The sequence below is a fragment of the Saimiri boliviensis genome, chromosome 2 (genome assembly GCF_048565385.1).
Source record: "Saimiri boliviensis isolate mSaiBol1 chromosome 2, mSaiBol1.pri, whole genome shotgun sequence".
Lineage (NCBI taxonomy): Eukaryota > Metazoa > Chordata > Mammalia > Primates > Cebidae > Saimiri > Saimiri boliviensis.
Window position 1 is genome coordinate 124,843,953 of NC_133450.1, and position 72,089 is coordinate 124,916,041.

Below are 72,089 nucleotides of genomic sequence, written 5' to 3' on the forward strand. Positions count from 1 at the left end.
CTGATAGCAAAGGAGCACTGAGGAAGTGACTCCAGATAAGATATTTTATCAGTGTCCTCAGTTAGACTGGAAATGACCACTTAATCACTGATGCTGTGTAGAAAATGATAGCTTGTGGTGTACTAGAGCAGTGTGATCATTAACATTTTCACTGGTGGTAGACTGGGATGGAATATGAGTAGAAGGGAATGAATTAGTGCATACATACTGTATCTCAGGTATTCAAAGGGTTCAGGGGAAGTAGTGATTCACACAATGCAATATAGTAACTGTTGCTAGGGCCTTTTAATGCAGTATAAAAAGACAATAAAACATTAAGAGTGATTGATTACTAATATAAAGCCAAGTAGAAAGACAGGAGACCTCCAATGTCACCATATAAATAAATTCTTCCTTCTTGCTACAAATGCAGAAAAAGCTGAGCACCAGGCCCAGGAATTAATCCTAAGAGTGATAAATCTCCAGAGAAGACTGAATTCTCAATTTAGGTAGGTTGGCTTTGCAAAGGCCTGGGCCTTAATTGGGAAAAATAGGACTGTGAGTCATGGGATGGGACATCTGGGTTAATTCACCTGAAGTTCTTGGATCCCTAGATTCTCCTGAATCAAAAGTAGCCTTCTCCTTCCTGTTGGGGCTAGCACTTCATCCTTGCTTGAAGACAATATGGAGGCTTTTTACTTGTAAGAAAATCTTTGCACCCACCAGGAAGATCTACCACAAACTACCTCCTGGACCTCAAGTCTAGACAAACAACCAGAGCAAAGCCATAGCATTCTCCAGCTGAGGAATGGCAGGGTGTGCTAAGGAAAGCAAGAGACTATATACTGAAGAAGCTATGAGACCTCACCAGTATGTATGCACAAGTAGGAACCGTGAGAGTAACCATGGACTGGACTGTGCCAGTGCTAGCTCAATGAAGAGGTATACAAAGTTAAATAGAGGAGAATGTATTATTATGGGATACGTTCATTCTCCAGTGATATTAAATTTAACACCTGGCAAGGACCCATAGGAGGCATGTTAACACAAAACTAGAGTAATCCTTGAAAGCTTGAAAATGTATGGTCTGCACTAAGAAATAGTATATAAAACAGTAGAGAAAGAGATAATAAGTCTCAGAGAAGCAGATGTGCAGAGTGAATATACTACATAATGCCAGAAAACCTATCAGCCAAGAATATTCCGTGGGAGTACACACCATTCACCAGTGAGATAAGGTGATTGTGAGATTCTCAACGGCATCATTGAGTATCTCAGTGGTATCCATCAACTGTTTGTCAGGAACATTATAGGACTAGGCTCTGATAACAATGGCAATAATAAGATCCCAAAACAATTGAGGTTAGGTAGTAGCATTTAACTATTAGAAATAATGAGGGTGCAATTACCAAAATAAGTTGCAATATTGGAGAGGTAGAATGGAGGCCTAATTTAGAGCTATGGAAATGGCTAATAGAACGCAGTTCCCAGAGGCAAGCAGATGCACACTGCTCCGCAGATATTGTATAATTTATACAAGTGAAAGAAATCATGCGTGATTAGAAGGTTCATAACAACTTTCCCAATAAGATTCACTAAGTGTGATCTAGGTGCTGCTGCTGCCCAATTTCTAGTCTGCCAGCAGCTCAGATCAAGGCTGGGCACCTGATACAACAGCTTTCAAGAAGATGGACCAGCCACCTGGTAAAGATTCATTACGTTGGACTTTTTTCTGCTCTGGAAGAAACAATGCTTTATTTAAATTGGAATCAATACAATTTCTGACATGTTTGCCTTTCCCACTCGCATAATTTCATTTTAGACCAAGTGGTCTACTTTATCTTAGAGGCAGTACAGCATTGGACCCACTAGGAGTAGGCACCATTTACAATTTAACCTTGTAGGTCCCTCTATTACTCCTATCACAACAAAGTCCAGAAGATTCCAATCTGCTAAAAAAAAAAAAAAATACCCTTCTAAGATATATTTAAAGCATCAGTTTATAAATGATACCCTAATAAGAAGTCTCATAATTCAGAATGCAGTATATACCCAAAATTCATGACTATCACATGGAACTACACCCCCATTTGATAAAATAACGAGTCTGGGAACCAAGGAATGGAAGCAGGCATGGTCCTACTTATTACCATTCTCAGTGTTCCACTGGACTATTTGTACCTTTTATCCCTATAACTTTGTTCTCTGTCATTATATAGGATCTGGTTACCAGAGGGGGCTCCTTCTATCAGGAGACACAGTGGAAAAATCCTCCAGTGTTTAACATATGGTTGCCATCTGGTCACTTTAGATGTGGCAAGAGGAATTGACTCTGACCCTTAGAAGAATGCAGGATTGAAATTACATGATAGGGACAAGAAGAAATACATTGGCACCCAGGTAAGCCACGGAGGAAATGCTTCACAACCCCTGCCCAATTGGAATGCAAATGAACAAAATGGCAAGATAGCCGAAAGCCCAGACACTTTAGGGACAAGAATTTGGGTTACCCCGTGAGGTAAGCCAACTAACTCAGCAGAGGTGCTAGGTATAAGCACAGGAGCATCTAAAATGGGAGGTGCAGGAGGGAGATGGTGAGCTGTGGCCTTGAGACAAGTTGCAGTTAAAGGAACTCGAGTTCAGTTTCATAACCTTCATGTAAGCTTCCCCAGGAAAAGAGACCAGCTGAACTCTTAGAGAAGCCATCCTCAGATTTGTTAACTTGCCACATGAAGCAAGTAGATTCAAGTGGCACACAGGGTGGACGAATGTGTACCAGAGTCCAAAGGTCTCATTCCCCTGAATCAGCCTCTAGGAATCATCCTAAACTGAAGGGAATCTTGGTTCCTGGATTGACACAGACACCAGTTCGCCCCCTTTTTTTTTTTTCTGTATCTTAATATGCCCTAGTTTTGACTTCAGGTCATATGACTTCAGATCTATCAAATATGTTTATTTTCACAGCATATCATAGGTATCAAAACAGATAATGGGAAACAAAGGATAATAACAGTAGTTGCTGTTTAATATTCGCTTGTTCTTTTCCAAGCACTATGCTCAACACTTCAAAAATAATCTTGATTATGACAACAATCCTCTACTAAATGTAGTATGCTTATTCCTGTTTTTGAGAATAGAAAACCATGGTCTTCACAATTAAACACATTTCCCAACACAACCAGTTCTAAAACTGGTAGTATCTACATCTGAATACAGGCCATGAAGCTCCAAAGCCCTACCCTGATATCATTATATTGTACAGTCAATCTAAAAAATATAAAAAGTAGATAATCATTTCAGAGAAAACATAATTTGAATTTCAACTGTCTGCTTATCCTATACTTATTTTAGTATTGAATATACACAATACAAATATTCTATATATTCTCCTGAAAAGCTGTGCTGACATATTATACAGAACTTAAATCATTTCTGATGGATCCTCATTATAAACTGTGTCTTCCCGACAGATTCTCCATCTCCCAGCTGTTCCGACTATGGAACACCATCCTAAATGAGAGCTTTACTAGCATTTAATAGAGCTCTCACTCATTTGGTGTGAGCCTTGGAGCTAAGCAGCACAGAAACGCCTAGCCTGGAGACACAAGGTTTGTGAAACAAGCTTTGTTCCCAAAAGTCTGGTCTCCTTTGTTCACCTTTTCTGTGCTACTTAACGCTTCTTTTCTCCACCTTAAGAGCCCAATAGACTTAGGTCTTACCTGACCTACCACAACTTTTGAGAAATTATCTGATGACAAGGGACGTTATAATAATAACTGATTTACTTAGTTTTCTGGTATAGTTGGAAGAATTTGAAAGTAACCAAGTATTGGCATACGGAGGGGGAGAAAGATAAAAATGTTTTAATTTATTTTCCAAGTCTTACCAAATAAGCTAAGAATTATTTTGCTGCTTTTAATACACTGACTTCCTTTTATGCTATTTTCTATTCTCTAAAGTAGAGGTACCCAACTCCGGGGGCCACGGACCAATAAGGATCTAGAGTCTGTTAGGAACCAGGCCACACAACAGGATGTGAGCAACAGGTGAGTGAGCAATGTGGCATCTGTATTTACATTACTCATATTGCTGCCTGAGCTCTGCCTCCAGACAGACCAGCTGCAGCAGCGTTGGAGTCTCCTAGGAGAGCAAACCCTATTGTGAACTGCACATGGGAGGGATCCAGGTTGCACACGCCTTATGAAAATCTAATGCCTGCTGATCTATCACAGTCTCCCCTCAGCCCCAGATGAAACTGTCACAAGCTCAGGGCTCCCTCTGTTTCTACATTATGGTGAGTTGTATAATTAGTTCATTATATATTACACTGTAATAATCATACAAATAAAGTGCACAATAAATATAATGCACTTGGATCATCCTGAAATGATCCCCCACTTCCTGGTCTGTGTAAAAAAATGTCTTCCATGAAACCAGTCCCTGGTGCCAAAAAGATTGGGGATCACTGCTCTAGAGGTTCAACCTTTACTAGTAGGGAAACTTGAATCCACTTAAACTATAAAAGTGAAAGTACAAAGAAAATCTTTAGTTTTTGGAAGAGGGTATGAGGTAGAAAAAATGTGTGCATCTATCACTACAGAAAAATAAAAGTAAAAACAAAAGATTTTAAAATTGTGTTATATAACACTTCAGTATAACTCCAATATGTCCTTTATATACAGATATGAATAGACCAATTGAAGCCAGAGTTGTATTTAATCTTCCTAATCTTTTGCTGGGTTCTTTTGAAAGCGCTATCATTTTTTATTTATTTTTCACTCATGATGTCTTTTTCAAAGATGACCCCATTGATACATGGAATAATTATCTGCATGCTTGGCATAATTCAAAGGGTCCTGAATAAGTAAAAGAATGAGATGAAAAACAGGTATATATTTTTTAAAGTCCTTCTCCCTATTAAAATGTACTCTCTTTAAGAAAGTCTTTAAGAGAATGTGTTTTAATAGGGTCAACATACCCATTTCTCTTTAAGAGAGAAGGCAATTCTACCTAAGACTCGGCAGAGAAACTCCTACTTATCATGGCCCATGTACATTTTGGACAAGCTGATCTGCTCTCCCTTTATGAGTTTTTTCCTCAATTAAGTAATCCGTATCTTATTAACCTGCTTAGAAAAAATGGATGGGGTCACAGAAAGAAAAACAAATATCAAGTCATGTTAGACCCTTCACCCATTTTTTCTTCTGGTTTCCTTATCTTGACAGGGTCAGAGATCTCCAAACTCTGAGAGGCAAAACTATTGCAGGACTTCTGTCAGCACTGAGGATTAGTCCCTTCTCAAAGCAGCTGTCAGAGTAGCCATGCTGTCCGCTGCCTTCAAGAAAAGTGCAATTATACATTAGTATAAATATTTTCATACCTTCAACAACAGGTAAATCAATGATGAGTACTGCTTTACAAAGGCATTTAGCACAATTTTCCTGAAAACAGAAAGCTCATTCCTTAGAGAATTTAACATTACGATTAACTTGCAGATATTTTGGAAGTCCACATGGTGTGTAAATTTTAAAACATCTGAACGCAAAATAAAAAAAAAAATCCTCTCTCTGTTGTCTATCTGGCTATCTGTATATTGACCAGTTAAAAAAAGAACGCATGTTTTACTTGGCACAACAAAACAAAGATATCTTACATTTGCCAAAGAAGAAATAGATTCAATGGCAAAACAGATAAAACATGAGGAGTTATAGTTTTAATTTAAGGCCACTGCCCTGCTGTGGTGTCTTTAGGAACTGTTTGGACTAATTTTTTTTATTATTATTTTTAATCCATGAATGTCCTACCAGGCTTTTATTTCAGGCAGAATCCAAGAAACATTGCCTACATTTTTTTTTAAACAATTAAGCAGTGCTTGTTAATCAGATTTTGTTGACAGTTTTCCAGGACTGTAATTGAGGTTACATAACCTTGCCTTCATTGATAAATTCAATTGAGACACAATGTCTAGATGAGAAATATCTGATCACAATTTGGGGGAGATGTATCTATTTAACAGTTTTCAAAATATTGAACAATATGCTGACATTAGTGAGACAGCTCAATTAACTCTGTACCGTTTTACTCACACCAAGCATGGCATCCATTTAAAAGAATCTTTTATGACTCTACCACCTGCATGATAGTTAGCACACAGTAGGTTACTGATGACGATGAAGAAGTGAAAGATATATTCAAGGAGAATCTAGCTAGCTAGGAACCTGAATTTGAAATCAAATGCTTTAAAAATACTGACAATATGGAGATACCACTTTATTCATTCACACAACAAATATTTACTGGGCACCAGCTATATATTGTGAGCTCTGCTAGGTTTGAGGAACATGACAGTGAGCCAAATAGCAACAGGCACTGCCCTCTAAGAATGAAATGAGCAAAGAGAGTTAGGAAATTGAGCAATTTCAACAAACAGATATTTTCTATACCAAGAAGTGACTCTCTGATGTCTATTTCATGAAATTCAGACCCAGCAACAGCCCTGCTCCTCACTATACTTTTCTCTATTCCAATCCAAGGTATCATCTTACCTCTTTGTTTGGAAAGAATGTATTTTCAAATTCTCCCTTCCAGAGCATTCCTGTTGCAATACTAAATTTTGCAATACTAAATTCTGTGTTAGTATTTCCTTTCCCCCAAAGGTACAAGAGCTTGTGATGGCAGGTCCTTTTTGATTCAACTTCACATTTCCTCTGTACAACCTAGCAAAGTGCTGAAAGTCTTCCTAAATAACAAAAACAGCCTCCTGCACTCTACTCACAACAATTTTGTTAATTTTTTGGTGTCCCATAAACATTTTGTCTAGAATATTCTCTCAGGCCAACAACACATATCATCTCCTCTTCTTGAAAATATCAAGAAAAATTCTTGTAAGAACTATTTTTTTGTATTAATAATGTCAAACATCCAAAACTGCTGTATTGTATTCCATCAGAACCATTTTAGTTCACCAGGGCTTCTTCCTTCCCTCCTCCTCCCATACCTAATACATGTAAGCATTCTACTAGTTTTGCAGTGAAAAGAACAGCAGCAGAAGACTTGTCATCTAGGAACTCACAGTCTAGTGAAAATAGAAGAGAAGGCAGATAGAGACACTAGAAATTCAGACCAGACTGGATGGTGAGGAAGAGAAGTATTGGGAAAGCCAAGCCTTTAGGTTTCTGCACAGGTAACCACACATTAAACTCTCACAAGCACATCTGATCTGAAACGCAACTTCATTTTTCCTGCAAAAGCTGCTCATACTTCTGTAATTAACCCAGAAGAAAACCCCTAGATACCAAATGTTTTATAGTTTAATTAGGGCAAAAGCAGTAACTTGAGACAGGAAATCTCTCTCTCAATCAGTAAAGAACAGAGAGATCTTTCAGATAGCCTAAGGCACATAGCAAGAACAGAAAATGTAAACACAGTCACATCAGTGCACTTGGATTGCTGCACTGAATTCTGTGGGCATGTTTGAAACCCAAGCTTGGCGATCAGCTGTTGTCCGGGCCAGTCGTGTCCCACCTTGTTCCAGAGCCAATTGCTGCGTCCTCAGGACACACAAACGAATTGCAGGAGTACTGTAAGCAAAAGGTAACTAAGATAAGCCTGCTAGTACTCAATAATATTTAAAAAAGAAAAACAAACAAACAAAAAAACATAAAAAAGAAAAACAAAAACAAAAACTTTCTTTCCTTTCTGTAGGACGCTGGCTCTGAATTGCTATTCTGGAAGAAGTGATGAATTTTGGGTAACTACAATATCTTTTCTCTTCCTCTTTAAAACCAATTGTTTTATTCTGGCAAGATTATGTGTTAGGATCCAGGTCTGTCATCTTGGGACAGACTATTTCCCTCAAGGTAAATCATCCATATTGGAGGTTAACTTACTTTCCGAATGATTTCTATTACCTCCCAAACCAAATAAAATAAAATTTGAATTACCCGGACACAAATCCTAACAGCCATCAATAACAATGTGTTATTTAACCAATTGAGAAATGCCTATTTATCTAAAATATCTGTTCATTAGTTTCAAATAATGAGGAAGTGAAATGAAGACCAATTATGCTAAATATAATTTAACATTTTATACTATAGAAAGAACTAAAGTCTTAAGAATCTTTCACGTCATCATAATGTATATCAATGTGCAATACTGCAGAAAAAAGATAAGCCAATCTATAAGTAGTATTCTCACGTGTGTGTGTGTGTGTGTGTGTGTGTATATATATATATATATATATATATATATATATATATAAAATATCCTTCTTCTAAAGTGACTACCATAAATTAGTTAATTATTCATTAATGTTTGAATTCCTGATAAATAGGAGTTCACAGTATCTCTCCACTAGATTTCAGATTGGTTGGTTTTATCACTCACTTTCACAGACATATAGTAACCAATTTATTCGCATTCACATGTGAACAGGCTTTGCTTTTTGGTCCATTTTTATGTGATGCTAAGTAGTACAGTAAATTATCTGTCCTCTAAGAGTTTTAGATAACTGAACTAAGAGATTAAGTTCACAATCAAAAGTGAGATGACATGTGAACAAACTGAGAAGGAATTGAAAAACAGACATCCAGAAACTTTAACTACTTTAATAAGTACTTTCCTGGTGCTCTACAATTTTTAAAAACCCTATTTAGTGTTTTATAATCTTAATTAAATTCAGAAATTTTTGTGTATCTTTTGTACTTATCAAATTTTCAGCATTCGAGGAATGTTTTATTTATTCTCATAGAAGGATGCTGTATATTCCTAAAACAACAATCAGCAAATAATATCTTGCTGGTAGAGCCTGAGTTACAGAGAAGTGGAACCAACTATAATAGAAATTCATCAAGGTTTATAGTGTCAAGTGTCTTAAGAGAAAGATAATAGGAAATCTATAAACAAAAGGAAAACTTACAAAGCTAGGCTCAAGTGTCTCTCAATAGATTCCAGAGTTGGCCTCACATTTTGTCTCTCCCTCACCTTTCAAGTTCAAACAGAGACTTCAAGACGTATTTTGCTCAGACTTCTCATTCTTTGAGAAATTTTCTTCCAATATAAAATATCACAGGTGAATGTGCTTGTCTATAATGAGGTACAGTGCCTCCTATCTTGAAATAGATAGATCCTCTAAGAATTTTTTCAAGAAAACTTAAAAAAGATCATTAAGGATTCCTCCCTGAATTTCTTTCCCTGATAGTGGCTACTGAAAAATCCACTGGGAGCTAGATGCCATCAAGCAGGAGCCACAGTGGTAGAGAAAACAAGGTAAGCACCTTCCATGTGCTTAGGAGGGAGACAAACGACAGTTTAGATTATCAGCTGGAGTCAAAATGGGAAGATTCAGATCAAAGGAAGAGAGGAAGGCTATGGGACATAGACCCAATGAGGAAAGTACTGTTACTACAGAAGTCAAACTGACAAAACTAGTAGTCTCATACCCCCGATCAATAAGAGGAAGACAAATGCCATAGTGAGTTGACATTGACCTGTAATGTGACATGGTTATGACATCAGGTAGGCAGCTCCCCCACTAATACAAGTCCATCTTCACAGCTCTTGTAGCCTCTCAGTGGTTGTGTTTATGAGCTATATGGACATGAGATTCTGACCTTCATGTTCACCACAGTTACTAAATTCAGGGGCCTAAAGAGTATGAGTAAATCAGGGTTGCTGGTCAGACTCTAACCTCTCCTCTTGGGCCGAAGAACATTTACAGTGGTAGACTTTTCATGAAACCCACATCAGCTGTACTATAGAAACTCAATAAAAAGACAAACAACCCCATCAAAAAGTGGGTAGAGGATATGAACAGATACTTCTCAAAATAAAACATTTACATGGCCAAAAAACATACTTCAAAAAGCTCACCATCACTGATCATCAGAGAAATGCAAATCAAAACCACAATGAGATACCTCATGCCAGCCAGAATGGCAATTACTGAAAAGTCAGGAAATTATAGATGCTGGCAAGGCTGTGGAGAATTAGGAATGCTTTTACACTGTTGGTAGGAATGTAAATTAGTTTAACCATTGTGGTAGACAGTGTGGCGATTCCTCAAGGATCTGGAACTAGACATACCATTTGACCCAGCAATCTCATTGCTGGATATATACTAAAGGAATATAAATCATTCTACTAGGGGCACTATTTACAATAGCGAAGACATGTACCCACCCCAAATGTCAATCAATGATAGACTAGATATGTAAGATGTAGTACATATAATCATGGAGTGCTATGCAGCTGTAAAAGGAATGAGATCATGTTCTTTGCGGGGACATAAATGAAGCTGGAAGCCATTATCCTTAGCAAACTAACGAAGGAACAGAAAACCAAACACAGCATGTTCTCACTCAGAAGTGGAAATTGAACATTAAGAACACATGGACACAGAGAGGGGAATAACACATGCCAGAGCCTGTTGGGGCTTGGGGGCAAGGGGAGGGAACTTAGAGGACAGGTCAGTAGGTGCAGCAAACCACCACGGCACACATACGCCTTTGTAACAAACCTGTGCATTCTGTACATATATTCCTGTGGGTTTTTTTTAGAAGAAATAAATAATATAAAAAAAAGAAAATCACTAATATTTGCTGCCCTAATACTATGGAGAACATATATAAGCTCGTAAGTTTATATTAGAATCTCAGAGCAACTGATTTAATCAGATATAGGCTGTCGAAAGCTATCCCAACGTGTCGCAAATGTGCTGCTAAAGTCATTACCAACTTAGGACACAGCAGAGGTTTCAGTTTCCTTCTGACTTTAATTATTTTTCTTGTTATGTCCAACTTTGCATACCACACTCCTCTTCCCTTACCAGGCTTTTCCTCTAATAACAGACCCATTTCAGATGCAAAAGCAAATATTTACTGAGCATCTATCTTCTATACACAGATAATGAGACATTTACAGCCAGTGTTCACTGAGAACTTCCTCTATACTATTTCACTCAATCTTCCTGTAAACTCTGTGAAGCAATGATCTTTACAGTGTCATTAATTTCTGCATCTGGAAAATTAAGATGCAGAAATTTTAAGTAACTTGTCAAAGTTTACACACTGTAGTTAAGAGATTTATTCTCTAGCTAAGGCTTTTAAAAATTAACATGCAAAAAAAAAGTTTTAACTGTAATCCAAGACCAAAGAAGAAATCTCAGAGTGTATGATGAGTCCGATTATAATCAGACAAATCATTTAGTACTGTGGAATTGTATAAAATGTCAGTATCTGGAAACTGTGAGCAATCTGTTTAATTGGGGCATTAAGAGACAGGACAAGGAAATAGAAAAAAAGGTAGAGCTGGAAAGGTAGTCAGATCTGGTTGTAAAAGAAATATTTTGCCATACTAAGCATTTATGGCTTCATTTGATCAACAATATAGTGTCCCTGAATATTTTTGATCAGAGAGTGACATGTGTCATGTTCAAAGCATTTTTTAGGACAGTGAATCCAGCAGTAGTATGCAGAACAGATGCTTAGAGGAGAGAATCACACAGATAAAACAATTGGAAGATTCAAGCAATATTCTAGGCATAAAGTGATAAGAACTTGAACTAGGGTGGCATTAACTGGAAGATAACAGAAGACATGGCTGGAGACCATGTGTCAAAGAGAAAACAAGAGTAACTGAATATGAGCCATGAGAAAGGATAAGGCAGTGAGGATGATTTGAGATTTAGATCTGAGAAACTGAGGAAATCAGGAAGAGGAGCTGCTTGAGAGACCCAGAGCTGAATTTCTTGAGTTTTTGAGACATGGTAGTATAAATCCTTTCAAGGAAGCAATAGAGACCACTGAACAGATTCAGGTTACCAAGACAAAAAGTAGAAAGAGAGGATCGGGAATGTTCCCACTCAAGCCTAAAAAAAGAATGAAAGCAATTACAGTAAACAATTTTCGTAATTTGCTGTATATATTTATCAAGCATTACATTTATTATTTATTATTTTTAAAAATATGCTCTTCAACCACTCTTCAGTAATATTGTGGCAACTTCTTGTGTAATTAAGCAAAATCTTCTAATCTTAGAGATTATTTTCTAAGAAGAATCAAATATTAATTTTTACATATGTGAAGTTATCTATATATATTTGCCTCTTACCAATCAAACATCTTTGAAACTGAAAAGGAAATAAAAATTTCTTTAGGTTTGAGAAACTTTGTGGTTAAATTTGCCCCTTCAGCCATGAGTGCACCCTGCAGTCCTCTTTTTTCTAACATTTTCAGTGAGTGTGCCAATCCAGAGAGGAAGGTATTGGAGAGAGAGTCAATCTATTCCAGCAACTAAGTAGAGCAGGGACATACACTTTACTTTTAAAAGCACTGTTCTATAAATTAGTCTTAAAAAGTTAGCAGCTACATATCCTAATGCGATTTGTTTCTTGACGAAGTACCAGTATTTCAACATCTATCAAAGCTACAGCAAATATTTTATGAGTCACAGTACAGAGCCTTATACAAAACATGCAGTTCCATGGATTATATTAAGCCAATACTTCTGCCTAGTTTTCTGAAGGAAAACAAATTGACAAATTTCTCAACTTTAAAAGCATGATAAACTGTTTCTTCAGTTTATCAGATAGGCAAATGCTATTTACCAAACCTCTAGTCTCCCAGAAGAATCAAGCCAGAGAAGTAATTCTATAGCTACATTTCAGATGGAGTCAGGGCTACAGAGTCTGCACGATTTAGTCTTTTATGGAATCTCTGAGTCGGGGAAGACCTTCATGAACATTTAACCAGTCTTACAGACAACCAAAGCTTATAAAAAAAAAATGATGGCTCAAGTTTCTCAGCCAGCTGGTAACTGAGCTAGGATTTGATTTCAATATTTTCTGTGAGATAGAAAAAAAGTAGTGGACTCTTGTTAGAATATGTCATTCATTCTCTAGCTTTATCTCACTGGTAATTTTTATTTCTCATTAATAAAGCAACTAGTTTGATTTTTTCAGTTGTGTGCCATTCAACAATGACATGAATAAAACACAACCCTTCTTCCTCCAGTTAGTATGGGACCATATCAGCAGTATGCTCTCTCAGAAACATGCCTCAGGGAATGTGCCTAAGCCATTGGTTGTTTCCACCTATAAAATAGAAATAGTCACCCACTCGGTCCAATCACTGCTCTTTTTCTTTTACATTTTACATGCTTGCAGAACTATTTCTAGAGCAAATTATTTCAACGTCTAAAACACATGAAGCAAAATATTTTCAAGCAAATGCTTTTTCCCCATCAAAAAGACATATTGCACCCAGATTCTCAAGAACCAGAATGCTCAGAAACAAAGTATGTTTTATCCTGAACAGAGGACTTGGGCCAAAAAAAATTGACTGTTGGGAAGAAAGTCAGGCTGAAGATGGGATTGTGAAAATGTAGGGAGATAGGACAATATTTGAAAGAGAAGCCCATCTTTTATGATTACTTTTTAAAAGTACCTTGAAATCTCTGAGTATACTTTATAATGCTGAGTTCGTATCTTTCTATCTAGCATTTATTTCTACAAAATATTTTCTTAACTTTTTATATAGAAAAAGTAATATAAAACTCTCTTCCATATCCAGATAATTAATTTTTATATGCCAAAGCTAAAATATACCATATACCTAGGATATGAAATAGATGGAAAACATTTATGCTTACTTCATCACAACCATTTTGACAAGAGATGGAGAAATGATTCAGTGTGCCTTCTTGTCTATTTCTCCTTTGGAGGACTTTTGACCTAGAGGTTAGAATACTTATTCCTGTCTCCCTTCCAATGCCTTAAAAGACTACAAGGAAAACAAACACCGCCTGTGGCATCCATTATCTCTGTAAAGATTATAGAACTGGTCATCAGTCTTTTGCATGCTCAAAAGCTACAGACTGAGGGGGCTATTAATAAATCCTTTTTTAAAAACTAGAAGAAAATTGGGGCCTAGTGATTCAACCACAGACAACTTAAGATCCAGAAAGGATTTGTAATAACAACAGAGATACAAATTTTATACCTTGAATTTGCAATTATCACTGCAGTTATTCTAAATGCATATTACCAAATAAATTGATATTAGATACAAACTATTATCTATTTAGAAAGTGGCTTCTATCTATAAAAGTGTATTTCAGAAACAAACTTGGAATGCATTTAAAACTCCTTCTAGCTGAAAAGCAGAATTATTTTTCTTGGGTGACAAAGTGATTCTAATGTCTTCAAAAATTCTAGAGAATGTTCTTCTGTAGTAAAGACTATGGGATGGAAAGAATGAATAACAGAAAATTATATGTTGAAACTGGAAGACAATGTACAGGTTTCATAATACTTCAGAGAAGCTGAGAAGATTAACAGAAATGGAAGTGCCTAGAGTATTGTGAAAAAGATATTATCATACCAAAAGAGTCTGACATGCCCTAAATCAGCAAAGACAACACAGTACATTCTCTTCTGCACACTGACCTTTCCACCAACCACACCTCGGCCCCAACATACATTTGGTGTGTTTTGTCTTTAAAAGAGGAATGCACTGCAATTATCATCTGTTTATAATGACCCACGGTCTCTTAAGCATCTAGTTCTGTGCACCACATACTGTATTACTTCCTATTTAAAGACTATCAACCATAGTAAGTTATTATATGGCCTGGAAAGGAAAACAGTTTATTAACAATCAGCACATGAAAAGTGATTTCTCTAGGCTTAGCTAACATGTTTAGCTCGTATTTCACCTGTGCATGAATTTACCTAGCATAGAGTGATGATAATCTCTAGAAGGAGTTTCCAAATTTCTTTAATGTAAGTCTAACAACAAATTATTGAATGCTAGGAAATAAACCCTACTAACAATAAATGCTACCTACTAACCCACCTTCAAATTCTACTGAAAAATATGTTGGTAATTCTACTGAAATTACTTTCTCAACAAAATTCCATTATAGTTTGAAAGTACAACTTTGTAAATTCAAGTTTCAAATATTCTTTTAGATAATCTTTTATCAGCTTAAAAAATATTAGTTAATGGATTCAGTAAAATTACTGCTATAGTGTATCATCTACAGATATCATAAGCCTCTTCATACGAGATGTCAACACAGAAGAAACACACAATGTTTTTCACTCCCTACTAACAGACAGAAACTTAATACTTTGCTCATCTTCTAAATCAATCCTCTGGTCTCAAGAATTGCCTATGCTTACTTTTCATATCTTGATATTGTTGTTGTTACAGTAATGTGTGGAATTTTAAAACAAATGATTTCCTCATTTTGTTTACAGCCTAAGTGCTCCAAATCGCTACCATTTGGCAAAAATGAGGTTTATAGTTTTCAAAGAGCAGGGTGGTGATTTACTTTACAGCATGCACAAATGACAATTTAAAGCCTACTTACGTCTATTACATTTGGACTTTTTAATCAGAATTAAATGGGAACAACAATAATTAAAAATCAGGGTCCTAGAGCTTTGACACTAACTCTGTTAACACTAAAAATCTATTAAATATTTTATATATACAAAAATTTAGTACTTTCTCATTTCTCCTTTTCAGAAAAGCTCATTTAATATAAATACATGTACATTTAATTTACTGACAATTTAACCCACTTTTATGAAAAGTATTGAAGAGTAAAAGGTGGCAAGATGATTTTCTAAAAAGCACTAAGTTTCTTAATTTCAAAATCATATAAACTTACATTCTCATCATCTTAAAGAAATGCAGAGTATTCTAAAACTAATCTTTATGTGTGCAACCCATCCCCAAACCTCTTTCATTTTTTTCCTTAAAAGCCTAACAAGGAAAATTAATTTTTAAGTTTTGTAATCCCCATTTAGGTACTAAAGACAGCCAAAATTACTACTGTTGTCTGTCTTTCTCTTGATGCTACAAGTATATCAATGATGTAATTGCAGAAGTTAGGGTTTACTCATGCTGCTGGACCAAACGGAATTTTTTAGACTCCCTCCTTCAGCACCATAGAACAGTTGTAAAACAGCACCAAGCAAGCAATGTAAGCAATTCATCTCTTGAAAGTAAATCTGCGGGATCTTCTTGAAGGACTGATGAAGAGCTAGGAATAAAAAATCACTGGTAAAGCTTCATCTGCTTCAGACTAGATGCTGAGCTGGAAAAACACCTGGGTGACACACTAGTCTATGACATCTTGGCTTTTAACCCTTTCCTAGAAGCCCTCAACTTTTGTTCTCTGTTGAGCTCTATTCTCTTCTTCCAAAATTCCAACGGATTATGGAATATCCCAACCTTGCGTCTCAACCCTGTTTGTCCTTATGCAGATATTCTCCTCAAAGTTGGCTGGAAACTAAGCAATCATTTATCATTCTAAAATTTTTTGAAAGCAATGACTGAGAAGTCATGATCCTCCATAGAATCATGTACATTATAAAAACAAGAGAGCCAAGATTTTACAAACGCATCAGCTACACTAAGAGAACCCCACGGTTGTGATTCCCAAGTGCAAACAAAAAGAAGGAACAAGAAAATACAGATACAAAATCGCATGCAGATGAAGCAGTGCACACAGCTGAGGAAAGAACATACCTGAGGGATTCTCCTTTAAAAAAAAAAAAAAAAAAAAAAAAAAAAAAAAAAAAAAAAAAAACGTACACGCCAGCTGGGTTGTTCCTCCCCTCCTTTCGGGGTGTATGTGTTTTCCTTTTAGGCACACCACTTGCAATTGTGTTTCTGGTCTCGTTTCCTTTATTCAGTCACAAACAGGGCAGGAGTGGAAGCTGCGTCCCGGGGATCCGACTCGTGCAATCAGGCGTGCCTTGCTCTGCAACGGTGTCTGTTCTGTTCTTGTCAATCCTCTCGCGCTCCCCGGGAAGCCTCCGAAGCAATTCTACAACTTAGCTGCTAGCGAGCAACTGCCTTTCACTCTTCTCGTGGCCAAACACCTTCCGCAGCTCAGCTCATCTTTCTCCAGGAAAGCAAAATGGGATCTCTCCCGCGTGTTGACGAGCGCACAGGCTCATCAGCAATCGGGGGTGAGGAGCCGCCGTGCTGGGTGCGTGCTGCGAACTTCACACATCGCCGGCTGCGGCTGAGGCTTTTGTGAATGCAGCACCGACCCTGCGATCCCCAGCCTCCGCCACCAAGAGCGCCCGGGCTCCCTCTCCTGCCCGCCGTGGCTGCGCGGAGCAGCTCCGAGAGGGTGAGCCACAGCCCCTGCTCACGGCAGACGCACTGTAGCCACTGCCAGGTGTGGCTGTCACCACCGCACTGACAACTAACTGTGTGGGACACGGCTTCATCGCTGGGAGACGCCTGGATGCCACAGCTTCCTCAGCCCATTTCCCTCTTCCCTTTATCTCTGGATGATGACCTAGGAGACAGTCATGGCCAATTCTGCGAGCGGAACAGCGTGGATAATACTAAATCACCCGTGTTATTCAACAGTGACTGTTTTAGATGGACTTGGTTGTACTCAGAATTATCAAAGTATACAGCACACAGCATCATTCCCGATGAGCCACCAAATGCAGCTAACACGACCCCGCTTTTATACAGAGGAGATACACTGACATCCCATCCCAGTCCGTTTTTCCTCTTAGGTTTGTGGAAACCCATTTGAAGGTGATTCCTGAACTATCTGAATTAATGACACATGCATAAATCAAAGTGGGAAATGATGGGTAACTTATGGTGATACAAAGGTTTTTCTTGTCACTTAGGAATAATGCCTTTTCATTTGATGTTAACATTTTAAAGATCTGGCTGGGGAGTGAATGGACTTGCTTTCTCTTAGGGTTTTGCTGAGTAGAGGAGGTGGGGGGTGTAACAGTTCCCACTTTACATCAATAAAGCATTTTCAATCCTGTAATCCTCCTGTTGAAACAAATAAAAAAGTACTGAATCTTAAAATAGAGCCTTAAAGCAGCTCGAGGCCTGGAATAATTTAGAGGTTTTAAGCTACATCTGCTCTACTGCTTACTTAAAATTTTACTTTTCTTTGCTTTTTAGAAAATGGACAGATATTTCCAGGACTGAAGAACATCAACTAGCAGCTGTGGGTAAACGGTATCAGAAGCAAATATACAAATTCATATGACATTTTTCAGTACAGGGAGGGATGAATATGTCTAGACTGACATTAGCATTGATTCTACCTAAATATTCAATAGTAATAGTTGCCAGGATAATAAACAGTTAAATCTGATATAACATTTTTTTTGGCAAAAGTTGTGGCAAAACATATTTCACCTACCATATGTGACAACTGATAAATAACCTCTCCATGATTTTATAGAAAGTGTCCCCCAAATTTGACACAGTAAATATACCAGACACCAGCAGCTGAGCCCTCCCTGTTCCCAGCTCTTAGCCCCTCCTTTAGTTCAGAGCAGCTCAGCTTCCCTTACCTGCTGCTTAAGTGCCTGTTAATGGACCTGAGCAGCTGCTCAAGGTCTAATGATCTGCATCAGCGGCAAGTACTGAGACAGTCTTATTCCTGCCTTCACTCCTCACTGGATTGGCAGGCAGGACAAAGCTCTGCTGCCCCCGGCTGTAAGTACTAGAGAGTAGCACAAAAAAACCAGTTAGACCTAAAAGTACCTGATAGGGTGAAACTTGACTTTTTTTTTTCCTTTTTTTTTTAAATTGCATTTTAGGTTTTGGGGTACATGTGAAGAACATGCAAGATTGTTACATAGGTACACACATGGCAATGTGATTTGCTGCCTTCCTCCCCAGCACCTCTCCCCATGCTATCTCTCCCCAACACCCCACCCACCACTGTATCTCCCCTATTTCCCCCCCTACAGACCCCAGTGTGTGATGCTCTTCTCCCTATGTCCATGTATTCTCATTGTTCAACACCCGCCTATGAGTGAGAACACATGGTGTTTGATTTTCTGTTCTTGTGTCAGTTTGCTGAGAATGATGGTTTCTGGGTTCATCCATGTCCCTACAAAGGACATGAACTCATCATTTTTGATGGCTGCATAATATTCCATGTTGTATATGTGCCACATTTTCCCTGTCCAGTCTATCATCATTGGGCATTTGGGTTGGATCCATGGCTTTGCTATTGTAAACAGTGCTGCAATGAACATTTGTGTGCACGTGTCCTTACAGTAGAATGATTTATAATCCTTTGGATATATACTTTTTATACAGAAAAACTCAGGCCAGCCAACACACTGTTTTGAAGAATATGTTTTAACACATAGAGAAAAGAACACCTATTCACTGTATCTTTTTTTCATTTTTTGGTGTGAAATAATCAGTCCAAAGGGCTAAAGCTGTGGTCAGCTGAGAGACCCTAGCACCCAGCATAAGGAAAATATGCATACGTCTTCAGTAATTTGGGATTTAATGTCAGTAATTTAAATGTTTAAACCTACAGAAGGAAATATACGAAAGATGATTCTAACCATGAGTGGTCTATAAAACATGTATGTAGTTCCATGAAAAGAGTTGTGAAAATATTGCTGTAATTCAAATACTCTCATAAAGGAAATGAGTAACACCAGGGGTATAATCATTAGTTTTTATTGGAAAGAAGAAATAATGTTTCATGAATGCTTCAATGCCAATATGTGTGTCTTAATGAATGCAGTGCTAAGCTCTAATATTCAGGATTTTGGTAATGTATTTCAAAATGGAAGTTGTTTACATCTTTGAAAATGGCAGGAATCATATATCTGAGGGACACTGGCTGCCAATAAAATATGTTGCTGTTAGAGTGACAGAGCTTTATGACTTTATTGACCTGCAGGGACATCAAAATCCCTAGCAGAAATTTGATGAGTAGTTTGCACTACTGAGAACCTGATTTGAATAACATATAATTACAATGACAAGACTATGACAGCAAGAGTCACATTCTTATCGGTAGGGTGCATTCTGTTTCTGCAGACCTTTTTGTTTTTTTATTATTGCATTTTAGATTTTGGGGTACATGTGAAGAACATGCAAGATTGTTGCATAGGTACACACATGGCAGTGTGATTTGCTGCCTTCCTCCCCATCACCTCTATCTGGCATTTCTCCCCATGCTATCTCTCCCCAACTCCCCACCCCCTGCTCTCACTCCCCTATTTCCCCCCAACAGACCCCAGTGTGTGACGCTCCCCTCCCTGTGTCCATGTGTTCTCACGGTTCAACACCCGCCTATGAGTGAGAACATGCGGTGTTTGATTTTCTGCTCTTGTGTCAGTTTCTGCAGACCTTTTTAAACTCTTTAATTAATAACATTAAACAACACAGGATAGGAAGTGATTTCTACTTGCACACTCACCCCATCCACACCTACATGCCTCAAAACTTACAGATAGATGGATTAAATAAGATCATTTCTCCTCCAAATTCTTCACCAGTCATTTCAGAAAGACTAAAACCCCTAGGGTACCATTCACATCTCATACCCCAAGACATAAGCAAGGCCGGATCATTTTTCTCATTTATGGTTCAGGTGGAAGAAAAGCAAGTAACCTCGGTCACTGGTTATCTTATGGTACAGTGGTAGTGAAGCTTGGCTAAACCAAAAGAATCAAGTAAAGGGGTCATTCTTGTAGAATTCTGTTATGGCCTGTATATCTGGCTTTAAGCAATAGATAAATCCTTGAAAACGCATAAACCACTTTTGTGTACATGGAATTGTATTTTCAGTTTTTTAGAAAATCTAAATCTTTAGAGAACTGGTAAGCAATCATTGAACCTCATTATTATATTTTTTAAAAAACAAAACTCTGACCAATCATTGGCTCTCTGTTTCCACGCAAAAGGATTGACAAAATGGATCAGTTGCCAAGAGAATTGCAGAGAAAAACATGATTATGTTTAAAAGAGCAAGTTGGCATTCCTAGCTCTATATAATAATGTATTGGAGAACAAATATTTGGAAAAAAACATCTTACGTAATTTGAAAAGATGAGCCTAGCATAGAGTACATGGTAGCAAAACACATGAGAAGTTCTGTTCTTAAATTAAAGCTTTCCATTAAATTATGGGTCATTTAAAATGGCACCTTTGAGCTGAATTGACAGTGTGTAACTTTGGAGACTAGGTCACACTTTGCACACTCTGTTGGTTTGCTCACTCTATGGGAAGTTAGTTGCCACAACATGAGGACAGTCAACCAGCCTAGGGGGAAGTCCACATGGCAAAAAACTAAGGACTGCCGCCAACAGCCAGACGCGAACTGTGACCTCCTGCCCACAGTCATGCAAATAAGCCATTTTAGAAGCAGACCCTCTAACCACGTTCAAGCTTTCAAATGACTGCAGCCACTGCTGGCATGCTAAATGCAACCACACGAGAATCCCTACAGCAGAAAAAACCCAGGTAAGCTGTTTTTGAATTTCTGTCCCATAGGAACTGTTAGATAATCAATGTTCATTGTTTAAATTGAAAAAAAAAAAGTACTTTGACATTTCCAAATGAGGAATGAGATTAACTATTTTTCAACAGTGGGAATTAAATGCATCTAAGTAATTTAAGAAGTAAAATTTCAGGCTCAAGAAATTCTGTCACAAGATGTGAATGCCATACTTCTCAAGTCAGTACTGGCAGCGCCTTCTAAGCACTTTCATGAATCTCTGTTGTGGTACTGATTTATTGCAGAGTACGTTAACTACTGCTTCACTCATGTGCCTGCTTCTCCTTGCTGGACTGTGAGCTTCTTGAGGGCAGAGACCATGGTTTATTCATTTTTATATCACCAATGTCCACCTGAAGGCTAGACTCATCAAAGGTAGACCGATGAGTAAGTGAGTAAGAGTGTGCCTGCTTAGTAAAGCACAGAGTTAATGAGGCTAAGGACACGGGTTCAGTCCCTGTGTAGCCAATTAGCTTTGTTCTATTTCTTGGTCCAAATGGCACCCTCAGTTCTCACCAGCTGTCTCACAGATTTGTGCCAGAACAAACCTTCTAACTATATATTCCAACAATAGTGAGTCAGTAACACAATAATAGTGTCTAAAGCTTAACACCCTTAAAAGTGTTATTACATGTATTTTCTTATTTGATACTTATCTATAAAAACATGTAAAACATTATAGTAGTAGTTTATGGTTCCCATATTATAATGATGAAACAGGCTCAGTCTTGCAAGACTTACCTAGTTGTACAGAACTAGTCATTGGTTAAGACTAGATTAAAAATCAGGCATTGAACTATTTAAAAACTGGTTCCCCTGTAAAGCAGACAAGTATTTACTTATACAAGCATAATAAATGGTACAATTTGTAATTTTTTGAAAAAAATTAATAATTAAATGGGTGAATTATATAAGCTGACACTTTTAGAATATTTCTGGTTGAGTAACAATTGTTAGACTTTGGATATATATCATTAGATGCTGAAGGCGTTTGGTGTGACAGCATCTATACTTTCATTCTGTTGTTCATTTTCTAATTTCTTCAGTAAACTTAAAAACGTGTCAGTACTGTATTCCAGCAAATCATCAGATGAAGGTATTTCTAAAGAGGTTCTAAATTTTTTAAAAGACACAGCATTTGGATGATCTCAAGTGAAAAAATTGTTTCCACATTTTTTAAAAATTTTTTTTTAGTTTTGCTGATTCAAGAACCTGATTCAGTAATATGGCACAGCCTTGAAGAGCTGAGACTCTGAAATAGAGACACCTAGTTTCCAATTTGGTCTCTAGCAAGTATTATTTTTCTGACTTTTCATAACCTTTCTAAGCTTAGTTTCTTTGTCTGCAAAATGGGTATAATTCCTATTTATACTCTTGCTGATGAACGAAATGAAATAATCCATATAAAACAATTTAGATAGTATATACTTATTATGCAGTAGGTATTCAATAAATATCAGCTAGCAGTAATATATTAGACTTCCTACCAAATATTGTCATTTTCTACACTAATCTGCCCTCCATTCCATATAATGCCTCCATATAATGCCCAGCATTATGTGGCGAAGTTTTCAGAAGAGTAAATGTTTTAAAATTTTTAATAAGTTTTAGAGTACCTCTTTGGTATTCTATTTGTGGATTCTAATCCATTTGTGGATTCCGAGTTCCACTACTTTCTACCTGTATGACCATATGCTTTTATGTAATCTCCCTGAGCCTGTTTCCTGTTTGTATGTACTATGTGTTCAATATGTCTATTTTTTTTTCCTTTTCTATTCTTTATAGATTTCCAAATGCAAATTTCAATTTGGCTTGACAAAAATGTAAACTATAATCTTGATAATTCATATTCTCACTAAATGCCTTATGTACACTAGACATTTTTCCATGCTTGACAATAAAGTGTATGTATATATTGAGCTATCTTGTTCAATACCAGAAAGGATAAATGTCTTACATACTTATGTACACAGGGATAAATAATCATTTGGATTTTCTTCTCAAAAAACTGACTTTCTTCCTTTTTTTTGAAGGCTAGAGTACAAATGTGAATAACATCACAAGCCAATCATTCGGGAGTTATTCAATATACACTGATGACCCTACCAGCAGTGAAAATAACCTTCATAGCAGCTTTCTGATGACTGTGTGAGAATCATTTGTGACCGCAAACTACATGGATTCAAATTCTGTGGAGATGTCCTTTGCCTAACAGGTGTTTAGAAATCATATTTGGTACAAAAGATATTTTGATTACCCAATTGCTTGTTATTGGGTTGTTAGTTGTTATCTCCAGAGAGCACATCCACATATTCTGCAGAGCCCAAAGAGCAAAAGCAAAAACAAAACCCTCTGTCCTGGTTAGGGACAGGGAGAAAGAAGCTCTTATAACTATCAGAAGGGTTGACTCTAGGTCAGCTATGAGCTAAGTGATGCTTTCTTCAGAACCCTTCACTGTGCAGGTATTTACCATTTTTTATTTCTCCTGCAGCAATCTCTTTGGTTACTTTGGCAATCTCTATTGAGAGAAGGCTCTATAAGTAACAAAAGCTAAATCACAAATTAAGAAAATATATCAGATGGGAGGAAGAGGAAGTCAAGGCAATGAACCCATAATTTTAAAAAAATAATTCTAACTGGAATTTTGCAGTTGGTAATTTTGATTTATGGGTCATTTATAAAATGAGGGAAAATAAAGAGGGTCACCCATTCATGTTTTTGTTGTAAAAACCTAATGACTTAAAAATTTGAAGTACTTGACAGTATCAGCTGTTTCTTTTATCATCGCTGTCATTGTCATTTTATAAATGGGTGCTAGACAAAGAGATGCTCTACCTCTGGAAATGACAGAAGGGAGCAGGATCTGATGGCATCATAGTAAGAATTAAAAGGGAGATAACAAAGTCTTTCTCATATAGATGAATTTTCCTGTTTCCAGATATATTTCTTAAAAGAAAGTAAATAACTTTTTAAAACTTCAAAAAGATCTCGTGCTCTCTCTCTCTCTCTTTTTTTTTTTTTTTCCTTTTTTTGAGATGGAGTTTCGCTCTTGTTACCCAGGCTGGAGTGCAATGGCGCAATCTCGACTCACCGCAACCTCCGCCTCCTGGGTTCAGGCAATTCTCCTGCCTCAGCCTCCTGAGTAGCTGGGATTACAGGCACGCGCCACCATGCCCAGCTAATTTTATGTATTTTTGGTAGAGACGGGGTTTCACCACGTTGACCAGGATGGTCTCGATCTCTTGACCTCGTGATCCATTCACCTTGGCCTCCCAAAGTGCTAGGATTAGAGGCTTGAGCCACCGCACCCGGCCAATATTGCCCTCTTATAGCACTGAAATTCCAACAGCTAGTAGAGACTTTAATGAATCATCCCATACTAAAATAAAAATACTGCTGCCTGCAAATATTTTCTGCCATTCTGATAGTTACCTATTCATTTTGTTGTTTCCTTCTTCATACTAAAGTGTCTACACTGGATGTCTGATTTGTCTACTTTTGCTTTCGTTACCTGTGCTTTCACTGTCATATTTAACAAGTCACTATCACTAACAAAGTCTTGAAGCTCTTCCCTGAGGTTTTCTTCTAGGGGTTTTACCGTTTTATATTTTGCATTGTCAACTATAATCCATTTTTGAATTAATTTTTGTACATGGTATAAGGTGAGGGTCCAATGTCACTCATTTTCAGAAGCATATCCAGTCTTATCAACACCATTTGTTGAACAGCCTGTCTTTGCTCTACTGTCTGGTTTCCCAACTCGAATAGACATTTCTCAAAAGAAGATATACAAATGCCCAACGAGAATCAGAAATCATGCTCAACATCACTATCATTAGAAAAATGTAGACCAAAGCCACGATATCACTTCATACCGATTAGAGTAGCCACTAGAAAACACACACACAGAGAAAACAAGTATTGGCAAGATGTGGAAAAATTGGAGCTTTTGTTCATTGTTGGTGGAAGTGAAAAACGGTGCAGCAACTACAAAAAACAGCAGAAAAGTTCCTCAAAAATCAAAAAATAGAATTACCATATGATCCAGCAATTCCATTTCTGGGCATGTTCCCAAAAGAACTACTATTTTTAAATCAACTTTTATTAAGTTCTAGTGTACATGTGCAGGGTATGCAGGTTTGTTACACAGGTAAAGGTATACCATGGTGGTTGCTGTACAGATCAACCCATCATGTAGGTATTAAGCCCGGCATCTCTTAGATATTTTTCCTGATGTTCTCCCTCCCTCTGCACCCCCCAAAAAGGCCCCAGTGTGTGTCTTTTCCCCACTTGTGTTCATATGTTCTCATCATTCAGCTCTCACTTATAAGTGAGAACATGTGGTATTTGGTTTTGTTTCTGTATTAGTTTGCTGAGGATAACTGCTTGCAGTTTCATTTAAAGTAGGATCTCAAAGATGTATTTGCACAACTATATTCAATGCAACATTATTCACAATACCCAAGAGTTACAAGGACCCAGATGCCCATCAATGGATGAGTAGATAAAAAATATATAGTATTTACATATAATGTAATATTTTTTCAGACTTAAAATTGAAAAAAAAAAGAATGACAGGGTGTGGTGGCTGACACCTGTAATTCTAGCACTTTGGGAAGCCAAGGCAGGTGAATCACCTGAGGTCAGGAGTTCGACACTAGTGACCAATGTGGTGAAGCCCTGCTTCTACTATATAAAAAAAAAATTAGCTGGGCATGGTGGTACAATACCTATGATCCCAACTACTTGGGAGGCTAAGGAGAATCACTTAAACCTGGGAGGCAAAGGCTGCCATGAGCCAAGATTGTGCCATTGAATTTCAGTCTGGGCAAAAAGAGTGAAACTCTCTCTCAAAAAAAAAAAAAAGAAGGAGGAGGAAAACTTGTCACAAGCTACAGTATGAATGAACTATGAGGACGTTATACTAACGGAAATGTGCCAGTCATAAAACAAGCAAACAAAAACATACTATATGATTTTAGTTATTTTAGAGATCTAAACTAGTAAACTCAGAAACAGAAGTGAGAATAGTGGTTTTCAGGAGCAGGGGAAAGGTGAAAACAGAAAATCATGTAACGAGTAAAGTTCCAGTTTTAATAAATGAAAAAGTTCTAGAGATCTGGTGCACAACAATGTAAATATACTTAACACTGTGCACTTAAAAATATTTAGGATGGTAAATTTCACATTATGTGTATGGGATTTTGTTTGTTTGTTGAGACGGCATCTTACTTGTTGCCCATGCTGGAGCATAATAGCACAATCATGGCTCACTGCAGCCTCCAACTCCTATGCTCAAGCAATCCTTCTGCCTCAGCCTCCTGAGTAGCTGGGACTTCAGATGTGTGCCACCATGCCTGTCTATTTTTCATTTGTTAGAGAGACAGGGTCTTACTATATTGCCCAGACTGGTCTTAAACCCCTGGCCTCAAGAAATCTTCCTGCCTCAGCCTTCCAAAATGTGTTATGTGTGTTTACAATTTTCAAATTGCTGCCTGAAGGAGGAATCAGGCTACATATTTACATTCAAAAATAATTTATCAAATTTCTGCTTGAGTTGGAGGAAAGAATGCTGCATCTGGCTCCATCCTGAGCATCTTAGAGCGTGACCAGGGCTGCCCTGTTTCATCTTTCTCAGATACTCTCCCTTCCTACTCTTATCTCTTTTAGGCATATTTTCAATAGTCAGTTATCTTGCCCTGATTCTCTTCTTTATCAATGTGCAATACCTTTCCCCTGCTGAGCCTTCTACTATCTGTGGGTAGATATCTGAACTTCAGAGTTTCTGGAATGGAAACTTGACCCAGGCATTTGGAATGTAATTATTCTCTTTATCCTATAAAACAAAGGTTGCAAACACAAATACTTGAATGGTAAGGAAGGTTATGTCAGTGGATTAAGTCAGTGGAGTGTGATAAAATTCAAAGAGATGGGGCGTGTGGGGACTGTAGAAACTGCAGAGTACGTGCCTTCTCTAGACAAACAGCAACCTAATGGGAAGAGTACAAGACAATTAAATCTGCTGGTTTTCAACACAGACCAGAAATACGGAAAGCTGTGTAAATCTTCGCAATGTTTAAAACAATCTGAATGAAGAAAAAAACTGGGCTGTTTCAAGTTTGCTGGCCATCAGTTCTTGATTCTTGCTATAGAGATCAAAGAGATAAGAAATTCAGACCCTCTCCCAAACTCAAATTACAAACAAAAGGAAGGCTGACTCCTATTTGTCATGGAGAGATCCAAACATAGGACCTTATGAAACCCTGGGACTTAGGATCTTTCCTCAGCCATTTGGTTAAGGAAATACCAGAACAGCTTTTCTGGGGCTTCTCCTTCTAAGTGCCTTCTATGGAATTTCAGTGAATATACTAAGAACCCCCTTTCCTTTTGCACTCAGTATCCTGAGTGTATCTGCTTAACCCCTCTGTCTTGTTGGATATATTTTATATTTCTGCCGTTCTTATTAGTATCTTACTCTTGGACTGACAGAAGCCATCCAATAGCTGGGTTCCCTGCCTAATTCACTAAGAACAACTGTGAACTGAATTTTAAAATTCCTTTAAGAACTAGTTTTCACAGGAGCAATCTGAATCCACTGGGGTTGCCCAAGGAAATGAGCTTCAGTAATACTGCATAATGCAGTCTCTTATTTCCTCTTTAAATTATGCTTTGAAAAGCAGTAAGTTGGACCACCTTCCCCTTCACCCTAAAGGTACAAGGACACTTTTCCTCTCAGTATCCAGACTCAAGTCCTGAAGTCAGCAAAGTCATGAGAACAATAACACTTTACCATCAGAGATATTCACCACTGTGCACAAAGTACTTATCAATTCCACATATGTAATTGGTAATAAGTAGTTTCTACAAGCTAAATATACAAAATATTTTGAGATCTAGAGACAATAGAAAAAATGAAGCCACCTAATCAGAACAAAGACTACAGAATCTACAGATAGATTTTTAAAAAACAATGCATCATGATTGATATTGTTTCATATTTTACTATCTATATAAAACCACCAAACAAATTTCAACGAATTGGCTTGTGCCAACTATAGTTATTTATTTCCATTTGGCAAATACTTTGTTAAAGCAAAAGAACTCAATGTAATTTACACTTCTCCTTCCTTCCTGCCACCACCTTAATTGTATGGTGAGCTGTTCTTTAAGAATAGTTCAACGAAACGTCTCTTAAAACTAGGCAGAATAACTAGGGTAGCAAAGCAAAAATTCAGACAGTGAATCGAAGTAGTTGACAGGATATCCTTATCAACACAAAATATAAGCAAACAAAGAAATAAAATTTTCCTGGTGTCTGCTTTTGTATGAGAGGAAATAGCAGAAAGCAATAAGGAATGTAAAAGACTTGGGAACAGGAAAATCCCCAAATAAACAAAGGTACTCACTTGAAAGCACAATGAGCCATTTGAGAATAGCAGGCACATACTTCAACTCATGACGATTTGGAAAAAAAAAAAAAAGTGTCTTCTTAAAAACTAACTTTATAAAAAGGTAAGTAGAAAAAAACACATTCAAATTCCACAGAGAGTTGCTACACCGGGAAAGATGACTATATGAAGCATAATGATATCCCCTCAGAAAATGAAAATATGATATAAAGACAGGTTCACAAAAAGTAACCTAATATTTAATATAAGTTTAAAATGGTAATGAAAATGATACAAGATATGAAAAGCTAACAAGTTAGAATTAGGAAAACTAGAGATATGGTTACATAACTCAGGAAAGAATTAGAAATACAAGCAACATTATTTTAGAAGTGAAATAATGCAGAGTGTATAAACACAACTGATATTATTACCTTAGGAAAAATAAGTAAAATGAATAATGTTTTAAATAAAAGTACATAAAAGGAATTCAAGATGAAATGATGACTATAGAAGCCTGGAAAAGAAAATCTAACATACATGTACTTGAGCCCATAAACCCCTTCCCCAAAGAAGAAAAGGTAGTAAAAACTTAAATTCAAAGGAAGCTTACTAAAATGTAAAACAAAAAATTGAGATATGTTGTTTTGAGAGGGAATACTACATGCCTGAGAAAAATCAGTCTATAAAGAACAATGCCAGGGTATATTCTAGTAAATTATTTGGCTATCCAGACAAAAAAAAGACCAAGTCGTTTATAAGGAAAAGAAAAATAGACTGTCTTCAGAATTTTAGCAAATTTTATGCCAACAGGCAATAAAGTTTAAAAAAGTAAAGAAAATATGAACCATAAATGTGATACTAAACACATTCATCCAACTCAAACAAACCTTCAAGTATAAAGAGTATAATTTGCTATAAACATTTAAAAATTCAGTATTATTCTTGTGATTTCTCCTTAAGGAATACACTATAAAAAGAGCATCAAGTTATCAAAACACATGGAAACATGTTGGCATAACTTAGTGCTAACACTGAGCATTGATAGCTGTTTACATCACAAAAAGAGAGGCAGCTGGCTACCAGGTATCTACACGAGCAGAAAACCAAACACCGCATTTTCTCACTCATAAGTCGGTGTTTAACAATGAAAATACACAGACACAGAGAGGGGAACATCACACACCAGGGCCTAGGGGGTGAAGGGGTAGGGGAGGAATAGCACTGGGGAGATTGGGGAGGGATAACATCAGGAGAAATACCTAATGTAGATGATGGGGTGATGGGTGCAGCAAACCACCACCATGGCAGGAATATACCTCTGTAACGAACCTGCACAATCTGCACATGTACCCCAGAACTTTACGTATAATTTTAAAAAATAAAAATAAATACAACATGGAGGTAGATAAAACAATTAAGTTCTAATGTTTCACAGCAGAGTTTATGACTATAATTAACAGCAGTGTATTGTGTATTTAAAAATAGCTAGAAGCAAGGATTTGGTATGCTCCCAACACATGGAAATGATAAATTCTTGAGTTGATGAATACCTTAAATACACTGACTTTATTATTATACATTCTATGCATGTAACAAAATAATCACATCTATCCCACAAATACAAATATTATGTACCAATGAAAGAAAAAGATACAACCATCAATAAAACAGTCTTGCCCAAGAAAATGGAACATGAATCTAATCAAGGCCAGTAGGTTCAACTACTGGCTTACAGAAAATGTAAATAGAAGAATATGTTAATGATGCCACATTAATATGATCAGCAAAATTTAGAATATGAGACTTTTATAAATGACCCACTTGATTTCTGTAACAAATTCATTTTAGAAGAATTTTAAAAAGGGTAGTGAGAAACACAGGAGAAAACCTGTAGATAAAAGGGCACTGACAAGACATAAATAAATTCATCATTTCAACATTTGAATTCTGATGAAAAGGAGAGAGAATCTTTGTGAGATAATTGGAAATTTAAACATCCAAATGGATATTCAATATTAGAGAATCACTGTGAATGTATGAAGTAATTGTACTGAAGTCCGTGTTTAAAAAGAGTTCAAACGTTTAAGGATAAAATGATATGATGTATGAGATTTGGAATTAAAACAAACTGGGGAGAGGAAGAGAGGGTTATAAATTATTAAAGGGTCATGGGTTGATAATCACTGAAATCAGTTGATAGGCACGTAGGTGTTCATTATAGTAATTTTCCTACTTTTTACATTTAAAATTTTACATAATAAAACATAGTTCAAATCACTGTATGCCTAATACTTCATAAAGGAACCAGTTATTTTGTGCTGTGTTGCCTATGTGAGTGTCATGCACCAAATGTTTCTAAATCATTATAAATAAAAACTGTTGTGGACTTATTAGTAGAATCAGAGAAGAAAACTTACAGAATCATTAACATTGTTTTGCTGCACAATGGTATTTTCTTACCTAAAAGATGTGTTTCTTGGGGCAGGCTACATCTTGTTAGTATACACGTAATATATGCATGTGATTATGGTGAACACGGCTTCGAGATGAGCTACCACTTCCCTCCAGTGACACTAGCTGCCGTCAGAGTCTCCAAAGTACCAAAGGATTCTAAATTGTCTTGTTGCTTTTCAAATCTTCATCTGGATTTAGATGACATGCTATTTCTAAAACATTACTTGGACTTTTTATAAAATATGGCATTTCATGTGTCATCTTTATTAGTCTTTGTTTCATTGATAGATATCTGGCTGAGGTAAGTACTTAGGTCTGTTTTATTTAGATGTGTATTTAAATACCTCAGAAGAATACCTGAACATCTCTTTAGAATATATTAGGCTGGTGCAAAAGTAATTCTGGTTTTTGCCATTACAACTTAATTTCACTTTATTGAGATGCATTACATGTCCTTAGAATATAGAAAAAATATTGACTACTCAGTAATTATTTGAAGAAAGACTATTTTATCAACTTTTGTTGATACCTATAGGGATATCTCTGCACAAGTAGCTGTAAAAATACAGTGTTTGTACTAAGTGCAATTCTTAGATTTAACAGTCTACTTCCACAAAGTATTCAAGATTTAGGGAGACAGATCAGTCATATGGACTCTTTTTGGCAAGTAGATGAACATCTCTGCAAAACTGTTAATTCTCTTTCAAACCCACTTAGTTAAGTTGTTTGCTTTAGTAGCCCCTATAGACACAGTATATACAAAAAGGTAGATACAGTTCTTCCCATGAGATTTCTCAATACTCTGCAAACATGTTCTTCCTTTCTGACTTTATTTCCTGAAACTGTAACCTATTTTTGCTCCCAAGTTCACATCTTTCATCTTTCAAGCTGAAAGAAAATAGGTAAAGACCATTTCTTTCCAGACAGATGAGCCTATCTGTGATTTGCCAAACTCTCAAATATGCGTTCTTCCCAAATTCTGCCAGCAAGAACTTGGGGATAAAACAGCCATAGAAAATCCCTCTATCCTGACACAATCGCTTTCCTGAATTACGCTGCTGGATATAAAACCATCCAGCCTGTTTTATTTCCATTCCCATGTGCCGCACTCAATTCCCCCGATAATTTCTTAGTCATTTTAAATTTGTGAACCATGAATGTCAGTCATTGGTTCTTTACTCTTGTAGATTTCACCTCTTCTTAATGAAATATGCATGTCTTCCTTGAGCATCTCAGCCTTCAGTTCTGCAGATTCATCTTGTAACAAGCATTCCCAAATCCAACTTAGCAGGGCTCCTCTTACAGGGAGTACTATTATTTTTGAGTGTCTACTGTATTTATACTGAGAATTAACAGTAGGTAATACTTAAGAGAATTTCACCCTGTGGCTTATACTAGGCTAACTCCTTTACACATGTATCGTCCCATATGGCTATCTCAACAACACAATGAGGCAGGTACACTTTTCATCTCTATTTTACTAGAATAAAATAATAACTGAATATAACATAATGAGGAAACTGAAGCTCAGAGAAGTCAGGAAATTGGCTTCAGGTCACACAGCTTCCAAGGGTTCAAACCCAGGCAGGCCTGATTTAATTCAAAGCATAGTGAATTTCATTATGACAGGCTGTCTTCCCCAAACCTGGAATATTTTTTATAACAACAATCTAAATATAACTTTGGTAGGCTGTGAAGACAGAAGCTGAAGGTCTTCATATAACAGAAACCTTTTAAAATAAGCCCCCCAAAATAATTGTGTGAGCGCAGCTGGGGGAGTGTCTGCCTCTGCAAAGCATAAACTAAACCTCTGCCTTTCTCATGGCTAATGCTCGCCCCCTGCTGGCATGTCTAATTTGTGCCCAACTGTAGGGTCTTTAAAACATATCCTACCTTCTCTGTAGTTTAACTTTAGGACAGCAGAATCAGCGTTCTGACCTCTGTAAGGTAATGTGAAAAAAATCATGCAATACAGAAAACTACATAAATATTCTCTATTATGATTTCTTTGCAGGTGTGCATAACTTGGCACCTTTGATTTCTAAGCAGTCTGAATTTTATCATGTACAAAGGACAGTAGATGAACTCTTATTAGTTATTCCCTTCAGGTGGTTCTGATGAGGGCAACGGAAAAGAGAAGACTCACATTCTAACGAAGGAAAGAATTAATCAGAGCAGAGGCTCACCTCTGTGATTCTATTTTATGTCTGAAGAAATAGAAAGTCACTAAAAACCATGGCATTTGCTCCAATCTATTCCTCTCTTCTTTTTAATAATGCAGTATTCATTTTTGCAGCCAGTTATCTGATGAACATGGCAATGCTTAAATGGAACAGTCAGCATCTTATAAGTCTGTCTGCTTCTTGAGACAGATGGACTGTCACTGTTTGGTAGAGCATCCATTAGAGCTAAGGGAATCATATTTTTTTCTATTGACATGATTATGCAATCAGCCATGTGCTCTGCAAGAAACAGAAGTGGAAATGGAATATAACAAACACTCACACATACTCACGCATGAAAATAAAATAATTTCTAATAATTTACTGAAAGAAATCATAACCATATAATGACAGTGAATGTCAAAATATTTACTCAAATATTACCAGTATTTTAAAATGATAATATCCAAAAATAGTTGGCAAATTAGTATATTTAAGACTGTGCTTCCTCTTCTATTTCACATATAATGGTTTATATATTTGTCTACTATCCTCATTAAAGTTATTAATATGAAAAATAATAGTCTCTAAGACAGCAAAATGCTTAGCAGTGTCAGATACTACAGACAGTAAACAAAACACAAGCAGGGATCAGGTATATAAGATTATATTATAGCTATCATCAATGTCACAGGTTAAAAATAATGTGAACAATTTGATAGTACATAAGCCTCAAATTTCATGCTATTTGATGAAGATAGGGAGGAGCTATCTCTTGAAAAAAAAAAAAGACTCATTAACTCAGTAACTCCTAAAGTTTGATAATACAAACAGAAGTGAAGAAATTAAGAAGGACATTAAAGGTAAAAAAGAAGAATAAATGAAGAGCATAAAAGGAATTCGTTATTTCTCTGCATTCTTTTTTCCCTCAGATTTTTGACACTAAGAGGTAGATTTGTAGATTTCTCATGCTGATGTACCGTTTAAAATACAGTTTATTCTGTTACTGTACATATTTGTATTTGGTGAATTATCTCATATGTGTGTGGTAAATAGGAAACTAATTACAAGGCTTTTCAGCAATGTCTGTTTTGTTACAGCAGTAATAGTATTTAATGATAAAACTACTGTTTTCCTGACATGTTGCATATTTTAACCAATTTAACACACTCTTCGGCGACCTCATTTGTTTCTGTTTTACTGTTAGGGAAATGAATGCTTAGAGAGGTCACACAGTAAAAAAATCAGGATTCAAACCGTTTCTAAACTCTTACACACTATGTGCTGCCTTTTGTGATTCTAACCTGCTCATAACCACTGTGCACCATGTATCAAAGTCCCCAGTGATAAAAGAATCATAATGACAATTTGTACACTCATCTTTCCTCATGAAGACAAGTTAAGGGCAGTATCTTTCAGATAAAAGATCAAGAACACCAGCTTCTATAGCCCTCTTTGCAAACACAGTTATTTCCTGAGAGGTGAAGCAATTTAGAGAGGAGGGCTGCCCAAGCAGAGTCCCCCAGGGGAGGAATGACAGCTCCAAGGCCGAGGAGCTTCGTGGTCTGGTGCTGTGACAGTGGGCAAGCCTTGGGAGAAACAGATATCCCTCTACTGAGCCGTGCTGTATTGGCTGAAGAGCCCCAAGAGAGCTCAGAAAATTGTACACTGACTACTGGCTGTGGCAGAACCTCAAGGATGAAGGAAAGAGCAAGGATGGAAAATCTAGGAACCATCAAAAAATAGGCAGCTGCTCAGAAGTTGAATTTTGCCCATCTATCCATTTTTAGGTAAAGGAGTACACACACACACACGCACACACACGCGCACACACACGCACACACACACGTACACACACACACACACACACACACTTTTTGAGACTTTGTTAAAGAAGTTTATAACTTACCCATTACCTAAGAATAATTTACAATATTTTGTTACATTTTGGCTGTTATATAACAAGTTAGGAGAACTATGTTGGAGGATAGTAATTTAGTATGTGCACAGTTGGGATGAGGTTAAGAAGCTGGCTGCAAAGAAGGTGGAAGTATCTATCACATGTAACTTGATTAGATGCTAGGATTCATTGAAATGGATTTGACTGGATTGACTATAAAAAATGATAAAACTGACCAAATTATGCTCCACCCTCCAAAAGCACTCTACTTTGGGATCTAGTTTGTCAGAGTGGTTAGTTACTAAGGAGTCATGTGGGTCATTTCCAGATCAGATGCCTACTTCACGTTGTGTTCATCATAATTAACAACATTAAGTTTTATTTTAGTCATAGTTCATATGTATATCCTATATTATGGCTCTTGAACTTAATTCAAAAGTTCTTCATTAAATGATACATTAGTGGCCTGAAAAGGGTAATCAAACTTTGAACAAGACAAAGAACACAAAAGAGTGTCTCAAAGAATAGGGACATTCTGGTTCCATTCCTATGATCCTATAAAACCCAAGCTCCCATTTAGAAGAAAAGCATAATATAGATTATAGACGTAAGGCTCCATACTTGGTTAGCCTACTCTAGGATCACATTCAGTCTCACAACTCCCTAAGAGAGGAACCACCTTGTCATACATGTAAAGAAACTAAGACTTGGGTTACTTATTGCCTATGGTGACAATAGCAGAGTGGGGATTCAAACCCAGATGTAGTTCTACTCAGATTCAAGGGACTTTAGTAATTGCATAAAATGGAGGAAAACAGCCAACTACTTGGAGGTAGCATGTCTCCTTAGTGTCTCAGCTAGGGTGAGAGGGCATCTAATTGTTATTTTTAAATGTAAACTGTACAAATTTTAATGGGAAAAATAATGCTTATCTCAGGAGTTCTAAATGGTGCCTTGGCGGGGCACAGTGGCTCATGCCTGTAATCCCAGCACTTCAGGAGGCTGAGGCCGGTGGATCACGAGGTCAAGATATCGAGACCATCCTGGTCAACATGGTGAAACCCCGTCTCTACTAAAAATACAAACATTAGGTAGGCATGGTGGCATGCGCCTGTAATCACAGCTACTCGGTAGGCTGAGGCAGGAGAATTGCTTGAACCCAGGAGGCAGAAGCTGTGGTGAGCCGAGATCATGCCATTGTACTCCAGCCTGGGTAACAAGAGCAAAACTCCATCTCAAAAAAATAAAAATAATAATAAAATGGTGCCTTCTACCTACTTCACTCCATTTACTAAAATATCACAATATTTCTTTTTCTAAAATGTGATTTGTAAAAATCTGTTTCTTCAATTTAATTTTATTACAGTGATACTCAGCTCAGATATTGTAATGAAGCCCATGAAGAAATATAAACAGAAATCCACTTTATGAAGAAATCAGCTGTAAGATTTATTCTGATCAACATGGATCATCTACTTTATATTGAGTTTCCCACTTTAATATTGTAGCTTGGATCTGTTTTCTCTTGTGAGACTTAATAAGCAAAATACAGCCATGAAATCTCTATCAAGTAGCACTTCAAGCAATAAGTTATCAAACTGAGTTAGAAGTCTTTGAGCCCTGAAAACCAAAGAACACCCCAAGTCTTAAAACAGTGGGCAAGCTGCTTGGTATGGGTGAAAAATCAACAGAGTTAAACTAAGATGACCACCAACATGAGCATTAACAAGGATAAAAAATAAGACAGCACAGTTAGAATGGCTATTATCAAAAAGAAACCATAAGTAATGCTACTGAGGATGTGTAAAAAAGGGAAGTCTTACACTGTTAATGGAAATGTAAAGTAGTACAGCCATTATGGAAAACAGTATGAGGTTCCTCAAAATCTATAAATACAGACACCATTTGACCCAGAAACCCCACCACTGGGGATATATACAAGAGGAAAAAAAATTATATATATCTGCATTCCCATGTTTATTGCAGCACGATTTATGACAGCCAAAATACGGAGTCAACCTAAGTGTCCATCAAAGGATGAATCAATAAAAACAATGTGGCATATAGACATAGTAAATTACTCAGTCATAAAGAAGAATGAAATCCAGTCACATCAACGTGGATGGAGCTGGAGGTGGTTATGTTAGCGACACAAGCGATACACAGAAAGACAAATATTTCACATTCTCTCCCATAAGCGGGAGCTTAAAAAGTTGCTCTCAGGGAGAGAGAAGGAAGAATGGTGGTTACCAAAGGCTGTGAAGGTGTGCGGGGTGGGAGTACGAAGAGAGGTTGCTTAATGGATACATAAACGCAGCTACATGAAAGGAATAAGTTCTAGTATTCGACAGCAGAGAAATTATAGCTAACAATAATTTATTGTGTATTTGAAAATAGCTACAAGATTTGGAATGTTCCCAATACAAAGAAAAGATAAATGTCTGAAGCAATAGATGTCCCACTTACTCTGATTAGAGCATTATAGATAGCATGTGGGTATCAAACTACCATGTGTATCCCCGAAATGTGTACAACTACTATACATCAATATAAAAAAAAAAAATTTTAAGACAAGACAGGAAGCAGAGGCAATGGGAGTAGCCCATGATGGGAATCAGAGAGCCTGGGCCTTATCATAATTCCACTATCGAAAGATGGGATAACTGTGGGCAAGTCAAGTCCTCCATTTCCTCATCGGTAACCTGAGGCATCTGTATCAATCCTTTTAATTTCCCTTGGGGCACGGACTTCATTTCATTGAAAGTAAGGTGACACAAAGGCTTCAAGACCCGGTTAAAAAAAAAAAAAGTAAAACAACAGTGAGTCCAGGTGTTCGTTTCACTCTGATTTTGGTAGTGGAAAAAACAAAGAGACAAGAATGATCTATATTAAGCAGTCATGGGAAACTTGGAGGCTAAGTCCATTTAAAATTTGAGAATAGTTTTTGGGAGAAATAATTGTTGCAATTGCCTCTAGAGTAGTCCAAATTTCAGGTTGTTCTGATTTTAGAAATTTGTCCCCATTTCTTTAAATATTGTCATAGGTAAGGAGAAAAAAGGGGATTGGGTGACAAACTTTGTCTAAAATTATCTACAGCTCTCTTTAGGTAGTGGCTGTAGTATTTCTCATGCTCCTACTAATTTAGATGTGAAACAAATTACTACTGTTTAACTACCTCTTTTGAAGTGCTCTAGAAATAAAGAACGAGATTATCTCTATTTCCACCTTCTCCCAATTAAAAAAAAAATCTGAGCCCACATAGAAATTATTAAATATATCTTTTGCTTTTAAAAGATTCTTTATTGATGGCTCTGTTAACCTCTAGACTATGAGTTCCTGGGACAGGGACTATTTGGTGTTGGTTGCTGACACCCAAGCAAGGCTGAGCACTATTCCTGCATCTCCTGAAAGTTCAATAAATGTGTGCTGACTTAAACTACTTTTAAAATAAGGCCAAACTCCTCTCTTTCCCTTACTCATTCAATATGCTGTAATTGAATACTGAAAAACACAACAGAAAGAAATTGGTATTTATATCAATCTACTCAGAATTCCTGGGCTATAAAAACAAAATGATTTCTTAAGGTAGGTAAGGGAGGATTTTTTTGTTGTACTACTATATATATATATATATATATATATATATATATATATATAGTAGTACAACAAAAATATATATATATACATATATATGCATATATATGTATGTGTATATATGTATATATTTGTGTGTGTGTGTGTGTATATATATATGTATATATAATGTAAAATTCACCATTAGCAACATTTACTACATTCACAGTGTTGTGAGATTTTTTAAAATTATAATTTAAATTTAATTATATAAATTATATAATTATATAATTTAATTATATATTTTTAAAAGAATTATATTATCTTTCATAGACTTGCAATATAATTTTTAAAAATTATAAACAGGAACCACTACCTTTAAAAACACTTTTGAGAACATTCCCATTTCTGGCCAGGCATGGTAGCTCACACCTATAATCCCAACACTTTGGGTAGCCAAAGTGGGCAGAACCAGGAGTTCAAGACCAGCCTGATGAAATCCAACCTCTACTAAAAATATAAAAATTAGCCAGGCCCCGCGTTCGGTTCTGGCTAATTTTTATATTTTTAGTTGAACAATGAGAACACATGGACACAGGGAGGGGAGCACTACACACTGGGGTCCGTTGGGGGGAAATGGGGGAGGGGCGGGGGTGGGGAGGTGGGAAGAGATAGCATGGGGATAAAAGACAGATACAAGTGAGGGGACAGAAGGCAGCAAACCACACTGCCAAGTGTGCACCTATGCAACAATCTTGCATGTTTATCACATGTACCCCAAAACCTAAAATGCAATTAAAAAAAAAAAATTAGCCAGGCCTGGTGGTGCACACCTGTAATCCAAGCTACTCAACAGACTGAGGTCTAAGAATCACTTGAATACAGGAGTTGGAGGCTGCAGTGAGAGCTACCACTGTGTCACTGCACTCCAGCCTCAGTGACAGAGTGAGACTATGTCTCAAGAAAAAACAAACAATAAAACAAAAGAGAACATTCCCATTTCTCAAAATTCTCACTTTGCATGTTAGAATATCAGAATATTGTCATAATGAACACATCTGTAGTAGTGATTATATTCCTTGGCATTTATTTTAGTGAAAAATATGCCTATGAAGATAATATCAGTATTTTGAACTTTATGATACATGCAGCTCCTATTTTATAAGCTTGGACATGCAGAACTGCCATGTTTTATACACACGCATGTGTACACACACATACTCCACTCTTGAGCTTATCTTTACCAGTCCCTTGGACAACACAGCCGACAATGCTCCCTCTCTGTTCCATGACATCCTCAACTCTGATAATCTTTCTTTCCATTCTGTTTCCACCATCCATTCCTGGACCATGTCATGACATTGGCATCACTCAGAATTCCTTCAACTACACAATCATTCTCTGCTCAGAGTTTCCTTTGTTTTTTCCTGTTCAATTCCTCTGTGTCATTAATTTACAAACTCAATGAGCCATCCAGCCCTTCAAGCTCCTGACTTTATTCCAATCCACAAGTTTCTCCCTTTTTCACTTGCCAACTTACTAAGCTTCAGTTCTAAGTAACACTCTTGCTAATACCCTAAGCCTCTTTACCTCTCTGTATTGTTTTGTAGATAAACCACATCTAAGACCTGATTACGTAATAGTTACGAACAGGAATTTGGGGCACAATGGCGTATGTCTGGTTTTGATCACTGAGGCTGCTGGGCAGCTAGCACAGGTGGAGATATTGTAGGCAGCAGTTACATATTTGCTATGTGAATTTCCTACCCCTTAATATTCTTCTGTCTTAAATTTTAACTTTTATTTTAGATTTAGGTGGTCCAAGTGTAAGTTTGTTACCTGGGTATATTGTGTGACGCTGAGGTTTGGGATGCAACGGATCCCATCACCGAAGAACTGAGTATAGTACCCAATAGTAGTTTTTCAGCCCTTGCCCTCTCCTCCTCCCTTTTGGAATCCCCAGTGTCTGCTGTTGCTAGCTTTTTTTGTCCATGAGTACTCACTATTTAGTTTCCTCTATATAAGTGAGAACATGTGGTGTTTGGTTTTTTGTTTCTATATTAACTCAGTTAGGATAATGGCTTCTAGCTACGTTCACGTTGCTCCAAAGGACATGATTTCATTCTTTTTTATGACTGCATGGTATTTGTGTATATATATACCACCTTTATCCACTCCACCGCTGATGGGAACCTGGGTTGATTCCATGTCTTTGCTATTGAGAATCGTGCTGCAGTGAACATAGGAATGCATGTGTCTTTTTGGTAGGACAATTTATTTTCTTTCCTTAGTCTTCTTAAATGGGTTAAATCAGATAAAAATGTCCAGCACAAGGAGGCATCAGAATGGGAAAGGTAAGTGACTATGGTATTGCTAGATCAGCTAACAGAGCATGCTTAAAGCCTGAGGATTTTTAAAACCAATCCTCTGTCGGTACACTCTATTTTCCATGTATTTTTAAGCTACTGCCACTTCTTGTTTATAACCTTATTTATAACCTTACACATTATGACTGCCCCATATATATGTAGAAAATGCTCAAATGTATTTAAATGTTTTAGAGATGGAATTTCAACAACCCTGTCACTTTGATTGTGTTTCAGCCAAGTATAGATTACTCTAATTACCCAAATCATTTTGGCTGGAGCAGTTTTAATTTTTCTCAATTCCTACTTCTAATAAAATAACAAGAATACAGCACCTGAAAAGTCATGTCTTTTATTAACCATGTTTTTTTTATTTCTTAATTCAGTATATCTGGTATCAAAAATTATTTCTAAATTGTTATTTTCCCATTGTGACTTATCTCCTAGTTTTACACACACACACACACATAGTGTGTGTGTGTGTGTGTGTGTGTGTAAGAAAAAGTCATAGCTTTGATATCATAGTACAAAAAGAAACAGAAATCTTCAGAGCAGTTTGGCTTTGGTCTACACAGGAGAAATATTACAGGTAACTGAGGATATTATCGAGGCAGTTTGCAATCAAAATGTATGTTGATCTGAAATCGCTTTGCACTTAATGGCACTATTCTGGTACTTCTGCTACTGAACATCTATGTTCCAGCTCTCTTCTTATATTCATCAAAATATTCTAAGTAGAACCACAAGTTGAGTTTCAGATGTCCTAGCCAGCTCACCTTTTTAGCATTTTAGCTGGACTGTGAAAATATGCTGGTTTCTTGGTCATTTTGACTTCGATATGAAAGCTTTATGGTACAACCTAATAGAACACGGATACTCTGTGTAAGGCTAGAAGGATATAATTTATTTACTCTATTTTTTGAAACACAAACTTAACCATAGCATTTTATAATTCATATAAAGCTTTCCTTTAAGTTTGAGAGAATGAGAAAGCCCTCTCTCTTAAACATGAACCAAACATTGAGGACAAATCTTACTATTTTTTTATAATCTTGCCTCGAGAACCATTTAAATTCCTAACTCTACAACAGGCCAATATAACTAACTCATAACCCATTTGAAGCCTATAGTTAGAAGACAAAACCTGGGCAGCTCACTCAATACCAAGCTGTGAAAACATATGGTGACACCTCATGTTGGATTTCATCTTCATCAAAGGAGACTGCATGATAGCAGGATGATAGCTTTGGGGTTAGAATAAATGTATAACTATGTATAACTTTGTGCAAACCACTTTTCCACTTCTTGAACTCCAGTTTTTTTACTCGATTAATGTTTGCTTCCTTGGTAAATACCAGTCACTAAATTTTTAAACATACTTATAATTACGCCCAGCACCTATCATCATATGAAACTGTTGGGCTTAACAGTAACAGTTCAAAAAGAAACATCATCTCTACTCTCAAGAGGCACACATTCTAGTGGGACAAATAGACAAAATGTTGTATCACTATAGATACGCACATGGAACACACTATAAGAATGCAGCAGGAAAACAATATGTTCATGGTAACCATTTCCAACAGATTGTTAAATGAGATTACGTATGTAAAACTGGGCACCTGGTAGGTTTTCCTTTTACAATCCATGACTTAAAAAAAATAAGGCTTTTTAAAGGATGGATAGGAATGATGAATGAGAAAGAAAGGAGACAAAGACAGAGGATAAGGAAAGCTGTGCTGCCTTGCTGCTCCTTCCCTACGAAGCTCAGAGACCTGCATCGCCTACCTGGCTGCTCTGTGCAAATCTTGACACCAACTGCACATAGCATCTATCCATCAGCTAGCAAGCAGGTCTGGATTCTGCTATGGCACTGCTTCCAGCAGATTTAAGAGCAAGGAAAAATTTGTGATGTGGAAATGTATAAATCCTAAACAGCTTAGAGGCAGTTTAGCAGGGAAACAGAAAGCCCTGGGATCTCTTCATATTATCCCTTCTGAACCTGTGACCTCACAGATTAAATTAACATCGAATGTGCTGGCATGTGTAATAACAAATGTTGTTGGACATGCAGGTTATATCTGAATATTCATTCTGCCTCTGAGCCATTACCTCCAGTCTCTGCCAAAAGGCAACTGCCCTCAATGTGTAATGCATTCATGTTTAGAGCAAACTGATTCAAGCTTTATCCAAGTCTACAAAGGAGAATCTCTATTTTGCTCCTCTTGTAATACTGTTGGGTGATGCCTTAATACTGTTGTTCCAGAAACATCCCTGGGTCTAGAGATGCTTTAGGGTTGAATTGGACGGAAGCTGGAGACTCACTGCTAATGTGCCTTGACTTGGGGGCCCTGCTGAGGAGAAACACCTGGAGCGCCATGAGGCAGGCATCCGTGGGTACAGCCTAACTGCCTGGTTAGCCAGCAAGCTCTTATAAGGAAAGCCATTTCGCATTTCCCTTGGGACTCAAGAGTGCCTACTTCGCATCAGATTAACGGAGGTTTTTCCACACAGAAATAAAATGTGATCTCTGATCATTTAACCATGTGACTCTGAGGACAAGAAGAATTCTGAAAGTACATTCTGAAATCCTCTCATCACATCAAAGTCTAAGCATGACATAAAAAGAAAATTACCCCCTGAAAGCAGCTGTTCTGAGGTGCTAATTCAGTTACAATTTATTCACATGTTTCACTTCCGGTTTTGAACAAAGAAGTGGAATAGATTTCACTTTGTGAACTTCACATAAGTACAAGATGCTGAAGAGTCTTATTTTGCTATGTTCCTCCCCAAAGCTCTCAGGTAAAAAGAAATTAGATGCTCTAAGAGACTGTAACATTTAGCAACTTTCATTATGTATGCCCTGAATATTATAAACACCATAGTTCCTTGTGCTTAAATGTTTTCTCTGTATACTTTTAGTAAGAAGGATGAGCTTTGAATCCCCTATTTTCTTGCAATTTTTAAAGAACGTCAGTTTGCCTGGATCATCTTATTCCTAGCCTCAACCAAGTGCCAGCACAGTGGATTCCTAATTTGGTTATACATTAGAGTCATCTGGGGAACTTTTTTATTAAAACAATTCTGATGCCCAAATCACAGCCCACACAACTAAATTACAACATCCATGTTGGCAGCCAGAAAGAAATCAGTACTTTTTAAAGATCCCAAGGTGTTTCAAAATAGGCATCAAAATTTTGTAACTATTTGGGTACAAAAATTGGTACTCAAATGTTTGATAACAACTAGTAATATAAATTAATTCACAGGGTAGAAGGTGCGTTGATGGAGGAAGAGAGAATGAATGGGAGAATTATTTAGTTAGAAACCCTGAGTTCAAGATCTAGCCTTTTTATTTGTGTATAACATTGAGCAAGCAAGTCAAAAGTTGTACTAATCTATTTCCTTTTCTATCCAGTAGGGATGATATTGTCCTACCAAGTAGCATCATAATTTTAGCCACTACTGTCACATTTACTTCTTTACCACCCCTCTTTTCTCCATATTGGCTCACCTTTAGGGCAATGCATTCAACATCTTCAGAGTCCCTACTCTTTTTTAGAAAGATTCCCCACTTTTCTTCTTAGGACAACCAAGGAATGATTTACTGTGTCCTTGGCCTTAAGAATATCACCTCAGCTCATGACTACAAGCCTCGGCATTGCCCAAACCCTCAGCCTTCACACCATCCTATTGTTGACACATAAAACAAAGAGGCACAGCATCCTACACAACCACTGTGCTTTGTTTCAGGCAGTCAAAGTTTTCCATTTACAGAGGCTTGAGGGATAAATACACTTGAACAAAGATAAAATCCTCGTGACCAGCTGGTCTCCAGATCTGCTGGGACAGAGCCCAAGCAATCACCTGAATTTTCAATAAGATGAATTTAAGTTTAACATAAAGACAAATGTCCTAGGAGAACAGGTTATTTGCACTTAAAAAACAAAGGATGTGATACCTATTTCAGTGCTGCATTATAATTTTTTCCTAGCATGTGGAATAAAAAGGATCCTTGAAGGGTAGTGATTAAAAACTAGGGTAGGGATTTGGGGGCCAAACAGAACTGAGTTTTTATCCTGGCTCCACCACTGGCTAGATTAAGCAAGTTGCTTAGCCTCTCAAAACCAACTACCATTTCCTTATCTGTGGGGTTAGGAGATCAATACCTACCTCAAAAAGGTTATGAAGCATAGGGTGACCATATGATTTACTGTTTAAACCAGGACACTTTTGAGAGTGAAAGCGGTCACTACAATAATTAGCAGGTTTTAATTAATCTGTAATGGAGTTAAACCAGATCTCTCCCTGCAAACTTGAGTCAGCCCACAAAGTGGGCATCCCCAAAATGGCTTGGTTACTCACATGACTGTGTTGAATGCCATAGAAAAAAAGACTGCATACATCAGATAGTTTGTGAAATCAGGGTAAAATGTTGAAATGAGTCAAGACGGAATTCAGTATCCCCAATTCAGCTTGTATGTTGACTCCTTGACAGAGCATATCTGATGCCAAGTCACCCAGCCATGTAGGTTTATTGAGTTAAATCAGAATTAAGAGAAATGTTAAATATTTTCACACTTGTTACACACATGTATCAATCATCATTTTTAAAAGTTTGGCAACAAGACCTTAGAAATGAGGCCCTAAAATATGAATTTACTGCTCATATTTTACAGTTTAGGAAACATCTTCAGAGAAAAGGCATCCTCTCCCCCATATTCTTCTCATACTGAGAATCAGAGAGTAGAGTATAACCACAGGACTGTTTTCACTGGATTGCTATATTACATTTCTTTTTGTAATATCTATTAACTGTTGTTACAAAAAGATCTGAAACTGTTAGGATTACCTTAGGAGTACATTATGTGTACTTGCCTTAGCTAGCTTCCTGAATGCCTCTTTGAACACAGATGTGTCTTCTATAAGCAAAGCAAAATGTAGTAGTCTAATCCCAGCCCTGAGCTTGCTCTCTCATCTGAGAAACATGCATAACCCCTGGCTGCTATTTCTATGTCTTCAGCCCTGAATTCAGAATCAAATGTGACTTTCTCCAGTTGCTTTATTGTCTTATAGAACCATTCCATGTCTTACCGTGTGAATGGATGCTAGAGACCGATCTACTGCATGTAATCTAAAATTAAATATAAAACGCTTGGAGTGTCAGTTGACACCTTTGATTCCCAGATGTTGTCTTCTGTTGCGAGAGATGAGAAATTATTACAGAATGAGAGTACTGAAGAATTATACCTAAAAAGGCAATCATCACATTAGCTACTAAATATATAGTCCTACAGAGGCAAAAAAAAAAAAATATTTGTTATCTTATTTTAGTTTTTGTTGACACTTTTCTAAACAAAGAGAAAAAGGAAATGGGAAAAAATTTCTTTAAGAAAAAAGAAAAATAAAGACCTTATCTGGGCAAATTGCTTAGCCTCTTCAAGTCTCAACTTCCTGCCTGTAAGATGGGAATATTAATGTCTACTTCACATGGCTACTGTGAAAATTAAACAAATTAATATAAGGTTGGTGCCACATGATGGGCTTTGAATATCTCATCACCATTATCGAGCCCCTTCTTTATAAGTTTTAGAAGTTGCTATAGAGATGCCTCTTTCAGTTGCCTGCCTGGCTGGAGTTAATGTGGGTTTTTTCTTCCAGGATGTTATTTTATAATGTACTGAGGTAAGAGTGTCACAGATGTTTTTCTAGACACGTTTCTGTGTATTGACATGTATATCTTCTTCCTGCGTTTCTAACATTGAGAATAGTGGTTTCAAAAATATATTTTAAAAAACAAAAGTAGTGAAGATTTTTAAGGTCAAATATAATGTTAGTTAAACCCGAATTTATTATAAGACACCTTCTCTACTCAAAAAGAGTAAGTTCTTGAATATCAGTTTAACAGCAAATATTATATTCAGTTTTTATAAAAATGCTTCTTAGATTTTAGTGCACATAGGAATCTCAAGGACTGTAAAATGCAAATTCCCAACCTTCTGTATAAAATCTGATTCATTATATCTGGAGCAGAGTTCCAGGAATCTGCATTTTTGCAAGCCCCTCAGGTAGTCCTGGAATCATACTTTGAGAAAATTTTCTCTGTGATATGCCAGGTCCTTGTTTAGGATTCATCTCTGAGTCCTTGTATGCTCATAGTTCTCCAACCCTGGGATATATTATCAGATGATTACCACACTGCAGTTAATACTAATGAAGTTGTATACTGAGTGCTATGGAGAAATAGAGGCAAAAATGACTAAGCACTCCAGATCATAGACAAACATTTGAGAAATTATTCTACAAAAATTATTTAGGTGACTTGTAATTTTCTTATTTCTCTCTCAAAACAACAGACATCACAAAACCAAAAGAAATGTCTATGGATTTCCTGGGTTACATCAATAAATCATTCCTAGCCATATGCTAATTTTTTTTAAACACTGTGAGTGTCCCTTCAAGTAGAAAGCAGTCCAGGATTTAGCACACTGGCTGGATATCTGCTACGTGGCAGGCACTTTATGTAAATAAGGTCAGTGTCTCACCTTCTGTCAACCTGCAGCCATACTCCAAACTGCATGAAGAGTGAGCAACCGAAAATGCTGCTAAGTTCTTAATAAGGTGCCAAGATTCTCCACTGCAAAGGTAAAGCATGTATTAGCATTGCTCATCTATTTTCTGTACTCTTCTCTACATTATAAGTCCCTTGAGGGAAGATAGTGTGTCTTGCCTACTGCTATATCTTTAATACCTAGAACAGTGCCTAGCAAAATAAATAGTCATGAATGTATTAATGGAAAATACCGTTCATGGTCATCCTTTGTGAGGAATAAATTCCAAGCTCTTTAAGTACAATATATGCAAGGCTCTGGATTCCCCTCTCTTTCTAACTTTATTTCTTATTTTCCTGCCTTTTGACTCAGCCTCAGTCTCTCCATGCTTCCTACTCTATGTCAGCTCTGTGCCTTCATTATACCCTTTTCCTCTGCTTGAAAGGTCATTTTCTCACCTGGCTAATTCCTACACATCTTTCTTGCATCATTTCTGCCCTCTACAACCTTTTTGTAATTTAAGAGTTCAGAAAATAAAAAGGCCCTCGGCCTCTGTTGAAAGAGTATAATAAAATTCTGTTGGTAGCTCTTTCTTATGACAGAAGTTTCTCAACAGAGTACATTCTTCTGGAAGCAGTATCATTTTTCCATATTTAATCTCCACAAGAACCACTTTCAAAAAATAACAGTAACCTGGCACTTTAAGAACTAAAAAGAGTAAACAAACAAGATTTATTATTTTAGAAAATCTAGGTAGTTTTTACATGAGTAGATTTTGAGATGGAAAATACCTTTAAATCAAGATTTTGTTTTATTTTGTTTTGTTTTTTAATTGCATTTTAGGTTTTGGAGTACATGTGAAGAACATGCAAGATTGTTGCATAGGTACACACATGGCAGTGTGATTTGCTGCCTTCCTCCCCATCACCTGTATCTGGCATTTCTCCCCATGCTATCTCTCCCCACCTCTCCATCCCCTGCTGTCCCTCCCCTATTTCCCCACTACAGACCCCAGTGTGTGATGTTCCCCTGCCTGTGTCCATGTGTTCTCATTGTTCAACACCCGCCTATGAGTGAGAACATGCGGTGTTTGATTTTCTGTTCTTGTGTCAGTTTGCTGAGAATGATGTTTTGGCTTATACTCCCAGCCTACTCTTTTGGCAATTTTCATTTCTTGCTCATTTACCTTAAGAATATGTTCACCTAATTACACTACTGAATCAGATAGCAAATCAATCCTCTGATCAAGTTAAAACAGGTTAAAGTTTAATTCAGAAGGTATTGGCTGCCAGTTTCAAAAATATATATCATGATACATTGTTGAAGACAAAGTCATTGTGATACCACATACAAGTTTTGATTCTAGATATTTTTCTGTCCATCTGTTCCTCTGCAGTGAAGCCAAGCCTAAAGAGTCATCCTCCAACCTTAACAACCCTTTACCGTTATCATGGAACAAGTCCGAGATGAGAGCAACAGCCATCTCAGGCAGTCACAATTTTCCACACTAGAAATTCAACCAGAGCCTCTGATGAGTATAAAACCTGTGTTAGGAGCTGCAATGACAAGATTAAAGAGACATATATGCCCCTTTCAAAAATTAAAAAGAGCTGAAGAGTTATCACAAAAGATGTGAACAAATATCACCAATGAGAGGTAGAAGGTGATCAGAGGTATGATGAAGGTCTAAGTTTTCAGTAAAGAAAGCAGCTACTTCCAGTTGGGAGAGAATTAAGAAAATGCTACAAAAGGAACTGAACTTCCAACTGTACCTTGGAGATGAGGATTGAGTATGGACAAAAGAAGTGGAATGAGGACTGTTCTCGGTCTCTGGGCTAATAAATCATCTATTTCATTTGTTCATTCATCCATTTGACAAATATTAATCAAATATCTTCTATGTACCACATTATGCTTGGCTTTAAGTATGATGTGAAAAAAAAAAAGACACAGCTTCTGCCTTAATGGAGCTTTAAAGTGTAATAATATGTATCCACCTGCTTTTCTTTTTAGGTCTTAATATTTTACTTTGAAAATCCAGGAAGTACACAATTTTGGAACTCATCAGCACATAGTCTGAATAGTCCAGAGCAGACCATATGGTTTGCTGATTGGTTACATGTAAGTTATCACCATATGTTTGAGATCAAGTTTCATATTTATATATGGAAATATTAGAAACAAAAGATAAAAGACTGAAGGTTTAATTTGTTTCCTTACATTCCAAGCATAACGAGCTATTAATAGAACTTTCATTAGAACCCACTAGATTCTGTGTTAGCGACTTTTTAAAAAGTGAGCCAATAATACCCTTTATGAACATTAATGAAAAAATCCTCAACAACACACTTGCCAACCAAATCCAGCAGGATATCAAAAAGTGAATCCACCACGATCAAGTAGGCTTTATTCCTGAAATACAAGGTTGATTCAACATATGCAAATCAGTTAATATGATTCATTATACAGACAGAACTAAAATAAAAAACCACGTGATAATCTCAAAAGATGTACAAGAACTGTTTTTTTGTTTGCTTGTTTTTTAAAGACAGAGTCTCGCTCTGCTGCCCAGGCTGGAGTGGAATGGTATGATCTTGGCTCACTGCAACCTCTGCTTCCTGGGCTCAAGTGATTTTTCTGCCTCATCCTCCTGAGTAGCTGGGACTACAGGTGTATGCCACTATGCCCAGCTAATTTTTGTATTTTCAGTAGAGATGAGGTTTCACCATATTGGTCAGGCTGGTCTCAAACTCCTGACTTCGTGATCCACCTACCTCTGCCTCCCGGAGTGCTGGGATTAGAGGCTGACGGCCACCATGCCTGGCCCAGAAAGACCTTTTGATGAATTTTAGAAAGACCTTTTGATGAACACCCAGTCATGTTGAAAACAAAACAACAACAGAAACACAAAAACAAAAAAAAACAACTCACTGCAATCTCCACCTCCCAGGTTCAAGCCATTCTTCAGCCTCAGCTTCCCAAGTAGCTGGGACTACAGGCACATGCCACTACATCTTATTAATTTTTGTATTTTTACTAGAGACAGAGTTTCACCCTGTTGGCCAGGCTGGTCTTGAACTCCTGACCTCAGGTGAGCCAGCCTGGGCAACAGAGCAAGACTCTGTCTCAAGAAAAAAAGAAAAGAAAAGAAAGAAACCTTAGTAAACTAGATATTGAAAGAATATGCCTCAAAATCATAAAAGCCATCTATGATGAACCCACAGCCAACATCATACTGTATGGGCAAAAGCTGGAAGCATTCCTCTTGAAAACCAGCACAAGACAAAGATTTTCTCACTCACTACTCCTATTCGACACAGTATTGGAAGTCCTGGCCAAAGCAATCAGGCAAGATAAACAAAAGGGCATCCAAATATAAACAGAAGAAGTTAAATTGTCTGTGTTTGCAGACAACATAATTCTGTATCTAGAAAACCCCATAGCCTTGACCCAAAAGTTCCTTCAGCATGTAAGCAGTGTTAGCAAAGTTTCAGGACAAAAAAATCAATGAACAAAACTCACTAGCATTCCAACACACCGAAAACAGCCAAATCAGAAAGACAATGCCATTCACAATTGCCACAAAAAGAATAAAATACATAATAATATAATAAAATACCTAGAAATATAGCTAATCAGGTAGGTGAAAGATCTCTACAATGAGAAGTACAAAACACTGCTCAAAGAAATCAGAGATGACACAAACAAATGGAAAAACATTCCATGATCATGGATATGAAGAATCATTATCATTAAAATGATCATATTGCCCAAAGCAACTTACAGATTCAATGCTATTCCTATGAAACTACCAAAAACATTCTTCACCGAACTAGGAAAGGATTTTAAAATTCATATGGAACCAGAAAAACCTGCCCAAATAGCCAAGGCAATCCTAGGCAAAAAGAACAAAGTTGGTGGCATCACACTAGCCAGCTTCAACTAGGGTTACTATAGGGTTACAGTAACCAAAACAGCATGATACTTGTACAAAAACAGACATAAAGACCAACAGAACAGAACAGATAGTCCATAAGTAAGGCTGCACTCTACAATAATCTGATTTTTGACAAAGCTGACAAAAATGAGCAATGGAGAAAGGACCCGTTATTGAATAAACAGTGCTGAGATAACTGGCTAGCCATATGCAGAAGATTGAAACTGGACCCCTTTCCTTATATTATATAAAAAAATCAACTAGAAATGGATTAAATACTTAAATATAAAATCCGAACTATTAAAACCCTGGAAGACAACCTAGGCAATACCATTCTGAACATTGGAAGTAGCAAAGATTCCATGATGAAGATGCTAAATTGCAAGAAAAGCAAAAATAGACAAATGGGATCTAATCCAACTAAAGAGCTTCTGCATAGCAAAAGAAAATATCAATAGAATAAACACAACCTACAGAATAGGAGAAAATATTTGCAAACTATGCAACTGACAAAAGACTCATATCCAGCATCTATAAAGAAATGTACAAGAAAAATAACAAACAACCCTATTAAAAAGTGGGCAAAGAACATGAACAGACACTTTCAAAAGAAGACATATATGTGGCCAACAAACATATAAAAAAATTCCAGTATCACGAATCATTACAGAAATGCAAATTAAAACCACAGTGAGGTACCATCTCACATCAGTCAGAATGGCTGTTATTAAAAAGTAAAAAATAACAGATGCTGCCAAGATTGCGAAGAATGGAAATTCTTATACCCTGTTGGTGGGAGTGTAAATTAGTTCAACCATTGTCAAAAGCAGTATAGCAATTCCTCAAAGAGCTGTAAAGAGAACTTCCATTTGACCCAGTAATCCTATTACTGGCTATATACCTAAAGGAATACAAATCGTTCTGCCCTAAGGACACATGGATGCATAGATTCATTGCAGCACTATTGACAATAGCAAAGACATGGAATCAACCAAAATGCCCATCAATGGCAGACTGGATAAATAAAATGTGGCACGTATATATACCAGGGAATACTATACAGCCATAAAAAAAGAATGATATAATGTCCTTTCCAAGAGCATGGATGGAGCTGGAGGCCATTATCCTTAGCAAACTAATGCAGACACAGAAACCCAAATGCCACGTGTTCTCACAAATGAGGGCTAAATGATGAGAACACACAGACCCTATTAGGGGAACAACAGATACTGGAGCCTACTTGAAGAAGCAATGTAGGAGGAGGGAAAGGAAAAAAAACCATTGGGTAGTAGGCCTAGTAACTGGATGATGAAATAATCTGTACTATAAACTCCCATGACATAGTTTAACTATATAAAAAAGTTTGCACATGTACCCCTGAACCTAAAATAAAAGTTTAAAATAAAAGTGAGCCAAGTTAATTAAATTATTAAAATAATAAAACAATTTTTTTTTCTATTTGAAGTTTTAAGACACAATTAGGAAGACCGGAGCCATCTTAGATGGCAGACATAAGTCTTTTATGTTAAATGTAAATAATTATGTTAAATATAAATTACCCAAGTCAACTAACTCAAAGACAGGTATTGACAGAGCAGATTAAAAAACGTGATACAATTATATGCTGTCTACCAGAAACTTCAAATATAACAATATATGCATGCTGAAAGCAAAAGGATGAGAAAAGATATATCACGTAAACAGTAATCAAAAGAAAGCAAGAATGACTATGTTGCTATCAAATAAAAATACAGACTTCAGAGCAAAAAAAAAAAAAAAAAAATACCAGATACTTAGACACTCCAGTCATAATGTCGTAAAAGAGCCAATTTACCAAGAAAATAGAGCAATCCTAAGTGTACACGCACCAAGTACAGATCCTCAAAATATGTCAGACAGAAACTGATAGAACTGAAAGGAGAAATAGACAAATCATAAATCTATGCTTTACACAAAAATTTACTCAAATGGATCATGGACTTAAGTGTAGAGTGTAACACCATAATTTTTTTAGGTAAAAACAGTAAAAAATAGATTTTTTTTACTGTTTAGATAATAGATAATACATCTGCTTATCACAGATAACGAAATATCAATTTTCCCAAAATTTCTATATGGCTTCAAATTAATCCCTCTCAAAATAAAACAGAAATTATTATTTTTGTTCTTGTTTTTGTTGTGTTGCTATTTAGAAACTGGAGAAGATAATTCTCATTATTGGAAAGTCACAAAGAGCCAAGAATAATGAAGATATTTTAAAAAAGAAAAAAAAAAGTGGTCAATTTGTCCTATTAGATAGCAAAATGTGTTATGTGATTGTGACAGGAGAATGTGATTCTGTCCTAAGTAAGGACAAATTAGCCAATAAAATAGAATTGCAAGTTCAGAAACAGCCACTTAAACTTGCTACATGAAGAAGCAGCATTACAAATCAGTGAGGAAAGGTAAAACAATGCATTAAATTGTTTGATCATTGGCTATTAAAATGGAGGATGGAATGGAGCATGAAGTTAGATCTCTAATACCTATCTCAAATCAATTCCAGTGTGATTAAAGATCTATCAATTATAAACTTGAAATTTTAGAATAAAATATAAACTAATATGTTTCTGTTCTTAGAGAAAAGAAATATTTCATAAATATCAACAAAAACTTCAGGATAGGCTGGGCACAATGGCTCATGCCTGTAATCCCAGCACTTTGGGAGACCAAAGCGGGTGGGTGACTTGAGGCCAGGAGTTTGAGGCCAGCATGGGCAACATGGTGAAACCCTGCCACTATAAAAATACAAAAATTATCCGGATATGGTGGCATATTCCTGTAATATCAGCTACTTGGAAGGCTAAGGCATGAGAATCACTTCAACATAGGAGGTGGAGCTTGCAATGAGCTGAGATTGCACCACTGCACTCCAGCCTTGGTAACAGAGTGAGACTCTGTCTCAGAAACAAAAACAAACAAACAGAAAACATTTCAAGTTAATTGTTACCTAGAAAATAGGCATAATGATGAGTCACACAGATTCAAATGCCTTGGTAATGAACTAACTCTTTTTCAACTTTTAGTTTAAATTTTGGGGTACATGTACAAGACGTGCAGGTTTGTTCCATAGGTAAAGAAGTGTCATGGTGGTTTGCTGCGAAGATCATACCAGCACATAGATATTAAGCCCAGTATCCATTAGCTATTCTTCCTGATGCTCTCTTTCCCCTCACCCCCACCAACAGACCCCAGTATATGTGGTTTCCCCACATGTGTCCATATGTTCTCATAATTTAACTCCTACTTATAAATGAGAACATCTGGTGTTTAGTTCTCTATTCTTGCATTAGCTTGCTGAGGATACCAGCTTCTAGCTTCATCCATGTCCCTGCAAAGGGCATGATCTCATAGAATCATAGTATTCCATGTTGTATATGTACCACATTTTCTTTATCCAGTCTATGATCAATGGACATTTGGGTTGATTTCATGTCTTTGCTATTGTGAATAGTGTTGCCATGAACATACATGTGCATGTACCTTTATAACAGAATGATTTCTATTCCTTTGGGTATATACCCAGTAATGGGATTGCTAAATCAAACGACATTTCTGGTTCTAGGTCTTTAACATATTGCCATACTGTCTTTCACAACGTTGAACTAATTTACACTCCCACCAACAATGTAAAAGTGTTCCTTTTTCTCGGCATCCTCATTAGCATCTGTTGTTTCTTGACTTTTTAATAGCTGCCATTCTGTCTGGCATGAGATGGCATCACATTTTCATTTTGATTTACATTTCTTTAATGATTAGCGATGCTGAACTTTTTGTTATATATGTGTTTGGACCCATGAATGTCCTCTTTTGAGGGGTATCTCTTCATGTCCTTTGCCTAGATTTTAACGTTTTTTTTTTCTATTAAATTTTTTAAGTTCCTGATAGATCTTGAATATTAGACCTTTGTCAGATGAATAGATGACACAAATTTTCTCCCCAAAATCCTTTGCCTCTCTTTGAAGAGGATTGTTTTTTCTCATAATTTTTTGTAAGTTCCTTGTAGACCTGGGATATTAGACCTTTGTCAAATGGATAGATTACACAAATTTTCTCCCATCTATAGGCTATCTATTCACTCTGACGATCGTTTCTTTTGTTTACAGAAACTGGACCTTAATTAGATCTCATTTGTCAATGTTTGTTTTTGTTGCAATTGCTTTTGGCATTTGTGTCATGAAATCTTTGCCTGTGCTTATGTCCTGAGTGGTATTGCCTAGATTTTCTTCTATGGTTTTTATAGTTTTGGGTTTTATATTTAAGTCTTTAATTCATCTTCATTTTGTTTACAAATAAGGAAGGAGTCCAGTTTCAGTCTTCTGCATATGGCTAGCCAGTTCTCCCTGCGCCATTTATTAAATAGAGAAGCATTTTCTCATTGGTTTGTCAAGTTCGTTGAAGACCAGATGGTTGTAGGAGTGTGGCCTTATTTCTGAGTTCTCTATTTGTTCCATTGGTCTGTATGTCTGTTTTTGCATCAGTACAATGGTGTTTCAGTTACTGTAGCCTTGTAACACAGTTTGAAGTTGGGTAGGGCTGCTGCAGTTTTCTGGGGGTCCCCTGCAGACTCTAGTCACCTCGGTCCCTCCCACATCTAGAAATATCACCAATGGAGGCTGTGTATCAACAAAGTTGTCAGACTGCTCCTTCCTTTGGAAGCTCTGTCCCAGCACAGACCTGATGCCAGCCCGAATGCTCCTCTAGGTGTGTGGAGACGCCTGTTGGGAAGTTTCACCCAGTCAGGAAGAATGGGATCAAGGACCCACTTAAAGAAGTAGTCTGGATGACCATTGGCAGAGCAAGTGCACTGTTGTGGGAGAAACACCCTCATCCAGATGGCCCAGATACTCCAGAGTCAGCAGACAGGAAAGGCTAAATTGACTGAATTACAGATATAGTAGCTGCCCCTCCTGGTGGCTCCATGCAAGGAACAGATCAGGTATCTGTTTATATAACCCTGGCTGGTGTTGCTAAAATTCCCACAGGGAGGCCCTACCCAGTGAGGAAGGTTGGATCAGGGTCCCACTTAAAGGAGCAGTCTGGCCATGATCTGCTGCCTTGTGGAAGACTGCTGATCTGGACTGCCCAGACTCCCCAGAGCCAGCAGGCTAGAATGGCTGACTCCAACTGCAGAGATGGTGGCTGACTCTCCCCCAGGAACTTGGTCTGTCTCAGGCAGTTTCAAGCAGTCTTCAGCCTGCTGCTACTAGACAGGTGGAATTCCAAGCCAATGGGTCTTAACTTGTTAGGTGTTGCCTGTAGAACAACACTACTTGGCTCACTGGATTCAGGCCCCTTCCTAGGGGAATAAACAATTGGATCTCCTGCCTTGCCAGAATTTCCAGGGTCAGAATATGCATAACAACTCCTGGGTCTCTGTGCATCCTGCACCCCACCAAGACTTTGCACATCTCTGCGCTTTGTGCCCAAAGCCCTGGTGGCATGGGCTCATAAGGGGATTTCCTAATCTATGGGTTTCAGAGATCCATGGGAAAAGCATGGTTTCCTGGGCAGGGTCACACACAATCATTCACTGCTTCTCTTGGCTGAATGTGGGAGCTCTTCTGACTCTGAGCAGCTCTTTTCCTCACTCTCTGTGGGTTGAGTCATCCACCTAATCAATCCCAACGCCAAAACCCCGACACTGCAGTTGAAGATACAAAATTCACAAGCTATTTGAATTCTTCTCCATGAGAGCTGCGCACTGCATCTGCCTCTGAATTGGCCATCTTGGCTAGAATGTACTAATTCTTAAATTGGGTAGCTAGATCATAAGAAGTCCTTATTTCTCTTTTTACCTCATTTTTATTCTATGTATTTCTTTGTGATTAAGTATTACATAGTTTTTCATGGATCTAAAACCAGATGCAGGAAAGAAAAACAAAAGCCCCATATCTTTGGCACCAAAGGCAAGTCATTTAAAATGTCCCAAATAAATGAACAGAGGTGAATAAAGCTAAGAACTAAGAATTGCCCTTCATATATTATGGTTTCTTATTCTGGGTGGGTGGGAAGGAGTGTACCAGTGGTAAGCAAAACTCATAATGGGTGGCCCCTTCCTCCTCAAATCAGAAACCACTGAAAGAGTTTTTTTCAAAAATCAGGAAGATAAAAGCAATTTTTTAAAAAAGAAGAAAAATAGGAGATACTGTGGCAATGGCCTCCACCAGAAATAGAGTTAAACTTCCTGGGTGATGTGGAGAAAATTATTCTCATCTGTGCATCATGGATACGTCATATGTAAAATGGAAATGAGATTATATACTGCTATGGAATTAATGTTTATGTCACCCTAACTTCATATGTTGAAACTTCATTCCCCAATGTAATATTAGGATGTGGGACCTTTCGGAGTTGATTCCATCATAAGGGTGGAATCCTCAAGAATGGGATTTGTACCCTATTAAAAGAGGCTCCACAGAGCATCCTCACCTCCTCTATAATGAGCAGACACAGTGAGAAGACAGACCTCTGTGAACCAAGGAACAGGTCCATCATCAGACACCAACTCTGTTGGTGCTTTGGTCTGGGATTTCCCAGCCTTGAGAAATCTGAGACATGACTATCTGTTACTCACAAGCCACCTAATCTATGGTATTCTCATATACCAGCATGAACAGAATAAGACATATGCCTTCTAAGACTATTTGAGGCATTGGATATAATGCCAACTACAAACATATTGCAGTTGTCTAGAAATAAATGACCCTCATTAATTGGTAGCTATGGTTGTTACTCTAGGAATTGACTTTACCTTTTAAGAAAACATAAATGTATTCATTCATTCCACAAATACATAATCATACTATTTTCTTAGCTGCTAGAAATACAGAGTGAGAGAGAAGGGTGGGGGTTGGAAAGAACTCTATTACACAAGATTATGTGGTCTGGCATCAGTAGACTATTATAGGTCCAAGAAACTGCACTGAGGTATCAGTATTTGATATAGTTTGGATGTCCCCTCCGAATCTCATATTGAGATGTAATCTCCATTGTTGGAGGTCGGGGGCTCGTGGGAAGTGACTGGATCATGGGGGCAGATTTTCATCAATGGTTTAGCACCATCCACTTAGTGCTATCTTTTCAATAGTGAGTGAGAGCTTATGAGATCTAGTTGCTGAGAAGTGTGTGACACCTCCTCTCACTCTCTCTCTTGCTCTTGAGATATGATAAGCTGGCTCCCCCTTTTCCTTTGCCATGATTGTAAACTTCCTGAGGCCCCACCAGAAGCCAAGCAGATGCCTGGCACCATATATCCCATGTAGCCTGCAGAGCCATAAACCAATTAAACCACTTTTCTTTATAAATTACCAAGTTTCAGGTATTTTGTTGTAGCCATGCAAGAAGTAGTTCTTTACAGAGCATTATTGAGTAAAATAGTAGGAAAAACTTCAATAATAATAAGGTTTATGAACTGAGCCCTAAAAGTTCAATAAATGGTCACAGATAGACAAGGCTGGTAATGGTGCTAAGAGCTGAGAAAACAGGGAGCAAAGGCACAGAGGCATTCAACAGCATGGTGCAATCAGGGAGCTACAGTGGTTCAGAATGACTAAATGACAGCATGCTAACCGTGTGTGTTTAGGTCAATGGCTAGAGGGGCATGGAGAGACCAGATAGTGTAAATCATATTAAAACTTTGGAATTTATCCAATAGCTCAGAGGCTTCCACAGTGGGATATATCCACCCCCACTGCTGTGGTATACAGTGTTGAAATGTTGAAGGTAAATATTTAAATGTCTTATTATTTCAATACCATCATTTTGATTTATGTGTATCTTATATTTGTGCAGTAATACATGTTGATAGTTTATAATATAATACATATTGATAGTTTATAAGTGAAGATATCTATATCTTCACTACATATGCATATACATATATACATGTAATAAGTAATTTTTAAAAAAGAAGAAAAGTAGGAGATATTGTGGAAATGGCCACAATATGTTGATGTTTCATTGAAGAGGTACATTACATATCTACAAAATTTGAAGACAGCTCTAAATTATTAAGCAGGGCCACAAAGTAATAATATTTTTGTGTTAAAAAGATTTCATGGTAGAAGAAAACGGCCAGAGTAGAACATAGGTTAGTGAAGGAAGAACAGGACTGTCCAGGCAGAGATGACAAGGATCTGAACTATGGCAGTAGATTTAGAGTTGAGGAGAAAGGCAAAAATAAATGACAGGATTTAGTCACTTATAAAATCAAAGTGAGAAGAGGCAGATATCTTGAAATGACTCCTGTATTCCTGGACTGGTGACTGGATAGCAGTGCCAGCCACAGTGGTTGGAGCTGAGGAATGGAGGTTTGGTGGCAAAGGCAATGAGCTCCTCTTTTTGCATGTTTAATTATAAAATTATTTTGTGAAAATTAAATTGGGTTGTTTAAGAGATAGTTACATATGTGGGTTTTAAAGTTCTGAAAAGAGATTTGGCCTAGGTCTAAGTATACATGGGAGTTAAGAGCTTATAATCAAAAGCTCATACAAATGAATAAGAGGGGCCAGAGAGTGAAATGACTAAGAAAAGAAGTCAAAGCTAAGGAAACTACGAATTTAAAGGAAAAGAATAGGAAAGAAATAGGAAAAGAATAGAAAAGAAAATAGGAAAAGAATAGAAAAGAAACTTAGAAAAAAGGGTTAGAGTGGTAGGAAGAGGAGGAATAGAGATGGGAGTCACAGAAGTCCAGGTAAGGGATAGTCTCTTGAAGAAACTTGATATGCCTAATTGCCGTGGGTAAACAGGTTTCCTTGTTTATTTTCCTGTTAACACTTTCAGGTATTTACCAAACACTGGCAGTTAGACACATTGCATTAATTTTAACATCACAGGTTATAGACAGTCTATAATTTAGAGTATCTGTGAATATTATTCTGTATTTGAACACTTTGGTCTGTCATTTGAATACCTAAGGTCAGCACTGTTAATGCAGCAACTAGTATATAGTCAATTAAAAGTGAATGAGGGGTGTATTTTGGATGATTAAAAACAGTAACACTGATGTTGGGCCAGATGTTAACATACAATCAACTTAATTATCTCCATTTTGGTAAATGATTTTATGCCTACAATATGAATAATTGACAGCATTTAACACCAAAGACTCACCCTGATTTGTAGCATATGCTCTATGTATGCCATTAGGCATACTTCCTGCTAGCAAAAGGCGATTTTAACAAAAACACACCTCAATTGATTGCATCCCTGTTTAAGAGATAAGTCACAAAACTTACCTAAGTGTATACCTTGGTTTAGTTGTCTCAACCACGTATTTTAAAGCTTGGGGTAGACATTTAAGTCAGAAGTCAAGAGCCCTATAAATCAGCCCTCACCCTGAGTCAAGCATATAAGCTTAGGAAGGAGGAATCAAAGACAATTTATACACAAGCATGTTATACCCCGCCCACCTTGTAATGCAAACATTATGATTAATAAGTCAAAAAAAGGCCAGGTGCATGTCTTATGCCTGCAATCCCAGCACTCTGGGAGGCTGAGGCAGGTGAATCATCTGAGGTCAGGAGTTCCAGATCAGCCTAGTCAACATGGTGAAACCATATCTCTTCTAAAAATACAAAAATTAGCTAGGTGTGGTGGCATGCCCCTGTAATCCCAGCTATTCAGGAGGCTGAAGCAGGAGAATTTCTTGAACCTGGAAGGTGGAGGTTGCATTGAGCCAATATCAAACACCTGCACTCCAGCCTGGGTGACATAGCAAGACTGTCTCACAAAAAAAACCTTTCTGTCTGAAATGGTAAGCTCATCTCACTTAAGCAGAAGTCACTGTCATTGAATGGAATTAGACAGCTGTCAACTGCTGGTTCTTTTCCCTGGCAAACCTCTCGATTAAATGTCTTTTTCAATTCAGAACATTTAATTTAGCAAAAGCTCGATTAAAATACAGAGTATTTTTCATTCAACAAAACTAAGTGTTCTCTGCAGAGGTTGATAGTAACTTCATTTGGATGTAAATCTTACTTTTATTTCCCTGCTCTAAAAATCTGTACACTGAAAAAATACCTTAAGATCTCGGTACTAAAATGCATGAGGGAAGCAACTATGTCTATGCTGTTTATGGCTGTTTCCCCATCATTTAACCTAACATTTAGTAGAAATGTAATCTTTAGTAGAGTATAATCTTAAATTCTGTGTATTATAATGATTCTGTCAAGTAATGAGTATAACGTGTGAGCACAAGGAGGGCAGATCAAATAAAATCCAGCAAAGGCTGCTGCGGAACAATTTTTCTTAGCACAGACAGACCAACAGGGTTTTTTATAAGTACCTGTGTTTGTGTACTTAGTTTGTATATTTAGGTTTTCTATAAATACCAGTGTTTGTACATTTCCCACTGCCCTAAAAAGAGCCAAAGCAGCCTTCTTCCCAGAAAATCTACTCTTAATAATATGACTGATTATCGCCAAAGATGGCCACCAACAATTCCACCAAATCTTTCAGTTACAGACCACTCCTCTCATCAAGAGGTAAAGATTCCCCTCTCTTTGAATCTGGACTTGTGATTGGCTTTGACCAATAGAATGCAATCGCAGGGACTTGTGTGAGTTCGGGGTCTAGCCATTGAGAGGACGGGTGGCAACTACTCCTGCTCTCTGGGAGCTCAACGGCCATGCCATGAGGAAGAGAGAGGCCATGGAAAAACGGGTCATGTGGAGAAACTGGGAAGAGACAAGACTCATGAAACCCTGGAGGAGAAATGAATCAACTAAGCTGACACTCAGCTTTGAGGCCCCAGACATGTGAGAAAGGCCACCCTGCATGCTTCATTCCAACCCAGTTACCAGGTAAAGGCAGACAGCCAAGTGACCAAAGCAGGAGGACTGCCCAGGCAATGCACAGAATGGTGACAGATAATAAAGCACTGTCATTTTCAGCCTTTGTTGTGAGCAGTTTGTTACATAGTAAGATGTATCTAAAATAAATGACATCACAGTTCTCCCCTTAATGTTACCATTAGCATCTTATTTTTTCTTTTTGATATTTTTTCTCATAGGAATTCTAGTCTGTTTCCTTTAGTTGTAGTATTGAAAGCAGTTTTAAGAATGAAGAGCTACATTTGAAAAATGCTGGTTTCTAAAACTTTCCAAGAGGAGCAGTGCCAAATAACATGACTTTTATTATAATGAAAACAGTTTGTCTCTAAAGTGTTTATAATCAAATCCACTGTGCTTGACATATTCAAATGCACAGAAGTTTTTATCTTAAAATTCTGCTGACAGTTAAGTAGTGAGTATAAGAGCAAGGCCCAAATTTAATGTAGCCTGCCCTACCACATGTACCTAAAAATATTTTTGAGGTCTAAGTTGATCTATGTTATAGTTAACATTTCTAAATATTAATTTATTTTCTACTCAAAATGGCCTCTTACTGTATCATTCTAAATTTTAGTAGTTGATGCTTTGACATTACTGAGATAGATACACTCATCAAGAAAGTCTCTGGTGCTATCATTTTTTCTTAGTGGCTTTTCAAAACAACATGGTACAATGAGGTGAAAATGACATGGTTTGGCTTGGTTCCCACCCAAATCTCATCTGGAATTGTAGCTCTCATAATTCTCACATGTCATGGGAGGGACCTACCGGGAAGTAATTGAATCATGGGGGCAGGTCTTTCCTGAATAAGTCTCATGAGATCTGAAGGTTTTATAAAGGGACATTCTCTTTATAAAGGAGGTTTTATAAAAATTTCCCTTTATAAAAGCTCTCTTGCCCTACATCATGTAAGATGCGCCTTCACTTTCCTTTGCCTTCTGCCATGATTTTGAGGCCTCCTCAGCAATGTGGAACAGTGAATCCTTTAAACCTCTTTCCTTTATAAATTACCCAGTCTCGGATATGTCTTCATTACCATAAGTATTAGAATAGATTAATGCATTCCCTATGAAATCTCCCAGCAAACACTAAGTATGATCCTTTTCTTTCATGACTCCTGTCATGATGTAATTGTCATTTTCAAGGCTGAATTTCAACCTGAAGTCTTTCCAAAGAGAACATAAAGAACATTACCTTCTACTGAAATTATTCCACTGACAAAACCTTCTGTATGTTAAGATTACTTAAGCAATGGGTGAAACCGTAAGCTAGGTCTCCCAGTATTCTGTGAAAGCAGCAGTGCCTCCAGAAATGCACCCTAGCCTGCACTTAGAAAGCTCTTCCCTGAGAACCATACTGTATGATTAATCCCAACAGCAAGAACTCACAATGACCTTGCTTATAATAAAGCTGAAAGTAGACATACTCAAATGCCCTTCCAGGAGAGTCTAAATAGAACTTTTTTTTCACATAGATATTCTGTCTCTATGCTGAAACATTCAACATGTAGATGTCCTTTATCTTTTAATAAATTATTATTTCTGAAGTTGTCAAACTCTATTCCACTATTAGTCTATTTCACTTAGTCTATTTCCACTAATGTCTACTTCTACTAATTGCTGGCAGAAGACAGTGATATGATTTTGCTCATTCTGTTATTTACTTTGCTTCTTCTCATTCTTCTACTCTTAGAGACACGACGGTGGCTGGTCCTATGTGGAATCTTTTCCAAGGTCCCTGCTCTTTTCCCTTTATGCCAAAGGAGGCAAAACCAACTGCAAGTCAGATCAAACCAGTAGGGATCCATTTCTAAAACTTCCCTGGGCAATCACATACATACCCACAGCTTCTAGTGATGACTCCCAAATCTAAATTCAGGCTCAGAACCCTCCCTTGAAATTCCAGCTTCAAATAACCGCTTGCATTCTGCACATGACACCTTCATATTCCACAGATGCTTTCAAGTCCATATGACATTTCTCCTCCCATTCTTCCCCTAAAAAGAATCTTGTTAGTGGAATTATCACCTACCCTGATACCTCAGATCCTTAGCTCTTTCTTCCTTACACTCTACAGTCAGTCCATGCTAGTTACTATCAATTCTATCTCCAAACATATTCTTTGAACCCATCCATTCCCTCTTACCTCATTGACGCATCATTTCTTACCTGGACTCTTACATCCAAATCCCAACTGTTCTCCCTGCCTACAGCTCCTCTTCTCCAATCCACTCCCTGCATAGTAGCCAGAGTGATCTCCATGGAACTAACCCTGAGAGGCAGCACTGGAGTGGTTAAAAACATGTAATCAAGAGCCTAGGTTAAATCCTGATTCCATCACTCACTAGCTGTGGCATCTCAGGAGTGTTACTTAACTTTTCTGTTTCGTGTTCCTCAGAATTAAATGGGAATAAAAATGGTATCTACTTTGCCTAGTGCTTATGAGGATGAAAAGAGTTAACATTTATAAAGCTCTTAGAACAGTGCCCGGAATATAGAAAGTACAATACTGTGTAAGTAGGTGTTAAATAAGTAGATGCCAATCGGCTTAAGACCTTTTTCGGTAGGAAAATGCTTACTCAGGGAAAGACACTTTCCATAATCTAGCACCTGCTTACCTGTCTATTCCAACTCAGTTTATACCACATAAGGGCAGAGCTATAGGCACGAAAACTATTGGCAGATTCCTGATCCTGTCCTGTCATTCCATCCCTCCATGCCCTTCTCTCTGGAATGTCCTTCTCTCTGGAATATGAAGTGAATTCCCTCCAATCCTTTGAGCATTAAAGATTGGGTATCTTCTTCCTTTTAAGCCTTACCAGACTCACCAAGCCAAGTTACTCGCTTCCTTTTTGGTGCTGGCCTAGAATCTGGCAGATATCTCTATTATTCCACACTGCCTTGCAATATTTCTGACAAGCCTACCTCCTCTACTAGGCACGCTTTTTGAGGCCAGCAACTGTGTCCTGTATCCTTATCTCTTTGACACATAGAATAATAACTAGCATGGAATATAGGCTACAACAAATATTTCTATACATACCCACAGCTTTCTTTCCTCTCTCAATAGTATTAGTAGTGATATCACACTGCTTTAATATACATAGAACATTTTAAAACATCATATCCCTTTTTGGACCTATGGAATAAAAGGTAGAAAAATAATTATTTGCACATGTGAGAAAACTGAGGTTTCAAAAATCAAATGGTTTCCCTAAGATCATACAGCCATTATTCAAATCCAGGGCTTGCAATTCCAAATCCTACAAATGTTTTTTTCCATTTTACAATTACACACCCTCCCTTGAAGATGACTGTTTTGTATTAAACTCTGGGAAATCAGTGATTCGGACCCCTAAACCTTCTTCAGAAAGCACCTCTTCTTTAATATCTGAGTCATACTTCCCCCATTAAAAAAAAAATTTAAACCTTCTTGTTTTAATCAACAATAGTATTGCTCCTGGACAAATGCATTCATTACTTACAAATATGCCTTGTAAACTCCCAGACAGGTGTCTTTTTAAAATACGTTGTGTTCCCACTGGGGTTTGACCAAAATCTACAGTTGCTCTTCAAGGGCACCAAGTCCTTGGAGTCAGATAAGGAAGCCTTGCCTGCCAAGTCATTTCATATTTCCCAGGCCCAGCCAGCAATGGTCACAAAAGAGAAGCACCTGGTCAGGAATGGAGATCTTTCACAAGGAATATCTTTCTTTAAAATAGTTTTTGGAGACACTGGCTGAGAGCCAGTGTCACTGGTAAATAATAGTCTGGTGTTTACGTTTTCACCAGGGATTGTTTCTCCTGACACTACAAATTAAATGAGGCAGACTCTCAGAGTCTGCAGTTTTACAGGGAGAGCTGTGTGTTTAAAATGTAAACAAAAGGGCTAGGCTGTCTTTCCAAGGAGTTTAAGAAAAGCCAGAATTTAACATGCAAACACACTTCTATTCTGCTTGACAAGGGGCTTTGTACCAAAGCTCTAAAATGAGTTTTTTCTCACCTCAGAAGTCCTTCCAAATCCAGGTGTGTGGCAAATGCTAACTGCTACAGAGAAAACAAGTTTCTGGCTCCTGGGAAGGACAGGCTATGTTGCCAAACACAGACGCTTTGGGGTTTGAAATCTTGACAGGTCCCCAACAAAGCATCTTGTTTTTGCTTCCTCTTTCATAGACTGCAGCATTTACCTTTTTGTAACATGAAAAGATATGTACTTTCTTTTATCTTTATTTTGGAAGGATACCTAGCCTATGAGAGACTATCTGAAATAAGAATCTAATGTAATTACCGTAAAAATCCATAACCATCCAGCCACATCACCTGGTTACATTTATTCCCTCCATTGAAGACACAAAATAATGTAAACAGACTCCCTTTGTTCTGTGACATTCCCCATGAAACTAAGTGCTTTTCTCTCTTTATAAGAACCATTGACAGAAACAACATTCTGATTCAATATTTGGCCCATTAACAGCTGTGAAAGCACAATTTTCTATTGATAGCTTAAATCTCATCTCACCTTGAGATTCTTAGTTATAGGCAGGCCAGAAAATACATATAACCATAAACCCTAAACACATAGTTTATAGACAACAGTCCCTCTTAAAGGGAAACATTAATTTCAGATATCAACAATTTATTTGTGCTTTAAAAAGTAAACTTCGATTGTGATAAGAATCGGTGTTCAAATTTTGTATTCAAAATGATTCAATGTTCCAAAGTCTATGATTTTAGTCAAATGAAATTTAGGCTTTCTTTGGGATTAGGAAAGGATACCTCTTTTAGCTTTTCTAAATAAAAGCCAGTTTGCATGGCATATCAAGTTTGCTAAATTTTCAGTGAAAATTACATAATTATTTAGGCTAAACAAAGCACGAGATAATAAACAGCATCATTGTCTAAATGATTGTCCCACACTAAAACTTATCCTTACTATAGAGTAAAAATATAGTACACCCTGTCACTATCTCCTTAATTTCCTCTGTCATCATTTCCTTAATTCATAAAAATATAAATGGAAAAATGTTAATAATAGCATTTTATATTTAAAAACATTTAGCGCTTTATTTCTTAAGTTGAGCTTCACAACAATTTTATGAAAGAAAAGGGAAGGCATCATTTCTCCATTTTTACAGACTAAGAGCTGAATCTTTAAACAATGGCACAGCTTCTGCAAGGTCACACAGCTGGTAAATGGCAAGACTGGAAACAAATCTAGTCTATTAGACTAGTCTACCCAACTGCACCATGTTCTCTCTCTTGAATAAACTGTACTTACCTAGATTAATCAACTTAGAACCTAAATTGCTATTGGTTGCTCATCTGCCATGAATTACCTGTTTACACCAGCTATCCAAGTTTGGTAAGCATGGGAGGAAAGTGCCCAAGAAGCAGCCTTGGAGCACTTATAAACAGCGATTATTCTTAAGGTGATAGTTCCATTCTGAGGAAGAACCACACTCTCCCCCAGTATCCCATACTCTCTGTGCACTCATCTCTTTCCAAATGAATCCTACTCTCTGCAGCTGTAAATAAACAGTTTCCACCAGAAACTAATGTGAGCTCTGTAGAGACAGCTAATATTGAAGGAAGATGATGCAATGCATGGCTTGTGATGCTGCTTTTAAAGGATGAGTCAAGGGTTGGTCAAGTTGTCACAATTCTCTTCATTATCATTTCTACCATAGATGTATCCTTCAGTCATGGAAGAATCTGTAAACTGTTCTGTCTACTACATTCACTGACAGCTACACAGAGACTTAATGATTTTTTTCTAGAGTCTTTTTAGAAAAAGAAAATCCAGTAAATGATTATTGGGCATCTATTATGTGCCAGGCAGTAGTCTACATTCTCAGGATACATCAGTCTTATACAGGAGACAGATACACACAAATAATCACATTGTCTTTTGGTGAGTGGTATAATTAAGTGCTTTAGATATGATTGTTTTCACCTGGGTGAGTGGGACAGCTTTGCAGAAATTAAGTCATTTGATCTGAATCTTACAGCAGTAGTTCAGTACCAAGGAATGGAAAGGGTAGTATTTTATTGCTCCTGCACTTCACAAACATATAAATACAAATGAATACATTCCCATGGAAATGCTTTACAAGTCTAAGATTAAAATATTTTAACAGAAAGCCTCCAGAACCATGTATAGAATAGCTTAGTAAACAAGAACTACTGATCAACTTATGCATTTCACCATTAATAATCGCTTCTGGTAAGTAATGAATACTTATATTCTCAAAATATTTAGAGCAGAAAAGTTCCTAGCTGTAGCCTAGTTAAATATCCACTTTTCTGATAAGACACAGAAAGACTGAATGTCTTATTTTAAAATCATAGTTAACCACTGAAATTAAAAATAAAAGCTGCTGATATCCCATTAAGTTTCTTTTTTCCATATTGCATGCTCTGTTGATGTAAGTAAATAGTTTATGGTTAGGGATATCCTTTGTAAGACATAAGTGTAGTATTCTGGATCAAAGGTTTAGGTTAAGAAAATGCAAAAGGGTTGCTATTTATTTTCTGCTTAATATCAAAAGGAATAAAGAACCTGAGGTGGGAAAAGAAAATCCAAATGTGAGGGACAAGAATGGAGGTACTTACAAAAGACCAAGAGCCAGGAGAGCTGGATTTGACTGTGATTCATTCTTGTTAAGCTGTCTTGAACTAGCCATTTGCCCCCACTGGCTTCCATTTCATCATTTGTAAAATTAAGCCAGTAATACCTGGCCATTCATTTTTAAGTCTCTCAGTTTCTATGTGAATATGTGTTGCATTTCAAAAACTATTTATATAGATGGAACATCTTCTGGGAACCTTTTTCATCTGTGTCCTCATTATAACTCAAGCCAGATTCACACAATTGGTTTTAGTCCCAGTTTAGAATGAGGAGACTATGTTGCAGAGAATTTATGTGACTTTCCAACAGTCACTTAGCTACTGGGTTGCAAGGCCACAGTTTGAACAAAGTTCAAACCCATTGCTTTTTAAAAATCAAACCCATTGCTTTTTAAAAATCAGTAATATCATTACTTACTCACTTTATCATAGTATTCATATTTCAAGCATGACCAAATAAACACCTTCTCATGCTTACAAACAAAAATGTTACTGAAACAAAAGTTTCAGAAAACATTATTACTGCACTTTAATATATCATGCTTTTTAAATCCCAATCACAACCCCCTAAACTGATTTTTAACCAAATAACTCACAACTTGCAGTTAGTGAATACTGTCTTAGGTTACATGACACACATTTTTTTTTTCATTAAAAACCCCTTTAAACCAAATGAACATTAAAGTCCATTCTGGTTCTAAAACTGGACGTTTAATACAACAAGAGACACGAAGATGCTTTTGAAAATGTAAAGTGCTATGAAAATGTTAGATGGCCATAACACACCCATTTATCACATATGAGCATCTACATAGACCCAACGCACTGCAGACTCCACTCATCACTATCTCCACGCAAGAGTGAAAGGGCAGGCATTTTGAATCTTTAATAGCTCAAGAAAGACTAAGTCATAAATAGCTGTAATTTGTCCTGACATTTAGAAAGTTGATATCCCACTAAAGAAGTTATTAGATTGGAGAACTCTGAGAATAAGAAATGTTTAAGCAGTTTTTCTTTCATATGCAATATATAGTCTCCACAGAGAACTGGCCAACTTTAATTTCAATCAGAATGTTTATATTCACTCTGAGGTCATCTTGACAATGAAATGCCTTTTACTGACATAAAGTTACAGATATGAATTTCCTTTTAAAAAGAGCTATATAATAACATGACAGCTCCTTTTTCTTATTATAAATACAATATTCTAATAAGCATAACTAGCCCACTAAGCAACTTCAAAGGCCTTTTTACTAATATTAGACCCAATTTGTTCAGTAGTGAGAAGTTTCCAGAGTAAAAGTAACAAAGACATTGATTCAATTCTCCCATTCACATTTAAGTAAACATTCTAGAGCAATGTTCTTTCCTGTCATAGAAGAAAATACCTCAATGTCTGTACCCTACCTACCATAGCATGGTTTTCTTGTCTCCCAAGAGCCTTTCCCCTCCCACCACAGGTCTAACTCAGATGCTCTCCCCACCTGCCCAGAAAACACCCTGTGCCCTACTTTAATTCCTGCTCATCCTTGAAAACTCATCTCAAATATTACTTCCACTAGCATTTTACCTTGGTCACTCCCATAGTTAAACGTTCACTGCACAGGCACATTTTATTGTTGCAGCTATTAACAGAAGTGTGATTTATTATTTATTTGTGCAATTATTTGATTAAAATGATTCCCATACTGGATTCAAACTCTAAGAGGACAAGAACTGCATCTTTTTAATCACCGTTCTACCCTCAGGGCCTAATAGCATGCCTGTAACGTGCTGGGATTACAGGTGTGCACCACCATATCTGGCTAATTTTGTTTTGTTTTGTTTTGTTTTTTAGTAGAGACAGGGTTTCATCATGTGGACCAAACTGGTCTCAAATTCCTGATCTCAGTTAATCCAGCACCTCGGCCTCCCAGAGTGCTGAGATTATAGGCATGAGCCACCCCGCCCAGCCTAATTCTGCTTTTTAAGTGCATGACTAGAGAAAGAATCCCAGAGAAAGGGAAAGAGATTTTGTGTAAAGTTACATGCTGTAGTGTTATCTTAACAATATTATAGAAACAACCTTAATATCCAATATGAAATAAATGGTAAAAACAAGGCACACCCATTCAATAGAATGTTATCTATATATTAAAATGAATAATTATCTTTTCAAAGGAAAAATATTCATAGTAAATTAGTCTAAGTGAATAAGGACAAAAGACCATATTATATAGCTATCTTCTAATATACAAATAACACATTAAAAAGATGGATTGGGAGAAAAGAAAACATAGAAAAGAAAAGCAACTTGATATGGGAGTCTGATAATATTTTAAATTATTACTTTTATGAAGAGAATTATTTTAAAATATACATAAAGTAATACTCAGAGTCTGACTGCAAAATATTTTTAACCAAAACTTAGATACCTACTTTGAGAATGCTATAGCATGTTATACGTGGCATGTTTTTTAGTAGAAAGAACAACTGGGTCATGCCCTTGAATGAAGACTGTGAGTACCAACAGACTCTCAGTCTTATTCGTGGAAACTCTGTGATTTATGGCTATTGAATATACCTAAATACAATCCAAAATTAGCATTATTTCAAAAAAAAAGATTGTGTCAGTTTCTTGGAATATTACAGCATGCTTCTAATCACATGGTGGTATTGGCGATGGACACGGGCTGGCCTGGAATAGAGATAAGCTTAATCACATTCTGTTTAGAAATAAACACCTGAGCAGCTCCAAGAATTTGTCCTCTGAGAATTCCTCCCTGATTCCAATTAGGAAGTTAATTCATTACTCAACCAAGTGAGCTCTACCCTAAGAGCACTGATTCACTGAGGCACACGTGGTCACCTAGGATAACAAGTAGATTCTTCTGATATTCATGCCAATGACTGAAGTTCGTTTATAATGTGCCAGACACATCACTGAGCATACCAACATTTCATCCTCACAACAACT